Raw genomic sequence first — 60957 nt, forward strand, 5'->3', positions numbered from 1 at the left:
TTATGGATATTTTGCCGCAATTAAAAAAAATCCCAACACAGTAATCACAAAGAGAGAGAGAGAGAGAGAGAGAGAAAGCACTATGGCTGTAGTGTAGTGATTGGATTTGGAAGGCAAGACTAGAAGCCACTGACCAGTTAGAAGCTGCTGAAGTAACTGAGGCAGGAGGGGACGGTTGCCTGGCCTGGGCAAGTGGCGGTGTGCATAAGTGAAGTGTGTGACTTGCAGGGGAGCCAACGTGGGGAAGAGCCAGGCTGCTGCGGCATGGGTGCTGGCTTGGGCAATGGGGTAGAAAGCATGCGTGGTATCACCTGCACGATAGGGTGAACAGGAGGAGGTGGAGTCAGGGAGCGGAGAAGATGGTAGGGTACGTAGCATTAGAAGCTCTGGTCGGACATCTAACTGCTGATGTTTGCTAGGCGGTTGGATGTAGAGACTCAAGCTTCTGCTGAAAAGTCAGGGCTGGAGATACAGATCTGTAAGCCACTAGTGCTTAGAAAGGTGGTATTTGAGACCCTCAGAGTGAAAGAAATAGCTCAGGGAGGTTGGCCTCGGATGCAGACTCAACAATGAGAGCTGGAAAGAGGGAGAGACGCCTGTGAAGGAGACTAAGAAGGGAAAGCCAAAGTTATAAGGAAAAATTGCAGAGCCAGAAGTCCAAGGGAAGAGGTTATTTTACTAATGTTACAGAGATCCGTCAAGGAAAATGCATAATCTCATCATGCAACTTATACTTCTAGATTGACATCGAAGTGAAGATGCACAAGAAGCTTAATAATATGAGAGTAAGAGACACTTGCAAATACATAACTTTGTCAAATATTAGATGACTGCATTCTTAGTCCCCACCTCTTAGAAAAAATGAAATGGTAATATTACTTCACAGGATTATCATGAAAAAAAATGAGATCAAGGCATCATGTAAACTGAAAGGTGTTATACTGACAGATATGTCTATCTGTTATGGGATAGGACCACTTTTGAGCACAGTGTGGCTGGATTCAGACTAGTGCCAGAAGTGTACATAAGTTGAAGGTCAGGGTGAAAAAGACAGCCAGGAAAACTTGTAGATGAAGTCAGAGGAAGCCGCTGAACAGAAACTAGACAATCATATAGGAATGCATGAATAGTGAAGAGTTAGGCAAGGTGTAAAACCCACACACAGTGAACAAAACAAGGAAACAGCGGGGGATTGAGTGTGGAACAGATATGAGGCACCATCTGTCTCCAAGAACGCTTAGAAAACAGGCGCTGCTCAGCCTCAGCCAGTGAGCTGTGTGGTAGTTGTAGATACGCAGTCCTTCTTTCGTGCCTCCTTCCATAATACATTTGTAGTGGCTGAGAATGCATTCCCTAGTGTGAATACAGGCTCTGTAGGTGATATCAGGAAAAGGGAACATAACTGGAAACCACACTGATGGAGGAGTGTAAAGATCCTGACACAGAAATTTAAATTTTTTTTTTTAATGTTTTATTTATTTCTAGGAGAGAGAGAGACAGCATGAGCAGGGGAGGGTCAGAGAGAGAGGGAGTCACAGACTGAAAGGCTCCAGGCTCTGAGCTGGCAGTCAGCACAGAGCCCGACGCGGGGCTCAAACCCACAAACCACGGGATCATGACCCAAGCGAAAGTCGGACGCCCAACCGACTAAGCCACCCAGGCGCCCCTGACACAGAAATTTAGTAACATGTACATTACATGTGTGTTCCTGTTAAATGGCTCTTAGTGCTTTCCTGTTTGGGATAGCGAAACTAAGCACAGGCAAAGGACTGGGCCCATCTGAAAACAGAGAGATAAGAATATATCTATATCTATATCTATAATTTTCATGCTCGTTATTTGTATCCACTGTAAAATACTATGGGATGCTTGGATATAGAAGAAAGGATATGTCTAAAGAGTTGGTTGTAAGACCTTGAAAATGTAGAGACACAGATTAGGAAAAGTGGAAGATGTCCAAGAAGTGGCTTAAAGATGCTTTTAATTAAAATGGGGTATAAAAATACTTTCAGAATAATAGCAAGAATGATAGTGTTGGGGAGCTGCTTTCTACTCCTCACTTTTCAAGATGTCATTGATTTTAAAGCATCCTATGTAGTCTCACCCAGATCATCAGGTCAGAAAGCGGTTTCTCACCAGTATATAGATAATCTTTAGACAGAAAGCTTCTAGGACATAACATCCATCCTTTATAACACATGTTGACAATAAAAATGTTCAATAGTTAGATGACGGTGAGGTTGCATTCCGGATCCTATTCACTTTCCATTTCTAATAGCCCCTTTGTATTAACTGCAAGGTTTTTAATTCTTGCTATCAAAAACAAGTCGACTGTTACTTTCATTGCAACTGGATGTTTCAAACCATCATCCTGACGACAAATGAATGGCCTGCATGCTGCCCTTAGAGGCACCTTGCATATTTCAGAGAAAAGCACAGAAATATATCTTATGGCGGAAAATAGAATGGTGAGATTTATACATAAAATCCAAGACTACACTACCCCTATTTTATTATTATTTTTAAGCTACACACAATCTTCAGGAGTTTCCTGTCAAGATAGGAACTTTACATTGTAAAACTAGAAAAATATGTGCATGTGACATTCAATTATAAAGCACTGGGACTTTAAATAAATATGAAGCACTGGTACAAGAAGAACAGAGGTTTTTTTTCCAGGCCATTACCTTGAAAGGCCATAAATTTACTCCCGTGATGTCATAGGGCAAACACTTTTGAATTATTGATCAGCCTTTAAAAAATTCAAACTTCTGTTATGCTGGATACTGCTGCATTCTAGTGAGCACCGCTCCTATTTCTGATATTTCTGGAGTCATCACCACCTATAATCTGTGGCCATGACCTGTAGGTTTGGAATTTGGCTGGTAAGGAGGAGTCACTGCATATGTTAAAATAGCTTTAGAAATAGATTTCCACCTTCAGCCCCTGAAGGATCTGTTGTTGTGATTGGTTCTTTCATTCTATACATTAAATGATGTGAGTGGATGAAATTAGCAGCTGTGCTACAAAGTTTTCTTCTTGCCCAAGGTCAGCTTTCAGGGTTCACCAGGAGAGCATCACGGGATTGGGCAAAGTGAACTCTGTAGCACCTGTTGGGGGCGCTGGAGCACCCTTTCCAAGGGAAAAGGCCAGCATTTCCCACGTTGTTGGGCATGGCAGACAGAGAGCCAGGAAGGGCTGCAGGGAAACAGGGCAGGATGTGGGGAGAGCCAACTAATCCCTTCCCTTTAGTCTGTTGTGACCTGGTCTCCACCACCAAACACTTTCTCGGGCTTTCTGACTCACAGCTTGGTAATATCAGGGAGGAAAGCACTTGCCAAACTGAGCAGATCAGCTGCTTCCCACTTAACTGTTTCATCTACTGCTTTTTCAGAACGTGTTTGGATATGAGAAGGAATAGAAATGCCATTGTGAAAACGGTGTCTTTGTTGGGAAAAAAGCTCTAATATTTCAAAAAAAATAGCCTTTGGTTTCTTTGTTCCATTTTGTTAAAGACTGTCAACAGAAAAATGAAAATTTATTTTCCCTCAGAAATGAGTAACTATTAATTTACAAAGTCCGTAATCACCTCTCTTAGTCTACCAGAAAATCATGCAATAACAATAATTAACGTAATAGTAATTAACATTTACTTCATATGACAACTGTATAAAGTAGGTCCTATGATGTCCATTGTACAGATGAGGAAACAAGCTCGAGGAGGGTAAGTAATGTGCCCAAGTCTTACAGCTAGTATGTGGCAGGGTCAGGATTTAAACTGAGTGACTGGGGTCATGAATCAGTGCTCTTAACTACTATGTGACACTCAGAGTTCCTAAAAAGCAGGAAGAAAATTCTTACCTTGTCATAGGCAACAAGGTATAGTTGTATATGAAACTGTACTTTTTACCTAATTTTCCAGTGTGAAACGTGGGGAATTAAAAAGTACTCAGAGTCTGCAAACTCGTTTACTGTTATGACTGGTTCTAGGCAAAGAAAATGCTTTATGGGTTTAAACAAGTCAAATTCATGAACGATTCTGTTTTGGGAAAACTAGCTGGTGGCTTGTATTCATAATATCGCTTCTCTACAATGAAAGACACAGCAATGGAGCTGTGTGAAGACTTTTTTTTTTCCCCTTAGGAAAAGGGAATTCAGTTGAAGGTGAAACATATCCCTGGGGTGAACTGAGAAAGAAATCTGGAGAAATCTGAGAGGAGCCCAGTGGAGTTTGGTTTCCACAATTCTCATATTTAACCATGAAATTAAAATTAGGTGCAGGGCTAGATTTTCATGGCCTCCTGCAGGTTAGTCAGCAAGTTGCAAAGAGTTCACACGCTCTTCTTTCTATTCTTTTAAACATTTCAATGTCTGCGGGACCTGAGAGTTTTGGCTACTGAGTAAACTTAACCTTGTATTAAATAATGAAGTAAAAACAATTAAGAGTTGACTCCGAAGAAAGACAGGAAATATGGTAAATGTGGGTAAGGACATTACAAAGTTTGCCAACAAAGCCAAATTTCTAGAACATGACGATTTGCTAAAATTATTGTACGTAACTCAGGGGAGAAAGCTAGACATCCACAGTGAATTATTTTTCATTTTATCCCCTTCAATTCAGAGTTCCATCCAGCTGTTGCAGCCTCATGAAGCTCGTAGAAGAATTCTTAAGCATAATGATTGAAAAAGTAAACTAAGATTTAAATGGTCAAGATACAAATACACAGAGAGGACATTATAATGCAATGTTTATTAAACTAAATTGAAAAAAATTATTATTTTATTTTTTAAAAATTACTCCATTTCAGTACACAAAAGGAATGGTCACAGTAAAACAAAAGTAATATTTCTAAAATGTTCTTTTATCATCTGTAGTTCTGCATGCATTTTAGCCTTTGATGCCTGTCTCTACCACCATAACCAACACAGAGGGGTTCAAAAGAAAATTGTGACTGAAACTATACTCTAGAGATGGGATTCAGGAAAAGTGAAAACAAGCAAACCAGTACCAACGACCAGTAAAAGTGTTGCTCTTGATATTTATAGACCATATTTACAAAAGTCAAGTTAAACCAACTGGTCATTATGTACATGCATTAATATTAGTCCTGTACATTTATATACTTATGTGTATTTGTATTATCAAGTAAAAAGATAAGTTTTAAATTATTTATGAAAAATATATAAAATGTGAGTGATACATACTTCCATTCGAGTGCTTGTTCAAAACTCAGTGCTTAATCGTATTTGGAAAAAATCCAAAATATATCCTGATGGGAGATATTAAAAGTGAAAAAGATAAGGGAATCATGAGTGTTAAATATGATTCTAATAAGTGGGGAAGGTGGACAGAAAGAAGATATACAGCTAGGCAGGAATCACACAGGATAAGCCAGAGGAAGAATCAAAATGAAAGACGTACAGTTTTGCCCATCGATGTCCTGTGAAACTGAACAGAACGAAGCGGCTTTCAGGATAAGGTAAGTTCATGCCATCATCAGCCGACGCAGAACCGACCTCCTTCTAGAGTTTCGTCAGAAAGCACGCCTTGGACATTTAGCCTACAGTTAAGCTGCAACGTCAGTTCCTTATTTGGCTTCCGTTAAGAGGAAAAGGGTGCCATGTGCCATACAACGACCTCACCCACTTCAGCAGGGATCTGCCTTGCTCAGGTAACACTGGATGACATCAGCCATCCTCCCAAACACAAGCTGGGTTGGAATTCTCGCACCTCAAGATGTTTCTTTCTCTGAGGACAGAAGTCCATAGGGATGGGGGCAACTCACCCCGGTGCACAGGGCCCCCACATCTTCCGCAGTGTGCTTCCCAGCCATTTCCGTCAGGGGTGTGGGGTGGTGGCCGCGGCCAAGCTGCTAGTTGAGGCAGGGGCAGCAGAGGGTCCTGCAGGGGTTTTTCCTCGTGTATTGCACGGCCTTGCCCACCTGCACCTTGGCCTGGCCGGTGTAGTCGAGGGTCTTCAGCACGTTGAGCTCGATGACGTTCAGGGTGTCGGCCTGCTCCTCCACCAGCACCGCCATCTGCAAGAAGAGCTCATGCACGTCGCGGATGCGGCTCTCCAGCCGCAGCAGCTCGCGGTGGCGACTCTCAATCTCGTTGAGCGCCGCCCGCGCGCCTTTCACGTCGGCCAGCAAGTTCTCGGAGAACACGTCCCACTTGCCCTGCTCGAACATGTCCTCGATCTGGTCGCCGGAGACGTCCTTGCCCATGATCTCCAGCTGGCGCTGGATGCGGATCTTGCAGTTGTCGCGCTGCATCATCTCCGCCTGGTTGTACTCGTACATGGCGCGCTGGAAGGTGCGCGTGAGCGCGCTGTAGTGCGCGCGCGCGATGCGCGCCACCGCCGAGTGCGCGCCGTGCTGGGCCTCGGCCTTCTCGCTCAGGGCCTTCATGGCGCACAGCTTGCGGTGGATGTTCTCGCCCCGGGCCTTGATGTCCTTGGCGATCGAGTTGGTGTCCCGCTTGATGCTGCTGAGGCGCCGCATGGACGTGAGGAAGCGGGCGTTCTGCTTCCCCAGCCGCTTCACGTCGGTCATCAGCTGCTGGTTTTCATCCTGAAGGTCCTGGATGTCTCGGTACAGGGACTCCAGGATGTGGTCCGTCTCGAACATGATGTCCTCATGGGGCGGGTCATATTCATTGTCCCCGTCTGGGAACTGCTGGTCATAGTTCTTGGTTGCCTCCAGAAATTCGGCCAGCCGGTCCTTCATTTTGCCTGCAAGTAGAAATGGGGGTTAAATTCCTCCAGCAGAGTCCAATATTTGCATTGAGAGAACCAAAGCTTAAAATAAAGAAACGTTCTGCACAGCATTTCCAATTCTTTATTCCTGGGTGTAGGTAACAAACACACTAAAGGAGCTAAATATTCTCTGACATTCTGCTTACAAGTAAAAGACTAATATGGCAGAAGGCATGAACACAGTCGTACTTTATAGCCCATAAAGCATGTGCAGTTCATTATTACTAGTGCCCAGAACTCAATCAGCAATTTACAATTTTAGGTTGCATTGAGAACCAATCACTTTTTCTTGCTTTATGTTTTCCAGTGATCGCAAATCAAAACATACAGAGAACAAGGAAAAATAAGAAGACAAGATATGGAAGGATAAAAAAATTTAAATAAGGACAATCAATGTTAGTTACAAGACTGTGGGGCCTTTTGTTTTGTTTGTTTGGTTTTGGTTTTTTGTTGTGGGGGGGGGGCGGTTGGGTCTATTTCAGCACCAGTGAGTATCCCCAACCCCATACATCATAACAATTCTTAAAAATAGGTACCATATAAATTATGATTTAAACTTTTTTCTCTTAAAAATGTTATAAAACTAAAACATGCTTGAGTACAACAACAAAATAAAGACAAAAATCTAATAAGGAAGTACAGAATTTGGAAGTTGACATTTCCTTGCTCCTCTATTCATTATCACTGATATATACTTCAGTTTGAGTGACTGGGAGAAAAAAAATCTGAGAATATATTCTGATGGAAAATATTAAAAGTGAAAGAGATAGGAAGTAGTTAAATGTTTAATGTGATTTTAACAAGTAGGAGAGGTGAGTAGAAAGAAGATAGACATCTAGACAGCAATCACATAGCATCACCAGATGAAGAGTAGGAAATGAAAGAAATTCAGTTTTTCCCAAGGTCCTTAGTGGTAAGCATCATTAATGCAACTACTTTAAATTTTTTTATATGGAAAATCTCAATCATACAGAACCCTAGTAACAATAATATAACAACACACCTCAATTTGACCGTCACATAGTAGTGATATTTGCCACTTTTTGAAACAAGTCAGCAGGTCAAGCAGAATTTCCATGTTTTCATAGAGTGGTTCTGATTATTTTTCTATTTAGCAAGGTAAAATAATGTTCTCTATGTCCATATTTTTTCCAGGAAGTAAAAAATTTACTTTTTAGTTGCATGTATATATGCCACAATAATGAACATTTTCCTCTCATGCACAAGATTTTGTGGCTAGAGAGTTTTTCTCTCTACTGTATAATCTGCAGAAACGAAGGAAAATATAGTAGCATGTAATGTATACTCCATCTATAGAGCATCTTGATCTCAAATTAAAACCTTCTCTCAAGTTGAAGTAATGAATTTTATTTCACCATGGAATCCTGACAAGTTGGATTTAGTGATAAATGGGAAAAGGGTGAAACAGTAATTGTAGCCTCTCATCTGCCATGAGCATTATTTACACAAATTAAGCAGAAGTTTTATTCCAAGATGATGATTTTTAATACAACATGTTATCCTGTTTAAAATGCCATTTCTGCTATCTGGTGACAGAAGTCAATACTGGATCTTCCCAATGATAGGGAAGTGACTCTTCCAGAGGCAGGACTGAGAGGCAGAAAAAAGACCCAGGCTGAACCAAGACTATGCCATCCACTTGCTTGAATTTCCTAATATCCAAATATTTCCTCACTTTGAACAAAATTGGAAGACAAACCACAAACTAGGGGAAATTGCAACATATGGCAGGTAGTGGGTTAACATACTTAATATATTAAAACCTTCTGCCATAACCAAAAAAAACAAAACCACTTGCCCAGACAAAGAAAATGAAAAGGCAACTCATACATGAAGACATAGAAATGCTAAAGAACGAAAGAGAGGCTGATATGTACCAGGTGCTCACTGTTAGACAAGTTTTCTAGGCACTTGTCACATGATCCTCTCTTCAGTCTTCAAACAGCTCCCATGAAGTAAGTGCTGTCATTATCAGAGGTGGTAAATGAGTGTAGGGAGATTAAGAAACCTACCCATAGGTGCCAGGAAGTGAACAATTGGGCCCCACGGGAGCCCCACTTAACCACTACACTAAACTTCTTCAGGAAATATATAAAAGTGAATCAGGAAGGACTTCACTATTAAACAAGGAAATGCAAATTAAACCACTGAGATTTTTTCCCCCACCAAGTTGGCAAGATTAAAGAAAATAAAAATAAAGATGCTTAAAAACTGGTGAGGATTCTGGGAACTCTGAAAAATGCTGGCGGAGAGCAAATTGATGGAATCTTTCTGGGGGGGAGGTTAGCGATTATGTATCAAAAGCTTTTAAAATGTGTATTTGTTTTGTCACATGTACATTTATTCTAAGGCTATATGTGAAGCTCATTGCTGCAAGTACTTCCATCACCATGCTGTTTTTACAGAAATTCAGAAATATTTTAAATGTGTAAAAATGAGAGATTGGCTGCTTAACAATGGCAGTTCAGAAGGCTGTCTAGTGGTATGGAAGTGTAAATCCCATCTCAGGTAGACAAGGGAGGTAAAGGGAAGAGCATATGTGCTATAGCACACACACATCCTGAAACAAAGACTTGAATAATACACATCAAAATGTTAATAGTTGTTTTCTTTGAATTGTGAAATTATAAAAGATTTTAATTACTCCCTTATGCTTTTCTGTATTTTCAAAAATTTTTATGATGCCCACATAGATTTTATAATTAAATAAAATCCCACGAAACTATAAATATTATTTGCTTAAAGGACTAATTCCTTCAGGTCCTTCTTTAAGACCTATGCATTGTAATCGGTTAACACCTGATGTGACCTGGGAAAAGTGCTTTGGATAGCTAGTATGGAGTTGAGCTGTATCTATCTGTTTAAGTTAGTATCCAATATAGTCTACTGTGCAACAGGTAGATGGTACAGAGAATAGATGAATTTTGATGAACAAGGTAATAATAGGTGTCATTCTCGCTTTCTTGCCAAGCATGGGGTGGCACTACAGTACAAGGTAATTGGGTGGTTAAGGTAAAGTGCCACACACCACAACATCAGGAATCTGTCTGTTGGTTTCCCACTAGTCCTAGACAGTTCCTCTGCTCTGTATTACTAAACTAAAGCCATGAAAAAGCTACTGGGGGTGGGGGGTGGGGGAATCATCTCATTCATAATATAAGGAGAAAAATACACTTCGATCATACAGAAAAAGGCCTTAGAGGAAGATGTTCAGAGACAGTCATTCCTTGTCAAGACCTGAAAACCATAAAGGCATGAATCCTAAATCAAGTGAAGGCCTAAGTTCATCTGAACACTGAGGTTCATAATCAAGTAAGGAGACAGGAAGGAACAGTGTGGGGACTTAATGATTCTCTATGGGGGTATAGACAAGAAGGTGGTCTTTACCTTGCCTTCCTGCCCACCTGGCCTGGCCCAACTCACCCCAGATGAGTTGGTCCCACTGACCCAGAGGTCTTCTGCCAGGGAGCAAGCATTAGGCAAACGACAATAGAAAGTCAACCAAAACCAAGAAACCATCAAAATCGTATCAGAGAACACAGGCAGAAACCTCTTTGACATCGCCCATAGCAACCTCTTACCAGATATGTCCCCTGAGGCAGGGGAAACAAAAGCAACGATAAACTATTGGGATTTCATAAAAATAAAAGTCTTCTGCACAGCAAAGGAAAGAAACAACAAAACTAGAAGGCAACCCTCAGAAGGAGAGAAGATATTTGGAAATAATAACCCTGATAAAGGGTTAGTATCCAAAATACCCAAAGAACTGAAAACTGAAGACCCCCCCCCCAAAAATAATCCAGTTTAAAATGGGCAGAAGATATGAATAAACATTTTTCCAAAGAAGACATACAGATGGTTAATAGACACATGGAAAGATACTAATCACTCATCAGTAAGGAAATATAAATCAAAACTACAATGAGATATCACCTCACATTAGTCAGAATGGCCAAAAGTAACAATACAACAGGTATTGGCGGGCATGCAGAGAAAGGGGAACTCTCTTACACTGTTGGTGGGAATGCAAACTGGTGCAGTCACTTTGGAAAACAGTATGGATGTTCCTGAAAAAAAGTTAAAAATAGAACTGCCCTCTGATCCAGCAATTGCACTACTAGGTATTTACCCAAAGAATGCAAAAACACTGATTTGAAGGGATACATGTACCCCAATGTTTATAGCAGCACTATCAACATTAGCCAAATCATGGCAAGAGCCCAAGTATCCATTGACTGATGAGTAGATACAGAAAATGTGGCCTATATACATAATGGAGTATTACTCAGCCTTCAAAAAGAATGAAATCTTGCCATTTGCAAACGTGAATGGAGCTAGAGAGCATTATGCTAAGCAAAACAAATCAGAGAAAAACAAATATCATGTTATTTTACTCACATGTGAAATTTAAGAAACAAAATAGATGAACATGGGGGTGGGGGGAAGAAAGAGGCAAACCAGGAAACAGATTCTTAACGACAGACAAACGGAAGGTGGGCAGGGGGATGGGTATAATGGGTGATGAGTATTAAGGAGGGCACTTGTTGTGATGAGCACTGGGTGGTAAACATAAGTGATGAACCACTAAATTCTACACCTGAAACTAATATTACACTGAGTCAGTATGTTAACTGACTCTAATTTAAATAAAAACTTGGAAAAATTAAAAAGAAGAAAGAAGTTAAAAAAAGGAAAAGAGAGAAAAATATCAACCAAGAAGCTATTTCTAAGAATGTCCTCCAAAAGGTCAAAAAGGATTTCTTGCTATAGTTATCCCAAAATATAGGAGCGGGCACAGAAGGAACATGAAACTAACCTACATATCCAGTGGCTTGATTCTGTACTGTGAAACCCTAAAAAGGAAACTATGGAAAACAAGAAGAAAAAAATCAAACAATTCTATTGACTGTCCTATCTCACTGTGAAAAAGAATAATGTAACAAATGTTAGTAAACTGTATTCATAAAGTTGCTAAAACAATGCTAAAATGTGCTTTGATTCACACAGAGATGAAGAATTCAAAAGAAATTTTATGAACAACAACCAGAAATCTGCTCTGTCTTCTAATTTTCTTCTCAGGCATGCATATCATCTGTCTGGAGAAGAAGATCCCACAGAGAAGCAAGGGGAAGGGGAAGTTTCCTAAGCCTTCTTTTATCAGGCAGTTAAACAGAATTTATGTACAAAAATATATAGGAAGAGAGAAATGATAGTAGCTCAATAGTTCTCAGACTTTAGGAAGCAAGAGAATTTTCTGGAGAACCGCAAACATTACAGATGCCTGGACCCCTAGAGTTTCTGACTCAGTACATCTAGGATAATCTCCAGGTGATTCCAGTGCACACCCACACTTGTGACCCATTCCGTAGATAATTATCATGGCAGTTTTTTATTCGTAAGCATAATGTAGTTCTGGACAACTTACAATAGCAGGTTGGGGGCAATCTTGATGAACAAACTTGATAGGGAAAGATTCTGAAAGATGGGAAATGAAAAATTCAGAAGGCAGGTCTGTGCATACCTTAGAAGGTCAACAAGTGAGGGTTATAATACATACACAGTCCATATACTGGATGCTACAAAGAACAACTATGGAAGTTCCTACTTGCTTGTAAGGAAACCAGTTGTAAACACAACACATGGTCATATTTCTAATCGTAAAAGAAAAACTTTATGCCTACTTATTCTAAGGGGAACAAGAACAAGAACAAAACCATCATACATGGTTATAGGCTAAATTGTATAACCCACTCAAATTCATATATTGAAGCCTTGACTCCTGCACCTCAGAATGCAACTGTATTTGGAGATAAGACCTTTAAAGAGGGAATCAATTTAAAATGTCTTTATAGGGATACAGGAGTGCTGATGCATAGGGGCACATGTACCCCGATGTTCACAACAGCACTCTCAACAATAGCCAAAACATGGAAAGAGCCTAAGTGTCCATCAACTGACGAATGGATCAAGAAGATGTGGTTTATCTATACAACGGAATACTACATGGCAATGAGAAAGAATGAAATCTGGCCATGTGTAGCAACATGGATGGAACTCGAGGGTGTTATGCTGAGCGAAATAAGTCAGAGAAGGACAAATACCATATGTTTGCACGTATAGGAGGATTAGGAGGAACTTAACGGAGGACCATGGGGGAGAAAAAGGGGAAAAATAGTGGGGGAGAGGGAGGGAGACAAACCATGAGAGACTCTTGAATGCCGCGAACAAACTGAGGCAGATGGGTGTGGGGGGGAGGAGGGAAAGGGGGGTGAGTGGCATGAAGGAGGGCATTTGTGGGGATGAGCACTGGATGTTATATGGAAACCAACTTGACAATAAACTATTAAAAATAAATAAATAAAAGCTCTTTATAGGGGTGCCTGGGGGGCTCTGTGAGTTAAGCATCCAACTTCAGTTCAGATCATGATCTCATAGTTTGTGAATTCGAGCCCTGCACTGGGCTCTGTGCTGACAGCTTGGAGCCTGGAGCCTGCTTCAGATTCTGTGCCTCCCTCTTTCTCTGCCCCTCCCCTGCTTGCTTGCTCTCTCTCTCTCAAAAATAAATAAACATTAAAAAAAATTTAAAGGTCTTTATGTAATCTATAAATTATTATACATTAAGCAAATTTGCCTATTACCAGAAAACAAAACCTTTCCTTGTTTCACAGCTATACGTTGAAGTATCTTTACAAGTAGTGAGAAACTTCAAACATGGGGATACACAATTCCATGCAGGGCAGTGTACCAATCATGTGAGGTTTATTATGAAGATCAACTTGGTAGATTTCAGGAGGGGAACAAATCCAAAAGCGCAGAAGGGACTTCCTTTCTGTATTTATGACAAAGAAATGTTTTAGACATTTTTATTTTTCTTTACTTGAGTTCAGAAAGTTTAGGATTGTTGCTTCAGTAGAAACTAAAAAAACACATTCAGAGAGAGAGGCGCATATAAACACATAGGCTTTGTATAAAGTTATCAGCTTTTAATGAGATTAAAAAGATCCTGCCCCAAGATAGATGCTCCAAATGAGGACTTTTGAGTAATGACTCCTTACTGCAATAATGAAGTGGCCATGTTCTGATTTTCAGATTGTATAATCTATATCTCCAATGTCCTGATTTTAGAGCAATTTTTTAAGTCTTGTAAACATAAAGTGATGATTACCAATCAGATGTGTCTTCAGGCCTAGGCTCACCACCGGTCCACAAGGTGCCTTCATGAGCCTTTGTGGAGGGACCACATGACATCCTTGTGAATGCTGGAAGAGTGGCCCTCTCTCTGGGTGATGCCGCCCTACACCAGGGCACAGTCTCTGGTGAACTGGGCTTGGGATGGATTTCCAGTCTCTCTCATCTTTGTGGCGAATCACCCGGGTACTGGGCACAGTCTGCACAGCCCTGTGTGGTTGCTCTGAATACTCCTTTCTTGGCCACCTCATCCAGTCCTTCCTGCCCAGTCAGCATGGCAGACATCTGGTGGGGCCAGGAAGTCCCATAGGTCCTATGTCATAGCAAGTTAGCAGTTACCTTTCCAGACACGCCATAGGAACACAACTCTTAACTGACAACAGGAGTACTTTCCCAAACAGGTTGATTCAGATCCACAAATAATCTCACTCAAATGAGTAAAACCTGGTATTCTGTTCTATTTCTTGATTTGAAAAAATGGCACATCTAAGAGGTAAAAATCATGCTCTCAACTTCTGAAAATTATAGGCTAAATTAGAAAGAGTTCCTAAAAGGTCTTATCTTTTTGCTGCTGCTCTAAAACAAAAACAAAAATTGGGTTAGATCCAAAGTGCACTGGCAAGAACACATTTAATTGTTTAATTTCTTGGGGTTCACTCAAAGCACAATTTGAGAGTCTGAGGAGTGGTAGTCAAGATGGATCACAATTATAAAACTCTGAGGCTAGAAGAAATAATAATAAATATCTTGTTTCCTCTCTGAAACAAAGCCAAGAGTTTTTCCAAAGCATTTTGAGAGAACCTAACCTAAAAGAGCAGATAGTCTCTACTTTTCAATCACTCTACTCATTTGATGCTCCCTGAAACCTTTACTTTTCAGTTCCCTCAATCAGACTTTTTGGCCAATGTCTGCAGAGGACAGTCTGAGAAGCATGGGCAATAAACAGCCAGTGCACAGGTGGATCTTACTTACAGCAATCTGCTTTCAGTTGCATTCTAAAGATATGCACTATAAATCAAAGCAGCTACTCCTGTATTCAAGTCCATACATTGTGCTCGATAGCTAACATTTATCAGGTATTTGTAGAGTGCCCAACACAGCACAAAGCACCGTGCAATCCCTTTGAGGCCCTGTCGTCATCCCCGTTTTACAGGTGAGGAAACTTGAGGCCTAATGAGTTAAGCAATTTGCCTAAAGTCACAAATTTAATAAACACGGAGCTGAGGCCTGAATCTAGAAAATGTGACTTGAAAGCCCATCTATAAACCACAAAGCTACACTAGCTTCTTTTTCCAGAGACTCCCGATGAATGCTTTGAAGTCTTTAATTTTCTAGGGAACTATTTCCTGTCTTCATGCATTTGAACTGTTATCACATACCACAAATGGGGGATTATAAACAACAGAAATTTATTTCTCACAGCTCTGGATGCTGGAAGTCTGAGACCAGGGCGCCAGCAAGGGGCCTGGTGGTGTCTGGTGGGGCCTGCTGCCTGGTCCATAAATGGTTCATAAATGGTTGTCTTCTTGCTGTGTCCTCACAGTATAGTAGGGCCAAGCACACTCTCTGGGGCCTCTTTTATAAGGGCAGTAATCCCATTCATGAAGACCTCAACTTCATGACCTAATTTCCTTCCAAAGACCCACTGGGGGTTAGGATTTCAACATGAGAATTTTGAAGGACACAGGCATTCAGACCATATCCCCTTCCCCAATTGAGATTTTATATCTGCAACAATTATCAACATCTAATAACCTAGATCTGAATGAACCCATGAAAATCTTTTCACCATTAGAACCATTCCCTTCTTTCTCATAATAATTTCCTTACATCAAGAGTTTCCCCAATAACATTGCAATGTTTTGGCTATTAGAGCCTCTGTTGTTACTCTATCAGGTAGGAGTAACTCATCACAACTTGCCAAAAGTCCACAGAGGTAACATTTGTAGATAATTATCTTCTAACAGATTCACTGTAGTTAGGACTGACCCAAGTGCTTGAAATCACAAAGCACAGATACTTGGAAATAGAAGTTTTACAGTAAGGAGCATGAAAGTGATAAAAGAGGAAAGGTTAATGAATGGGTTTGGTAAGGGGGAGAGAAAAGAGAAGAGCACTCCGGGATGAAGGTTCAAACTATCTATACAAGTTTTTCCACTCTTATCTGTATTAGCATTTACAAACAAAAGCAGCTGCTGTACCCTACATCTGATTTGGCTTTGGCCCTGGAATGTTGACCAAACTTGTGGCTAGGAAAGACAGAAGAAATCTATGTAGGAAGAAAACATCAAGGAGAAAAAATGTTGAGTCCAATATAATTTTGATTAAATTTTAATGTTCATAACTATTCCATGGGTTTTTTTTTAAAAAAAGGGAAATCAATCAAGTTTTCAAGAATCATTAATAACCTTTTCTTTCCCAACCCATCGTGCCAGTTAAGGACAATCTCACAGAATTTTTATATGGTTTTTTTTTTTAATGTTCTCTTTCTCTTAGACAAAGTCCTGTGAACCACTGATTCTAATCCTGTTAGCTGTTTACTCCTCTTCAACTTTTCAAGGAAACAAATTACTATTTTTAGCTGACAGTTTTTACATGAGGGCAGAAAAACCTCAGTTATGCAACATTATCAATGTGGGTTTTTCCATGTAAGTGACATTTACTTACCTGAAGCTTCTCCCTTCAAATGTCAAAGGTGTTCACTCATTTTTTGTTGGAAATCTTCTTCTAAAATGTATTGATCGGGGAACCTGAGTGGCTCAGTCCACTGACTTCAGCCTGGGTCATGACCTCAGTCTGTGGGTTCAAGCCCTTCGTCTAGCTCTGTGCTGACTGCTCAGACCCCAGAGCCAGTTTCAGATTCTGTGTTTCCCTCTCTCTCTGCCTCTACCCCACTTGCTCTCTGTCTCTCTCAAAATTAAATAAACATTTTAAAAAGTGCATTGATGTATTTTATTCCTTGAAGAGAGGACACTTGGATATAAATTATTGATGACGCAGACTGTCATCATTAACATCTTTGAACCCTGTGGTGATACACTTTCATTTGTTTCCAAATGTTTCTCTTGTCTCAGGGTTAAAATGTCAAACCTTTCCTCATATTTCCATATATATATGTACTGCTACTGCAATTCCTCACTCCCTTTAAAGTTTGTAACAGAAATTTGGTTAAGAAATTAGATAAAAGCCAAGCATTTAGCAACGGTAGGCTACACGTGGGTCAGCAGCCCCTGGAATCAAAACTACGAAGTAAGGCAAGGAAGGAAAAACTAACGTCAGTGACAAACTGAGTGTCCAATATGAGCAGACAACTGATACACAATCCATCAACAATCTTCACAATAACTCCGTGAGGAAGGTAACAAAATTTTCAGTTGACTAATAACTGGTTCCCAGAAAAGTTAAGTTCCTTATCCAACTCATCCCATCAGTGAGAAGGCTGATTTAAGCCCACATCTGTCCAGATCCTATGCTCATGTTCTGTCCACTCAATCCTATGCCGAAGCTATGTGAAAATAAAGGAAGGGAAGGGGGAAAAAAAGATAAAAACAGAGAGGGAAGCAAACCATAAGAGACTCTTAAATACAGAGAACAAACTGAGGGTTGCTGCAAGGGAGGGTGGATACAGGGGTGGGTTAAATGGGTGATGGGCATTAAGGATGAGCACTGGGTATCATATGTAAGAGATGGATCACTGGGCTCTACTCCTGAGGCCAAGATTACATTGTATGTTAACTAACTTGAATTTACATAAATCAATAAAAAAAGGGGTGGAGGGTATGCGGTATAAGTGTTAAGAAGAAATTTTGTCATCACTCTGACATTTCCTTCCCTGTAGACATTTCTCTCCACCTCCGCCAGCCAAGAGGCACAGAGTTGCTTATCCAATTGGTGAATCTGGAAGGAGAAACTGCCCATGGTAGCCCAGCCTTTCCTTCCTTCTTCCTTTTGAAAATCGGCTTACCACTGAGAACTGGTGTTCTCCTCTGCTCTGCTCCTGGGTGGGAATGTAGAGGCCAGCTGCTGGGGAGGGCAAGCCCCTCTAATTCTAGGTTCAAGGACATAAAGCCACTTCCTCCAACCTTGTCTTTATTGGTAACAAAGGTAACACTTTGGCCTCTGAGTGCTCTTTCCTTCTATGTCCATTGGTATGGAAATCAGATGGATAAAAGGAAGCTATTGTGTCCCCTCCTCAATCAAACCCATAATTATGTCAGATAAAATCAGAGAAGCAGAAAAAGACTTTAGTGACTATCTTACACCACACCTTAGTTTTAAAGATAAGGAAAGAGAAGCTCATTATATTTAAGCAACCTACAAATAATGGTGAAGAGATGGCTGTTAGTAACGGGGGGGGGGGGGGGGGGGAACTCTTATGGAATAGACATTTCCATTTATAGCAAAAAGATTCTACAATATACAAAGAATTTTCATTAACCTGGCATATATTGGAACCTCAATAAGGAAACCTGATAAATAACTATTAATTTTACTATTTTAGTACCGCACAGTCTCTGAACTATGAAAGCATCAAATTGTTAGATTATGTCCATGTGATAACCATCCATTCACATGCTACTTTCTTGAACCGACTTCCCAAGTGTCTCATTCTGCTTCTCCAAATTTGTACATATTCTTTGTGGAAGGTTGAAACAAAAATTCACTGCACATTCTGTGCAGCTCTTCCAGTCAAGAGGTGTAGACTATTTCTCAACTCCTCGAATTTGACTGTGGCCACCGGATTTGCTTTGGCCACTGGGACATTAGCCAATATGATGATATAAGTGGCAGCTTGGAAAGCGCTGTGCAAAAGGGCTTGCCATTAGGGAGCCCCGGGGCAACACAGCAAAAACTACCTGATATAGAAACTGGTACCTAGAAGTAGCACACCACTGTAACAAAAACCTAAAGCATTCAGCAATGGCTTTGGGATTAGATGGCAGATGAAGAGCAGTGAGGTAGCTTTTAGCAAAAACTGGGAAAATGGCATGGAAAATGTCAGCGGAGGTGGGGAAGGCGATGAGGAAACTGTGCAGCAGTCAGGGGAAAGGCACCCCATGTTACGGAGCAGCAAGATGATGGGCAAAACCGCTGTCTGTGGCAGCAGAAAAGATAAAAAATGCATAGTGAATGCTGGATCCAGCTGCAAAGCTTTCCAGGCAGAAGGCTGAAAGTGTTCATTGAGTGTTTCTAGCTGCATATAAGGTTCTGCAAGGGAGATATGAGCTTAAAAAAAAAAGAAGAAGAAGAAGAAGAGGAGGAGGAAGAAGAAGAAGAGGAGGAGGGGGAGCCAGGAGGAGGAGTAGACAAGAGGAGGAGGAGGAGGAGATGGAGAAGGAGAAGAAGAAGAGGCATCTGGGTGGCTCAGTTGGCTAAGTATCCAACCTCAGCCTCAGGTCATGATCTCACAGTTTGTGAGTCTGAGCTCTGTGAGCCCTGCGTTGGGCTCTGAGCTCAGAACCTGGAGCCTGCTCTGAATTCTGTGTCTCCCTCTCTCTGGCCCACCCCCGCTCTCTCTCAAAAATAAACAAACATTAAAAAATGAAAGAGAGATCTACTTAATAAGCATTATACAGAGAAAATAGAGAAGAGCCAGAATTCATGAGTTTGGAAAATAAAGCCATTTACCTCTAGACTCTTCAGCTGGAAGAAAAGATTTTTATAGTAAGGAAGTGGCCTCAGAGCAAAGACCTTTGTAAAATTTAATGTGGTGCCTAGAAGACCTTCTCAGCGGGGCGAGAGGGGCTCTGAGACTCCTAAAGGTGTTACCTCATGGCAGCCTGACACTCAGCCCAAAGTAAACAGAGATCGGTCTTGAAAAAAAAAAAAAAAGTAGAAGTGGTTTTAGAGGCATGGACTCCATGGGATTCTTCGGAGATCCAGAAGGTTTTAAAGAGAATTTTACTAATAAGCACAGAAGCAAGACAGAGATTATTCAGAGGAAAAGAGGTCTCTGGGTGCCTGCCTGCCTCTTTCTGTGAGCAAAAAGTAGGCTAAAGAATCTCTTTAGAAGCAGAAATGAGCCATTTCTCACGGGAAAAGAAGAATGTTTCAGAGGGTGGAGCCAAGGGCAGGGGAGAAAAGAGAGATCAGTGAACTAGTCCTGAGAAGCAGAACTGGGCCTTCATCAACCACCCCCGGCCCAGGAGTAGAGGGACCTAGCGACATGGCCCCCGATAGAATTGCCGTGGAACTGCGATTGTCACATGTATCCTGTTAATGTGTTTCTGCTTTTGTTTTAATAGATTATATATTTTGATTGTCCTTTCCCTATTTAATCATTATATGTTGGGTGTGTGTGTGGAAACATCCAAAGAGCTGTACCTGTGGGGTTCCATCTGTGTCCAGATTGATGCAGATCCAGCCTCTGGACTTAGAAGCTGATGCTATAATACAATGAGACTTCTGGGAATCCCAGGATGACAGGCAGCAAAGGAGAAACGTGAATCAGCTTTGCCAGAGGCAGACTACACCTGACTGTACAAAAAGGGCCACAAATTTTTAGCTGTACCTCTGAGCAGGAAGTTGTGTCTATTTCTCTACCTTTTGAATGTGGACTTGGCCATGAGACTTACTCTGACCAAGAGGACAGTAGAAATCACGATGCAAACAGAGGCTTGAAGAGCAGAGCACACAGGGGCTTGCCCCCTCTTGCTGCTGGGAACACCGAAACCACCATGTGGAGGCTCAGGCTAGCCTCCTTCCTGCAGGAGAGAGGCTGCCCCCAGGCCACCCACTACTGCCTCTATATGACTGAGCTCAGGTGAGCCGAGTGGAAGAAACACCCAGTACTTACTCTCTGCCACATACTGTTGTAGAAGCTTTATATGAATTATCTCATTTAATCCTCATGACTGTGAGAAATAACAGAATGACTTGGGGGATGATTTGTCATACTGACAAGCCACCTCTTCATTTTTTTTTCATGTCAGATGGGTAATGTGCCGACGTCATCACAAGGTTTAAGGGTGGCACGTATACATGTCACACAATGGCGTGAACACCCAAGCATCACGCTTATGAACTACAAAAGGATCTCAAACCACCTCTTCTTTAAAGAGACCCTAAGAGAATGACATGAATCATGGATAAATAATAATTTTTAAAAAGTAAATGCTCAGGCATTTGAAATGAAAGTTTAGGGGCCCCTGGGTGGCTCAGTCAGTTAAATGTCCGATTTTGGCTCAAGTCATGATCTCATGCTTTGTGGGTTCGAGCTCTGTGTGCGGACAGCTCAGAGCCTGAAGCCTGCTTCGGATTCTGTGTCCCCTTCTCTCTCTGCTCCTCCTCCACCTGTGCTCTGTCTCTGTCTCTCAAAAATAAATAAATGTAAAAAAAATTTTTAATAAAATAAAATGAAAGTTTATGGCTATGACTGTTAAATCACAGACATAAGCAGCACAGACCAATGGACTGTCCTGAAGGTGTATGTCACCTACTTGATGATCACAACTCCCTCACCTTCTTGGATTTTAATGCAGTGAACATTTATAATATTCTGTTCATACTTTACATAGATATTAATATAAAGCATACCCAAAAAAGAGCATGTGTTTCTTAATATATCTGAGGACAGCCTTTCTTTCCTTTTGAAGACTGTGGTCATAATCATAGTAAATAGAGAGAAAAGGGATGCTTAAAAAAGATGATCTCACACGAGCAGCCTCCACAAGAAAGGGCCTGCAGAAACCATTTAGTTATGAAGTCTGCTAAGTAGGAGTTCTTGAGCAGTGGGGACAGGACAGTGCAATGAGACCAGGTACTTTTAACCTTGGCTGAGTTTCAGTCTGATAAGAGGTTCTGAGAACTTGAAGAGCCAGTTTTGAAATGGAGGTGGATGGTTTCAAGTGTATCACAAGTCTGTCGTTTAGGTTGCCGAAAAAAAAGAACACTGGGCAGACAAAACGTGCCTTCCAAACATGACTTTACTGCCATATCCCACACCTTCCCTCATCATCCGGGACTGGACCAGAGACGTTTTCTGGTTATCATGCTACAAAGAATAAAAATTAGTGGGATGCGATCGAGGTTTCTAAGGAACATCAGAAACTGACGATGGCCCTATTAATCTCTCAGCGTGTTAAAGGAAATCAGGATACTTCTTTTCAGAATTGTAGAATCTACTCAAAACTCCATAAACACTCAGGGAAATGTAGGCGAGTGGCCACCCACGCCTGGGTCTGGCCCGGACTGCCTCACTGCCTTCAGGATTCCCAGCAGTGAGAGAGGGCAACACCTAATTGATGAGTGGTTTTCGAAACTCTTCTTATATCACATTTCTTCTCTCCACCTTCTCTTCCCCAAGTTAGAAATATCTTCTGCATGGGATGGTGGAGAGAATTAAAAGAGATAATCCACGTATAGCTCTTCAAAGAGTGCTCCGCGGAGTAAGCTCTCTGTATACGATCTGCTATTGTCTCTTCTGTGATTTTTCATTCACTCAAAAAAACCAATGAATATTCAGTAACCATTAGTATAAACAGCGCATTTGCTGTAACACTATCAACCGTTGATTACCCATCTCACCTATAGTCATAAGTTAACATTAATACCTATCCATTACTGTATTATTTGGGGTTTTAAATAATTTTTGTTCCAAATCTTTCATTGTAAAATGACTTTTTTCTGAGTATGAAAGCAACACATGCTCTTTTTTAGAGGAAGAGAAATCGAATGATACAGAATTATTTTACACAGAAATTTAAAAATTCACATCCTCTAACGCTACTATATATAACTATATAAAATAATCAATGATAAGTCTAAAACATTTTCTTCCAGACTCTTCTCTATTTATAAGGTTGTGAGTACTTAAGAGGCAGGCTTCAGAACTGATCCTGATTTGTGACATATGGAATGGCTCCATGGTAAACCATAGGAGCCCCTGGGGTCTCTTCCCACGGGGGCCTCCCTCGGGGATACAGGGCCACAGGGAGGTCCTGTTATACTTTCTACCACCACCATTTCTGTGCAGGTGAAATCAGGAACAATGAAGACACTTGGAAAGGAGAAGGAAGTTCTAAAATGGAAGAGAATCCTCCTGTTTTTCTTTCATGTTTAAGAATCTCAAAACATTTACCCCAATTTCACATACCCCAGAGATTGTAGAAGAGTCTTAAGGTGACTAAATCAGTCTGAGGACTGACATCTTCAGTGACCAGGTTTTCTTTTGGGGAGCAGATTACGAATTTAAAAACTTTTAATGTATTTATTTATTTGTTTATTTATTCTGAGAGACAGAGACAGGGCATGAGCCAGGTTGGGGGTGGGGAGTGGTGCAGAGAGAGAGAGGAAGACACATAATCCGAATCAAGCTTTAGGCTCTGAGCTGTCAACACAGGGCTTGAACTTGTGAACCATGAGATCATGACTTAAGGGAAGTCAGATGCTTAACTGACTCAGCCACCCAGGTGCTCCAGATTAACAATTTTAATTCAGTAAACATCCATTGAACAGCCCTCTCACGTATGTCTCAGAAAGGTAAGCCCTACTCCCCACCCCACTAGTAAAATCTTGTTCTTAGTAGTGGTGGGCTTTGTTTTGCCTTCCAGTTGGATACAGGAACATGTAGGGAAGAGGTCTTGCTCCTCAGCTCACTGATATGAGTCCTGACAGCAAACGTGGTGTGGGAGAAAGGGTACTCAGCCAACTGTCAGAGGACTTATTCCAACTTCCATCCCCAGCGGTATAAAGTTGAGCAAAACATCTCGTGACTCTGAGTGCCAGGTTCCTCACCTATAAAATGGTTATTATACTACTTATCTCGTAAGGGGCTTTGTGGGAGGAGGGGATCATTAAATGATGTAAATAATGCATGCAAAATCACTCTATAAATTTTAAACTGTTTTTACAAACATGGTATTAGGCATTATTATTTTGTACCATTGCTATGCATAGTTTATTTCACCAGGTAATTTATTCAAACTACTACAAGTACTACTCAGAAAAAATGTATAGACCACGGGATCCAAAGCGATCCTATAACACCACACAACTATTCTATTACCAGTTTCTGTATCACTCTGATTACCCAAGAGACAGAATATTAATTCCCTACTTTCACTCAGAACCACAGAACAGTATGAATTAGGTGTTTTCTCTTTTTTTTTAATGTTTATTTATTTTTGAAAGAGAGAGGCAGAGCACTAGCGGGGGAGGGGCAGCAAGAGGGAAGGAGACACACAATTCGAAGCAGGCTCCAGGCTCTGAGCTATCAGCACAGAGCCTGACATGGGGCTAGAACTCACAGACTGATAGATCATAACCTGAGCCAAAGTCAGACCCTTAACCCACTAAGCCACCCAGGTGCCCCAGATGTTTTCATTTCCTGTATCGAAGGAGGGCCAAGGAAACAAACTCATTTATAATGAAAATTTTTATTTCAAAGTGAATATCTCACATTATGCCTATCAAAGTCATAAACAACAGCTCCTTGCAAAACAAAACTAACAAAAAGCAGGAGCTGATCAAATTTCTTATACATTTACCCAAATATAAACCATCCCACACAGAAGCTGTGCTGTTTAGTGCTATGTAGAATCAACAGCTAACGGTGTTGACCTTTTAATATTAACAGAATTTAAAATTTCCCTTATATTAGAGGTTCTATTTTGGATAAAAGGAGATTTGCATCTTTACAATGGTATTGGTAACAGTCATAATTGGAATCAAGAGATAAATTCCTACCTGTCCAAAATTGTAGAAAATTCAATAGCTAAAGAATAGCTTTATCTATTCTCCTAGGCACAGTCAATAGCCATGTAGAATAATTTCAAAAACCATAAAATGCAGAATTTTAAACATCCTCATTTCCCACTGAGCATTCATGATAATTTGATTTTAACATTATAATAAAATATCTCAAACTTATTAGCTAAGATATATATGTCAGCATAAAAATGATGGCATGTTTGGTTTATTTTATTTGTATAAAACAAGCCAGGCACCCTGTTAGCTGGTTTTTAAAAAAGCAACATTCATAAAATAGGCTATGATTGCTGTTCTTGTGAACATCAATCAAGACACGTGCATTTGCATGGGCTGCTATGACAGAGACTTATGCGTTTCTTCAAGTATTTAGTGAGCACCTACTATGTGCCAGCCAATATGAGAGGACAAGGCTAGCCCAATGAGCAAAAGAGATTGATCTCAGTCCCTTAAAAGTATTTTTTTAGATAGGCAACAACAGCAATAAAAAAAAGCATATAGAAAGCACTTTTAAAGAAAGACATGAAAATTCAGACACGTGAAATAGATTGCTGAAACATTTAAAGTATAAACAAAGCTGAAGCCAAAACTGACTTAGGTAACTTCCTGATTTTTGACACATTTAAAGACAGGACTATGTAGATAATGAAGGAGATATATCTTTTGTTTTCTGTGCAGTGACATAAATGTTCTTAGTTTCAATACCTGGTATCAACTGTGACACAAAGGCACAATAGCTGTGTATTTAAAAGAGACTGCAAGTCAAATAGACCTGCACCGGGGTGCCTGGGTGGATTAGTCAGTTAAGCGTCCGACTTTCGCTTAGGTCATGATCTCGCGGTTCGTGGGTTCGAGCCCCGNTCTAAGTTCTCCTCCATTATAGTTCTTCATTGTAAAACTTCTTTAAAATAGTTGCCTGTAGGGGCGCCTGGGTGGCTTAGTCGGTTAGGCGTCCGACTTTCGCTTGGGTCATGATCTCGCGGTTCGTGGGTTCGAGCCCCGTGTCGGCTCTGTGCTGACTGTCAGCTCAGAGCCTGGAGCCTGTTTCAGTCTGTGACTCCCTCTCTCTCTGACCCTCCCCTGCTCACATTGTCTCTCTCTCTCTCCTAGAAATAAATAAAACATTAAAAAAAAAAATAGACCTGCACTGGACTCCCAGCTCTGAGTAAATTGGAGTAAATCCATCAACCTCAAGGAGTACTCAAGACTCCTGACCCACAGTGAGTGAGTTCTCAACCAATGCAATGCATACGCTTTTATTCCTGGTGGTGAACATACATGCTCTCCGTGAACATCAATAGTAAAATCTGTAGATGAGAACTGAGTCATTTACTTTTTATTTACTGCACTCCCTCTCTCCTGGCCTAAAGAAACTCCACTATGGCCATTTTATCCTGTCCTCCTTCTAGACATGCCCTCCAATCAGAGATGACCCTTGCCCCTCCGCATCCCCTACGCAAATCCAAACTTGCCCACTTAAATATCCCAGTCTTATGTTCCAGTCTCTATTTTTTAAAGCAAAGATAGCTATTTTGATGTGTATATCAGCTGTTAAGTGCTTTTAGCTTAATCTACCACTCATTCCAGAAAACACATTTCTATTTTTGAAAATGACCTCTATATTCTGGATAAAATGGCAAAGTAAACATTAATTCTTCTCCTTTCCAAAATCCTGCTAAAACAACTTTCACAAAGGCATACACTGACAGGGAGAAAGATCAGAGAGAAGAGAGCAATAATAAAATTCTGGAATATGTAAAGCAGGTGGACAAGGAATTACTAACCTAGCAGAGAGTTAAAAAGTTGACTCTTAAGCTAACAGTGGAGAATGCCAAGAAACAAACTAAATTACACTATGAGATAAATACCCAGGAATCAGAATGAAAGGCTGCATACCTATGAAAATGGAGGGGATGCTAGGGCTAACAATAGTAGTTTGGTTAAAGCCTTTTCAAGAAGGGAGAGGACCTGTCATTCGTTGTCCCACCTTGCCAGGCGAGTACGCAGGCTAGACTCCAAATCTATACCAGGTGAGAGGTACTTTATCTGCAGAGAGGGGGATGAGATGAATGGTTATATACGGAATGTGGACCTCCACGCCCTCTTCCTTCACCTACTGTCCAGCACTCTGACCAATGTCACAGGCAGGAGGATGGAAAATCTTTTTCCATAAAGTTCAAAGGAAGAAACAGGGGCATCTGGGTGGCTCACGTCATGATCTCATGGTCATGAGTTCAAGTCCTACATCAGGCTCCACACTGAGCATGAAGTCTGCTTGGGATTCTCCCTCTCTCTGCCACTCCCCACTCTCTCCCTCCCAAATAAATATTTTTTTAAAGGAAGAAATAAATATTTGAAAAATAATTTTTAAAGAGAAATTTGGAAGTCCAGTACTTTAAATTCAAATTCTGAATGATAGGAATTTCAGAGAGAAGACATCATATTATGTGTGTGTTGGCGGGGCGGGGGGGAATGGGAATAGAAATAGATCACCGACCAAGCATCTAAAATCAAAATGCTTTGGACTTCTAAACAGCAATACTGGAAACTAAAAAATAATGGACCAATACCTTTAAGCTTTTGAGGAAAATGTATTTTCAACCCAGAATTCTACACTCAGCCAAATCATCAAATCATCAATCAAATATGAAGTTGAATAAAGACTTTTTTTTTTTTTGGATATACAATGTCTTCAAAAACTATTTCCTATGTTGTTTCTCAGGAAGATATAGGGGAATGTCTTCCAACAAAACAAGGAAGTGAAGCAAAAAATATACAGACTATAGAATCCTAACATGAAATTCTACAGAGGAGAAAGGCAGAGGGCACCCCAGGATCATGGTAAAGGGAAAGTCTAAGATGATAGCTGTGCACTTAACTGGAAGGCCATCTATCTAGAACAGGTGAGTAGGCTGTAGGAGAGATTTTTTCAGAAAGATGAAACTCAGAATTCCTGATGGGTCAAAATTTCTTGGGGGGAGATATAGACAATTCGGGATTGAACAGGTTGTAAGAATAAATTAAACTAACTACAACAACAACAACAACAAAACAAAACAAAAAACCAAAATGAAACAAAACAAACCCAGACAACCTCCAGGAAAGTGAAAACAGATTATGTAGTTATAAGAGAATAATCCTGATATAAAATATGATCTGCTGTGATTAGTATTCCATAATCACAAGCATATAATCGTTAAATATTGAGCAAACTCAAATTACGATTCAGCTCTATTGGCAGGATGGGGTAAAGGAACATGAGGGGTGCATGTCTCTTGGCAGCAAGGGCTGAAAATGAGCTAAATCATCATCTTTTGCACAAGGAAATCAATAGACAATGCCCAAAATGGAAAAATCAAGAAATCGTAACAGAAGCATATTATTTAGAGATACAACTATAAATACCAAAAGAATCAGTAAACTTAGTTGTAAGCGGTTTCCTTTGGGGAGAGGAAAATGAAATAGAAAGGGACGGACTTTTTTTCATTAGACTTTCATTTTTCATTACTCTTTCATTATGTGTGTATGTTTGATAAAATTAAAAACTATAGAAAGGAAAGAAGGAAGGAAGAAAGGAAGAGAAGCAAGCAGGAAAAAAAGAACAAAATGGGCTTTCCGGAAATCCAAAACACCACCTAACGGGCAGTGCTGGAATTCTGGCCAGTGTACTTTGTTCTCCCCTCTTTCTCACATAAGCACCTCATTACAGATTCCACTCCAGAAGAAGCACTTAGACACGTTTATTAGTGGAATCTGGAATTCCTCCCAAGTTAATTTTTTGACTGCACTAAATCCAAAATTCTGACCAGGGTTAAAAAAAAATTCTAAAAAAGAAAATGACCCTTAAATAAAGTTGAAATAATAAATGATTAAAGTTTTTTATAAATTGCAAAGAATATAGCACTGGTGAAATGAGGAAAGCCCTAGCAGATATTACCGTTTGTCTTAAGACAATAATTAAAAGCATATTAATTTTGTAAACATAAAAATTAGATTAGTGGACATGAATGCAACATTGAGAAACAGACCAACTTATTACAAAATCTTAGTATATGAAAAGCAGCCATCAAAAAGTAATAGCAGAGGGGAAAAAAAGTTAAGCAACTAGGCTGGTATAATTGACTAGTAAGAATTTACTCCTCTCTAATCCTTACTAGAGATCCTATGATACACTTTAGGGATGTTAAAGAATTAAAAATGCAAAATCAATTAACAGAAACACTATAGAAAGTAAAGTTAAATTTCAGAACTCTAGGAAAACAATAACTTTCTTTTTTAAATTTCTTTTTAATTTCTTCTATTTATTTATTTTGAGAGAGAGAAGACAGCAGAGAGAACATACATGCGGGGGAGAGGCAGAGAGAGAGAATCTCAAGCAGGCTCTGCACTGTCAGCACAGAGCTAGACTCGAGGCTCAGTCTCACAAATCATGAGATTATGACCTGAGCCCAAATTAACAGTTGGATGCTCAACCGACTGAGCCACCCAGGCGCCCTGAAATGATAACTTTCCATGAGATGTGAGGCTATGGAAGAAATCTCAAAGAAAAAGATAACCAAATTTGTCTAAATAAAATGTGACATCTCTCTGCACCAAAAAAGAATAACAAATATTAAGGATTAAAGAAGAGATTGGAAGAAAATACTTGCACAAAACATAATAGACATCGTGCAGGTACTCAACAGTATATGCAGAAACAACTCCAACTGGTAAGAAAATAACATGGCAATAAATTATTGAGTAAAATGTATACAAGACATTTCACAGGAGATAAAATATTCTCAATAAAAATATGAAATGATACTTATCTACTATTTGGAAAATAAATACAAATTAAAAATAATACATTAGACTCATTAACTTAACCAAAAATGAGTGGGAAAATCAGAATATAAGATTTATCTATGCTTTAGCTACTAGGACTAGACAGAAAGAATACAAGTGAAAACACATATTATGGACACAGATGGACCTAGCAGGTACTATACTAAGCAGAATGAGTCAGACAGAGAAAGACAAATACCACATGATTTCACTTGCACGTGGAATCTAGAAAACAAAACAAATGGAAAAACAAAAACAAAACAGAAACAGACTCATAAATACAGAGAGCAAACTGGTGGTGCCAGGAGCATGGGAGGTGCTGGGATAGAGTAAGTAGGTGAAGGGATTAAGATCCACAAACTTCTAGTTATAAAATAAATAAGCCACAGGAATGTCAAGAACAGCATAGAAGACAGAGTCAAGAATATTGTAATAATGTTGTACAGTGACAGATGGTGATTACGCTTATTGTGTTGAGTATTTTGTAAATGTATATAAATGTCAAACCACTATGTTGCACAACGGAAACTAATATAATATTTATTGTATGTACTATGGTTCAAATAAAAATAAAATGTTAAAAACCCTTATTCTGTGCTCCCACTGTTATTAGTGGCACGTGTAGGTATCTAGATATCAACAAAAAGGAGAAAATGTCTATAGCACTCTAAGTTTCAGCAAAGGGCAATTAATAACTTGACAAATTTTCCAAGCAAACGTCATAGATACGCTGACAGGAAGGAATGTTCCTCTTTTCGATGGGTTTGCACTACTGTAATTTTGATTCTTTAGGGAACAAGTTCTAAAGAGTTCCATTGTCTAAAGAGTTCTCCATTTTCAAAAGGAGAAAGTATTTCATTTTGCCATCCTAACCTTTTATTTAAAAATTCCAATTCTTAAGGAAAATATAAAAGTTGAACTAACTTACAGTTAACCAAGTATTCAATCACAGCAATTGACAGTGGCTCATACTTCAGCAATAAATCAAGTTTGAACTATACAAAATAGAAGCAAAAGAACAAATGTTGAGAATTATTTCTTAACCATTCAGAAACTCCCTCTATACAATATTCGCTGAAAAAGCAAGAAAAAAATTAGAACATAAATTAAGTCATACTTGAAATAAACCAAGGAACATGCCAAAGCATAGGAAGAAAGACATAAGAAAACATGGCAAACAATCATGATAGGACATCACATGTCTTCAGTTACAGTCACATTATGAGCCTGAATTGGTAGAAAAGCAATCTGGTTATTTTCTCAACCCAAGGATCCCCTCTTAACTCGGATACTATATTCAAGGTTATTTATTAAATGTAATAAATATAAATAAATTATAATAGAAGAGCTGCAGGAGATTCAAAGATTGAATAATCCGGAAATCACAATCCCTGCCCTCAACTAAGTTTATACGTTATGGGTAAAATAAGCAGGTACAGAAATAATACGAGGGCAAGAACTGGTCAGAAAAAAAGAGCCCAATATGAGCTGTCACGCCAGGCAGAGGCCACAGACTGCAAAACCATTGCTGCAGGAAGATGAGAAGCAAGAACAGATACTGATCACTGAGTGAATGTCCCTCAAACTGGGTCTATAACAGAGCCCAAAGGCAAATCTGTCAGGCACCTTCCTAGGCCAGAATCATCAGACTCTTAAAATTAACTTTTAAAAAGTTGTGATATAAGCTCATGATTTTCAGAGCTTGAAATTGATTTTCTTTTACTATATATTAAAATATTAATTAACTTCAGGCAAGGGCACATCGAATGAAATGCAGACAGACTTCCTTCTCTGTTCGTTGCTGTCTATTTCACTCGCTAAATGAAGGAGTGATTTTTCTTGACCTCTCTTCATCAGCATGTATGCTCACATACTGGACAGGCAGAAACACAGACACACACGTGAAGGACTGGTCGATTTTGAATTAGATCAAAAGATTTTCCTTTGTGAAAAACAGGCCCTTTGTCTTATCACCAAGGCCAGCCTCATAGCTTCTATTCTTGTATGTTTCACAAGAATGGCAAACTCTCTGACCTTAGACTAAGCTGGAAGACTGATTCTATGATCTCACACCTTCTGGCACTTCCTCTTTCCTGATACTTACTGTATTCTGTTCTTAATTGTTTTACTGCCTATCCTGTCTGCCTCACCCATAAGTTCCAGCGGGTCAGGGGCTACACCTGCTGTTTGCCATGTACCCCCAAGTGCCCAGCATAGAGCATCACATTGTCCTAGGAGTTTATCAGACTCTTCTTTAGGTGACTAATACTTCCTTCAATGACCGGACTCAGAATCACTAGGTTTAAAAGTGCTTTTCCCCTTGAAGAACAATAATTATTCCCAATTTCAGTGAATAAGATAATATATTTTCCTGTCATGGTTCTTTCTCTCATCCTTTTGGATGGTCATTTAATTGTAAAATTAAACTTTTTTTTTTTAAGAGAGAGTGCGTGTGTATGCCCATGCAAGAGTGGGAGAGGGGCAGAGGGAGCAGAGGGATTGAGAGAGAGAAACTTTTTTCTTTTTAATTTTTTAATGTTTATTTATTTTTCAGAAACAGAGTATGAGCAGGGGAGGGGCAGAAAAAGAGGGAGATACAGAATACCAAGCAGGCTCCAGGCTCTGAGCTGTCAGCACAGAGCCCAATGGGGAGCTCGAACCCATGAGTCGTGAGATCATGACCTGAGCCACGTCAGACACTTAACCAACTGAGCCATCCAGGCACTGAGATAGAGACAAAGAGACAGACACAGAGAGAGAGAGACAGAGAGAGAGAGAGAAACTTAAGCGGGCTCCATGCTCAGCACAGAGCCCAATGTGGGGCTCAATCCCACGACCCCGGGACTGTGACCTGTGCCGAAATCAAGAATCAGATGCTCAATGGGCTGAGCCACCCAGGTGCCCCTGTATAGTCATTTAAAGTTATCAGACAGTACCTCAAAGCTTCATCTGACATAAAATTTCTTGGAACCTTCTAATTCTCCTAGAAAGTTTTCTGGTTCCTATAAATTCACAGATTTCCCTCCTGTGACTATTCAAGGAATTTGGCATCTCTCACCCAGCTAGTAAAAGGCCAAGTCAGAACTATCTCTCTCTCTTTCCAGTAATCTGGGGCAGACGCCAGCCACGGAATTTGGGCCAGGCTCTCTGGGCCCCACCAGGACTTTGCTATGAAAGACTAGGGGTGAGTGTCACTTATATGAAGCCTGCCAGGCAGCCCCATGTTTTCATAACTTCTTGCTAATCTGAAAAATCTCAGTATGCTTGGTCACCAGCAAAAGCATAATAGTTTGGGTCTATGGTTCTCAAACTATAGCATGATAAAAATCAAGTGGGCAAGACTTTTTGAAAATATCACTTCATAGGCTCCATTGTTAAAGATTCTGTTTCAACAGATATGAAATGTAGGCCTGGACTCTCTGTCTTCTATTTTGTTGTTGTTTGGTTTGGCGGAGGGTTGTTTTTAGAGCTCCCAGGTCATTCTGGTGATTATAATCTACAGGCTACACGTTGAGAGTCACTGTACTGTTCTGGGGCCTTTCAAAGGCATAGAAAGATGAGAAAGGGAAGGGAGAAAAAAGAGAGAAAACATAGCTTAATATCACAAAAGTATTTAACATTCAAGAATGTTATAGCCTTGAATTACAGCAAAGGCCAATATGTATTACATTTTTGTTCTGGATCCGGATGGACAAGGGCTTCCTATCACCCATGGGGTCAAAGGTTACTTCTATACCAGGTACCACCACTCCGCCCATCCTGGTCCTCCTTCACCAAGCTTCCTTTCTGCTTCTAATCTCTCTAGGATTAAGACTACTTTACCTTTTTGCTGTCTGGTCAGCAAATCTAAATCCTTAAAGGCCTTGGAAAAAATGCCAACTTTCTGGGCTCCACTCAGCAGGGCAATGGTTTGGGTCAGAAGGACACAAGCAAGGCTACTGCAGAGGAAAATGCTCTCTTCTGTACAACAGTTGTGGACGATGTGATACTCTGATCCCTTTTGGACCAAGGCCCTCATTCTCCCAGTTGCCAGAAATGTTGACTACCAAAGGCTCACAGCTCTAGAAACTGCCCTTGACTGAAGAAAAGCTGCTTGGTCCAAGATGGCACCTTCTGCCTGGTGCGGCCCACATCCAACCACCCACTGATGCAGGCAGGGAATTCAGATGACTAGCTCATTTGCTGGCAGAGCAATTCTGAAGGGCCATTCCAGCTCCAAAGCTGGGGCTACCCTGTACATGCACTCCGGTTCAGCTTCTCCCTCTGCATAATCCTGTGCTCTCTCTCCCTGACAGGCGTTGTTCCCACAGCACCTCTCAATAAACCTCCTGTACCCAAATCTCACAGTCTATTTTCAGGGAGCTTGAACTCAGAGAGTGAAGTTGCCTTTTTCAGTCAAGTAGCAACAGCACAGGGACGTGGGCCTCTGTCCTTACTTCTTGAGTACTCCGGGGGGGGGGGGGGTCACTTAATTTCTCCAAGAGTGTCCTTCCCCATGTATAGATTTCAAATACAGGCAACAACAAAAATACTTTTGGCCAGGCTTTTATGAGAAGTAAAAGAGGAACTATGTATGAGAGTATTTTCTAACTGATGAAGAGCTGTATAGTATCCTCAGCTATATCCTGGTTTACCATGCAGTAATCAGGGAAGAGGGGAGAAGGAAGTAGGGGTCTACCAATATGCTACAGTTCAGCTTACACACTGCGTCCTACTTTCTCAAACCAACAGATCTGTGTCACTAATCAATACACCTAGGCATGTAATAAAAAAATTAGAAATAAAACCAGGGGGTGACATATGCATTGCTGCAATCTTGAAACTGAAACAGAAGACAGAATGATACTCGTTCGCTGTTTCCATATGAAGATAGCAACAGAGTAATTTCCACTACTCTGTAAAGTCGGAATTCACATTTTTGCCCAATAAGTTATGCAATGAGTAACGGAATGTCATTTTACATCTTTGAACAGAGAAACCAGTAAAACAGCTGGGTATACAAAATGAGGAATACTTTCCCAGGCAACTTAGTATTTTCTGGATTACCTTGATATTAGAGCCACTGAAAAGGAAAAAAAAAAACACAACAGTACACAAATCAAGTTGAAAAACATTGAGTTAGCTCAAGAAGGATAACTGGAAATTACCAATTCTAAAACTATGCTTTATATTAAAAGTTGCCAAATTATTGAACCTTACCAAGAACTTAGATGAGATATACAAACAATGTCTAGTATTCACAGACCAGGAAGGCGTGGCTAACAAATGACTTCATGTGACAGATGGTTTTATTATCAGCAAAAGTCACAGAATGGTTAAAATTGGAAGGAAGCTGACAGACCTATGAGAGCCCCCAACCCCAGTGACTCTGCTCACAGAGAAACCACAGTCCAAATGAAGACAAACCCACATGAAATATTAACCAAAACTTTTCTCTTTCTTATTATTTGAGCATTGAGTGAATACAGGAATACAGGGATTCAGACCAAGGGGTAAACATGTGGGCTGGATCATTCCAGAAGGCTTCGTGTCAGTCTCATATGATGGTAAGCTATAAATACCTTGGTTTCCTGTTAAATGTGAAGAAATACTGAATGAAACATTTCCTTCGTGCATGGAGAAAATATTTTAAAACTTCAAACTTAAAGAGGAGTCTGCTGATTCAGTTTAGGTAGTACAATAATTCAGTGTTTGTAATCTTTAAATAGTCCAAAGTAGAGACTTTTGAGGAGCAGATAATTAGACCCTGCTTTCTGAACAAAAATCAAAGTTTTAATCCAACTCGTGAACTAATGAGAACAGTAAAGAGCAGAGGCCAGGTTTTGAGGGGAAGGAGGGAGGGAGTTGGGGTTGTTCATCAAAAACACCTTTATTGAGACCAAAGGAATCTACTTGGATGCTGAAAATAGAAAAGAGGCCCTATGGGACACCTGGGTGGCTCAGGAGGTTAAGTGTCCAACTTTGACTCAGGTCATGATCTCACAGTTTGTGAGTTCGGGCCCCACATAGGGCTCTGTGCTGACAGCTCAGAGCCTGGAGCCTGCTTGGGATTCCGTGTCTCCCTCTCTCTCTGCCCCTCCTCTGCTTGAGCTCTGTCTCTCTCTCTCTCAAAAATAAATAAAGATTAAAAAATAAAAACAAAAAGAAAGAAAATAGGCCCTAATCCCTAGAGGTATGAGCTGTTTTGCTCAGTTAAAGTCAAGAGGACAGGGGACACTGCAGGCCAGCTTCACTTAATAAGATTCTGGAAGTTATAGACAAGAGGGGTAGGTAAGCTTCAGGGTAAAACCAGAACAAAACAGGCCCCAGAAGGCAGACCACAAAACAGGAGTATAAGATCTGGAGTTATGCAGCTGCCTGAATTTGTTAGTAATTCTACCACTGGACCCTGCTCTGGAAATTCATACCCCTGGGCCAGCCTTTCTGTTTCCCCACAAAAGGAATACTACAGATTTTAGCAACAGATCATTGACTGTATCTAAGGAACACAAAGCAGTGAACATTCAGTGTTTAGGGAGAGTGGTAACTAAGGCAGCTCGGAAGACAGAGTTGTTGAAGCTCTGGGAACTTTCAGCCAGAGTAAGTCTCCATAAAAGTGTTTAACATTCCTAGGAGAAATTTTCTGATTATCCTAGGTCTATTCCTAGATCGACCAGATATACCTTGGGTGAAGGAAGGGGGAGGGGTGCCATGCAGCCCAGCAGAGCCACTGAGGGTCCATCTTATACATTGGGCTATCCCCGAAAGAAGAATTGCTGGCATTGAGACAGTGCTCCAATTTGAGTTTACCACAGTGTTCGAGACTTCATTCATTCATTCATTCATTCTTGGAGATGCCATATCAAAGTAGTGTGGTTCAGAACATAAGTTCTGGAGCTAAGCACTTGGGATCAATCTATTGATTGATCTATTGTTAGCTCTATCAATTACTAACATTACACATTATTCACCTGTCAAAAGCAGTCAATTATAGTACCTATCTCATAGGATTGCAGTGAGGAATAAAAGACTGAATTCATACAATGAGCCTAGAATTGTGTCTGGCACTGATAAGCACTCAGTGCATTTTAGCTATTATTATTATCATTACTATTATTGATTCATTCATTCAAAACCTCTTTTTTAATTTTTTTTTTACCATTTATTTATTTTTTGAGAGACAGAGACAGAGCATGAGTGGGGGAAGGGCAGAGAGCGAGGGAGACACATATTCCAAAGCAGGCTCCATGCTCTGAGCTGTCAGCACCAAGCCCAATGTGGGGTTCAAATTCACCAACTGAATTGGGAGATCATGACCTGAGCCAAAGTCGGACGCTTAACCGACTGAGCCACACAGGTGCCCCTCATTCAAAAAATTGAATGGGCACTGATTATGTGTGAAGCACTGAATACGGCCCTCACTTAATACAAACTTACTCTTCCGCTTACATCCCACTCCTAGTCATTAACCAGGAATGTAGGAGTCATCCTAAACTCCTTCCTCTCACTGCCCACCCCTAAAGATGTAGCCAAGTTCTGCCTATTAAACATAACAGCTCCTTCCCTCTTTCCACTCCTCACTATCACTGCCTGACTCAAACCTTCTCCAATTTCTCTTCTCAAATACTATAGTAATCTCCAGTGTGTTTCTCTAAGACTAGTGTTGTGTTCATCCAATCTATTCTCCATCTTGATTCTAATTTGTCTTTCCTAAACACGTATCTGACAGTATCATTCACTTGCTGGAGTCTTCTATAGGATGAATTCACAGGTCCAACATGGCCCATGGGCCTTGGTGATGTGGCCCAATCTGTCTCCCCAGCCCTCATCCCGTACCCACACTGACCAGGCTGGCGTTCCCGGATGGCACAATGTTGATCCTTCTGCTGGGCTGACTATCCCTCCATCCACCTGATAACTCCCCCTTTTACATTAAGGCTCATTATTCAATTAATAAATACTTCCTAACACCTGCCACAAGTAGTGCCCGTACCAAGGCCAGGGAGTATAATGATGAAGAACACACTCAATCCTTTCTTCCTCATAGAAAAAGTAACTTTGAGGCCCTCAAGGAGAAATGAAATATGGAAATTAGAGTTATCTCAAATTTAGTAGTTTCCCTCACTAGTTGGATACCTTACAGAATTGTAGAAACTGAATAGATTTTGGCATCAAGTCCAAAGCACCTCAGGAGATTTCAATCTCTACAGTAAACTGTGACAAAGTGGATTTGGTCATTCTGACTTGTGCGAAGATAATGTGTTAGAAAATATTGATTTGAACTATAAAAAACAATGATCAGGAGGTTACTTCAATATGGTTTTATAAAATTATAAGCCATTAATTAGCTCCTCTGTTTATTTAAAAAAATTTTTTAAACATTTTTATTTATTTTTTGAGAGACAGAGACAGAGCATGAGCAGGGGAGGGGCACAGAATCCAAAGCAGGCCCCAGGCTCTAAGGTGTCAGTACAGAGCTGATGTGGGGCTTGAACCTATAAACCATGAGATCATGACCAAAGCTGAAGTCAAATGCTAAACTAACTGAGCCACCCAGGTACCCCAGTACTTTGGGTTTTTAAAAAAATTTTTATTTATTTTTAAATTTTTTTTACATTTATTTATTTTTGAGAGACAGAGTGAGACAGAGTGTGAGTAGGGGAGGGGCAGAGAGAGATGGCAGCACAGAATCCGAAACAGGCTCCAGGCTCCAAGCTGTCAGCACAGAGCCTGATGCGGGGCTTGAACCCGCGAACCCGTGAGATCATGACCTGAGCCAAAGTCCGGCGCTTAATCCACTGAGTCACCCAGGTGCCCCTACTTTGTTTTTAAAAGGTAAGTAAATTATAAGTACCTGTAATTATCTAGGGGTAATACCAGGCTAGGTTTCTTTTTACCCAGGAAATAATATGAAATATGGTTATCAAACACTTTAAAAAATCATGCCTTTCCAATCAATACATTTTCAAATCACTCACTGAATGAAATGCTTACTGAATAAACACAACAGGCTGTCGACAAAGTAGAGGATTAAATTCAGAACTTTACTCATTCTTCCAGCAATGAGGAAACATCAAGATCGTTCATTGAAAGTCCCAGATCTGCACAAACACCAGTCATATTGGGACAGAAGCCCTACTGTGGGCACAGATTTGTCATAACGCCTCTCTCCTTCATTGGCTTTCCCAACCTTCCACACTGGTCTTTATGGCCCTTTTCAGTAACATCCTGTCTTATTCACAATTGCATAACCAGAGCTCTGTGAAGAGCCTGGCACAGCGAAGGTGCCTAACAACTGTTTGCTGAGCTGAGCTGAGCTCAACTCACCTCCACCAGAGATGCTGGCCTCTTCTTTACTGGGCATGGAGACGGTATGGTTCTTTCCCAAGAGCCACTACTCAGCTGCAATGGGACCTGTCAGCTTAAATAGTTTAATTTCTCAGCTCCAACTGGTATTCCTCGTCTTCAAAAATATTCACGTGGCACTAATTTACTAAATACAAACTGTCCAAAACATTTAGATGCAGAGAGTGACATTCAATCACTTTGTATAATGGCATATTAGTACCATACGATACCAGTGAAAGTAATAACATATGGTTATTGAATAATGAACTTCATTTTCTCTTGGGCCTCTGTGGCAAAGCACATGATTTTGATGCTTATCTGACATCAGCCTAGTGACCCTGGCTGGTATGCTGTACCATCAGGCGCTTCAGGAAACTGAAAACTTTAACTGTTACTTCCAATACCACTAGCCTGAGTTTAACACTGCATGCATTTCACATTTGAATCTTCCTTTACACACACTCAGAGCAAACCTCACTTTTCAAAAGTTCATTTAAAAAGCCTCCCATTTAAAAGAGCAGCCCTGTGACTCATTTTTGGATACCCGGGTGGAAATAACAACTCCTCCCTTTGCTGAGAAACGGCTTAAACAAGTGCATGAGAACCACAGGAAGTAACATAGATCTCAGCTAGTGTTGGCGGAGTCTAGAATTCCCTCTCGGGAAGGTGTGGTTCTTGAAGTCACGTTGCCACTACTTTTTGTCTTCACTGTTCTTAAAAAAAAAAAAAAAATCTTACGTGGGGTTGGAAGGAACTATTTCAAGGCAATATCAATTTCTTCGTATTTCCTGGCTCCTGAGTCATTATGTCAAGGACTTCAAGTCAAGAAGTACTCACATTCGGGTGTTTTTGAGAAAGTCCAACCTAAAACAGGGAGTGAACAGGTGACCACACCAAAGTCAAGTCCCCAGTAACTCACAAGAACTTCAGCCTTTCGACCTAAAACCAAAGCAGTCTTACTTAAAGACTTTGTAAGAGAAGCCGTATCTGAAAGAATTTTTTTAAATGTTTTCTATTTATTTCTAGGAGAGAGAGAGAGAGAGACAGCGTGAGCAGGGGAGGGTCAGAGAGACAGGGAGTCACAGGCTGAAACAGGCTCCAGGCTCTGAGCTGGCAGTCAGCACAGAGCCCGACGCGGGGCTCGAACCCACGAACCGCGAGATCATGACCAAAGCGAAAGTCGGACGCTTAACCGACTAAGCCACCCAGGCGCCCCAAAATTTCTATGAAGCCCTAAATGCGCAGTCCTTGCCCACTGGGAGAAAAACAATCACCCCGACGTACCTAAGAAACCCAAGTCCGCGTTTCCCGAGGCGCGAAGAGTCGGCGTGAGCACCGGCGCCAGACCCGAAATCCTTCCCCCGAGAAATTCCTCGACGCCCCAACCGCGAGGCCACCCGGGCGCCCCCCGCAGCTTTCGGCGCTCGGCCCAGAGGAGCGCGTCCCCGCCCCTGGGACAGTCTGGGAGAAAAAAAAGAGGTACCAAGGGAAAAAACGAACCCGGAACGGGACCGAACGTGGGAAGCGAGAAGCTGTGTCCTGGGCGGGCGCCGGTGCCGCGCTGGGCGTCGTGAGACGGAGGGAAACCTGGAGCGTGACTCCTGGCGGCGGAGACGCCGGCGCCTCCCGCGGCCCCGGCCGGACTCCTCCTCGGCCCCCGGAGCAGCGCGCCGCTGCCGCCGCATCAGGGCGCCGCCGGCCCAGCCCCCAGACGCGTCCGCAGCACCCACAGCTAAGGGGGCAGGCCCCGCCCCGGGACGACGGCGCCGGCCGCCCGGGCTCGCGTCCCCGCCCCGCCCGGAGGGCTTGAGCGCGCGGAGCGACCAGCCGGGGGCCGGGCCGCTCCCGCAGCCTTCCCTCTCCTGTGCGCCCGCAGACGCCCTCCGGGGCGGCCCAAGCCCCCTCATCTGTTCCCTCCCCCTCCGCGCGGGGAGGGGCCCGGGGGCGCCGGACTTTCCCCAGGAATCCCCCGCGCGCGGGTGACGTCTGCCGGCCGCTGCGTTCCGCGTGGGGCGGCCGCGTGTGCCGGGTTCGGGGTGTGGGCGTGGCCGCCGGCCCTGCACCTGCGGCGCCCCGCGAGGGGGCCGCGCGCCGGGAGCCTGGGCGCCTCACCGAGGCTGAGCCCCCTCGGACTCCCCGCCCTCAAGTGGGCCAGAACCCCCGCCGGCTTCAGTCACTCATTCAGTACCAAGAGCGTCCACTCGAGGGCTGAGGGCACTTACCGCGGTTAAAAATACCAAGACCGTGCCTTCGAAGACCTGTCATTCCAGTGGGGAAAGATAAACACATGAAGTGTACATTACGCCAAATGGCGGTGAGTATCTTGAAAAATAAGGCTGAGGCTTAAAAGTTAGGGAATGCTAAAACACACACACACACACATACACACACACACACACACACACACACACACCCCAACAAAAAACCACCATCGCCACCACCGCCAACAACAAAAACAAAGCCCTTGTTCATGGGGAATTTCAAAAGGCAGAACCCAACTGAAAGAGCTCCCAAAGGACAACGCTACAACACTTTGAGCAACACAATAAAGTAGTATTAGACTCCAATCCGAAGTAAAAAGCAAACCCATGAGCGTTTAATGGTATAAGTAGTTGAATAAATAAATAAATGCTAACTGGAGATAAATCTCCCCTGCAGAATTTGTAAAAGTTTATGTAGATACTCCACCCTTAAGAGAAGCATGATTTCCCACTCCTTAAGTATGGCCGGCCCGTTATGACTTCTTCCAAAAAGTAAGGCATAGAAAGGAGAAAACGAGTAAGTTCACGATAGAGGCACCACTTCGGCCAGAAGATCAAGGTCAATATTAACAGTCATAAATCATACTGATAGTATGCGCTCATGATATGATGTGATGAAAATGTCACTTTGCCTCTGTGGTTTTCCTCTCCCAAGCCCATGACCCCAGTTCTTACAAGAAAAACATCAGACAACAAACAGAGGGACATCCTCCAAAATACATGGCCAGTATTTCTCTGAACTGTCCATGTCATCAGAAACAAGGAAAGTCTGAAAAACTGTTAGTCTAGAGGAACCTAAGGAGACATGTCACCTAAATGTAAGTGGGATCCTGAATGGGATCGTGGAACAGAAAAGGGCCGTAAGGTAAAAAGTTAGGAAATCTGAATAAAGGATGGACTTTCATTAGCAATATAATATCAAGATTGGTTCATTAGTTGTGATGGTGTGCCATATTGATTAGAAGATGGTAATAATAGAAGAAAATGGGTACAAGGTTTATGAAAACACTTTATACTATCCTTGCAATTTTTTTGTAAATCTAAAACTGTTCTAAAAAAATAGCGTTTATTAAAAGTAAAGCTAGGGACACCTGGGTGGCTCAGTCAGTTAAGCGTTTGACTTCAGCTCAGGTCATGATCTCACGGTTCGTGGGTTCAGGCCCAAGTCAGGCTCTGTGCTGAATGCTTGCTCAGAGCCTGGAGCCTGCTTCGGGTTCTATGTCTCCCTCTCTCTCTCTCTCTCTGCCCCTGCCCAACTCATGCTCTGTCTCTCCCTCTCTCAAAAATAAACATTAAAATTATTTTTAAATAAAAGTAAAGCAAAATAAGAGAGATGAGCGGTGCTATAAAAAACTTTTTTAAAAAGTTTATTTCAAAGGCCTCCAAGATTAAAAACAAAACAAAACAAAAACAGTTGAGGAGGAAATAATGCAGATATTTGGGTTATGACCATTTCAAGCAGAGCGATCTGTAGATGTAGAGGCCCTGAGGCAGGAGTGTTCTTGGCTTCTTGGATTAGTGTCAATGTGGGTAGAACAGAATGAGTGGGGGAAGGGTGATGGGTGGTGGTACTAGGGCTGGGGAATGGAGCATGTAGGACCTTGGTGGTCATGATACTTTTAAAATTTTACTCTGACTAAGAAAGGAAGACACTGAAGAATTTTTAGTAGAAGAGTGACCTGATATGGCTTTTTTTTCTTTTTTTTAATTTGCTATTGTGTAGACCAGTTAGCGGGAGAGGATGGAAGAAAGCCAACCAGTTAGGAAACTGTGCTGATTAATTTTATCTGACAACTCCACTGGGCAGTGGGGTTCCCAGGTTAAGGATTATTCTGGATGTGTCTCTAAGAGTGTTTTAGAAGAGATTAACATTTGAATCTATAGAATGAGTAAAGCAGATTGCCCACCTCAATATGGGCGGGAGCCATCCAATCTGTTAAAGGCCTGAATAGAACAGCAGGCTGGGTAAGGGAGAATTGATCCTCTCTAGGCCTGAGTTTGAGCTTGGACATCAACTTTTTCCTGCCTTCAGATCTGGCCTCAAACTGGTAGTTATAACATTTGCTCTCCTGCTTTTCAGACCTTTGGACTCAGACTGGAATTATACCACCAACTTTCCTGGGTCTCCATCTTGCCAACTGAAGATCTTGGAAGTTCTCAGCCTCCGTTATATATGTTCTGTTTCTCTGAACCACCCTGACTGATACAAAACCATAGCAGTAGAGCTGGTAAGAAATGGGCAGGCTCTGGGTATATTGCCAAGGAGAAGCTGACATGACTGGCTGATTAATTGGTTGTAGGACATGAGAGAGTAAAAGAAGTCAGGATGAGTTAAGGTTTTTACTCAGAGCAATTAGAAGAAAAGAGGTTCCTTTTGCTAACCAAGAAGACTGTTGAGCAGCAAGTTGTGGGGCTGGAGGAGGGAGGGGAGGCTGCTGGGAATTAAGAGTTCCATTTTGGACACTTTAAGTTAGAGTTGTCAAGAAGGCATTTGGACAGGTGTGTCTCGGATGATGATATCACTTGGGAAGTCTTTAGTGATTTGTGGTGTGCAGGTAGAATTTAGATGTCTGCAGTCTAAGCCATGGGGCACTCCAAGGGTCAGGGATCAAGGAGCATGAAGAATCAAAAAAAGGAGAATAAGAAAGCATAATCAGTGATCTAGGAGGTAGACTAACAAAGAATGGTGTTCCAGAAGCCAAATGAAAGCAGTGTTTCAAGAAAGATCAACTTATCAAACCCTGCTAAAGTGGATGAAATTAGAACTGAAAACTGAGCAATGGGCTTGGCCATGTGCAGGTCAGCACACACTTGATAAGAATTTGGGTGGTGTGTAGTGATCAAAGCCTGTATGGATTGGGCCCATAGAGAATAAAAAAAGAGTAAATGGAGACAGAAGATCGAGGCAAAAGCTGGAAGGAAATACATGGTTAAGAGAGAGATTTTTATTTTTAATTAGAAGACACACCTGTGTGTATGCTCATGGGCATAAGCCAAAAAACAAGGAGCAATTGATGGTGCAGGAGAGAAAAGATCGTTGCTGAAGCAATGTTCTTGAGTAGATGAGCAAGGATGGAATCCAATGCATGAAAGGAATGTTGGGGTTAAGTTGGAGAAGATAGAAATTTTTTTCTGAAAGCAGGAGGGAAGACAGAACAAATGGGCACAGATACTGTTAATTGTGGAGGCAGGAATATGTTTTCTCAATGAAAAAGCAAGGTTATCAGTGGAGAGTGAGGAATAGAGAAGAAAGTTCATAAAAAGGGTATTCCATTTGAAACATCTCCCAGGGATAGTGAGAGAGTAAACGAACTTTGAAAATATAGTCGGATTGCTGGATAATACTAAGGGTTCGTTTCAAGTCAGGGATCATGGATATAAAGGGAGACCAGTCAAAATAGTTGTGTGTTCTGACCAGTCTCATTTTCCTACTTGGGTACAAATAATGCTAGGCAGAGGTCCAGATACAAGTGGAGTTTGGGTTTGGCCAGCTGAATAGGATGGAGGAGAGAGGGCCAAGAACCTGGAGCATCTATGCAAGAGAATGATTATAAGGAAGGACCATGGCATTTATCATGAGAGGAGAGAGGAGAGAAGAGAGAACATGAATGATGGCATTGAGGCAAAGTGGAAGGTGTTAGGTTGGTGGATTGAAGATTCCAGGGTATCAAAAATTTGTGCAGTGAGGGGATTAGAGAGATCCAGTTGGAAAAATGCAAGTTGGTTATCAGAGAGTGGTTTCTTTGAGACTTAGCTGATGAAGGAATGAAGATACTGGTAATGACAAATTCTAGACTGACCTGGGTTTTCTGCAATTGATGTGCCCACCAGGTAGGTCTCCTATATTTTATACATTTTTTTCTGGAAAGGTTGGCTCTCACCTCCAGTCTAGATTTCCTGAACTATGAGTATGGATGAGGACTCTAGGGTAAATCCAGATAAAGAGGGGGAAGCACTTGGAGAGAGGCATAGCTTTCTCACCAAGGCTTGTCCTCTGTATACACTATTTCATACCCTCCTGCCATCCCAAATTTGAAGTGCTCATAAACTCATTGAAACTCAGGATTGGAAGGACATCTAGCCCAGCTACCCCCTCAGATGCAACTCCTCGATAGCCTTCAGCTAAATAGACGTATTTTATCCCCACTCCATGTCGTGATCACCAACCACCATTTCTCTTTGCCACGCTAGGTTGCAAACTCCTCGAGGGCATATGTTTAACCTGTCTTTTTTGCAAGTGATAAAATATATGTAACTTAAAATTTTTCATCGTAACCATTTGAAAGCGCAAAGTTCAGTTACGTAAGTACATTCACACTGCTGTGTGACCGTCACCATCCATTTCCAGAAAAATTTATCTACCCCAACTGACAATTCTGTGCCCATTAAACACTAATTCTCTATTCCCCCCTCTCTCCAGCCCCTGGCAGTGATCATTCTACTTACTGTCTCTATCAATTTGACTACTCTAGATATGTTATACAAATGGAATGGCACAATATTTGTTCCTTTGTAGCTGGCTTGTTTCATTCAGCATAATGGTCAGGATTTATCTATGTTATAGCATGTGTCAGAATCTTGAGAGAAATAAATAGAGAGAGGGAATCCCAAGCAGGCTCCATCCTGTCAGCGCAAAGCCAAACACAGGGTTTAGTCTCACAAACCATGAGATCATGACCTGAGCTGAAATCAAGAGTCAGATGCTTAACCGACTGAGCCACCCAGGTAACCTGAATCTTTTTCCTTTTAAAGGCTGAATACTATTTCTTTTTCAGTCTTTTCTTCAAATTTTCTGGAGTCCATACCCAGAAGTGGAGTTGCTGGATCATATAGTCATTCTCTGTGTAATTTTTTGTGGTGTCCGCACACCATTCTTCACAGTAGCTGCACTAGTTTACATTCATACCAGCAATGCACAAGGGTTCTGGTTTCTCCACCCCCTTGCCAACACTTGTTATCTTCTTATGACCTATCTTTGATTTCCTCTCTATGGAAATTCCTCTCTATGCTGCTAGGCACATGATGGTGTATGAGTAAATGAACAGCTGTTGTTAGCCCTGTCAAAAAGGAAAATGAGGTTAAATGAATCAGCAAGCCCTATCTTGCACATCTTGTTCTAGATCTTTACTGTCCATTATTGCAGCCACATGTAGCTATTTAAATTTAAATTAATTAAGATTAAGCAAAATTTTAAATTCAGTTCCTCAGTCTCTGTGACATTTTCAATGCATAATGGTCACCATAGCTAATGGTAATTAGTGCCCACACTGCATTGGACTGTGCAGAATAGGAAATTAGCATGATTGCAGACAGTTCTTTGGTTACTATATTGGTTACTATATTGATCCTGCTAGCACCCTGTGCTTTGGCTCACAGATCATATTTGGATAAGCTTTTCCAGAATTGGACAGCTTAAAATTTAAGATAAAGTTCTTTCTTTTAGGAGGGAGGGAATATGCTGCCTTATAAAGTCTACGGCCCTTACTACATAAATGGCTGCTATGCAAAGTCTCAAATTATTATGTTTAAATATTATATTTGGACTTTCAGTGATCATGCGGTTCTGTTGCTCTTCTTTATGAACACAGGTTTACTAAACTGTTTAAATCTTTCTCTATGTCATTCAAAACTGTTATCTGCTAAACCACTGATTTAATAAAATAGTCTTAGATTCAGAATGGAGATTATGTCTCCACTTAAGACTTTACCACTTTACTACTTTTTACCCTGAGCCTAACACCATACCTAGGATGTTAGAGACTGTCAATAAATATTTGTTGAAAGATGAGTGAATGAATGACACAGGTAAGCACTGAGCTGAACTTGGGAGCTCAGGGCACAGAGATGACATTTTAGAGGGTGGCCTAATGAGATTTGGGAATATGGATCTAGCACTGGTTGTTTTCAACAAAACATGATTTTAAGGTACATTCTTTTCTTCCATTGTTCTAAGTAGCTTAAAATTTAATTCTTCTAAGGCTTTTGTCTAGTGCATGTTAATAAAGCTCCAACTCTTTTATAAACACACACCACCAATGAATATAGTAACAAGAAAAAATAAATTCTAGATTTTTATCATGTCAGCATGTATGCAGGCATCTTCTGTTTGCCCCTTCAGATCTACTTTCTACCTCTCTCCATCCTACTCTCTACCTTGTATGGTTGATCTCAATGGATTATTGCAATCGGCTCCTGTGCTCTTTGGATTCTCTTGGACTTGGCCAACAGGGAGATCTAGCAGGGGAGCAGAAGCAGCGGATGAGGTCTGGGAATTATTTCAAACAGAAGGGCTCTCTGTGTTCTCAACAGGTCACTGTTCCTCTAAAGTGGTCTGTTCTACATGATTCCTTCTCCTTCCTGGTTCTGATTTTCTTTCCCTACTCATGATTCTCAGGCCTGGGGTACAACAGCCTAAGAGTTCCTATGGTTTCCACTCTGCCTATACCTTTATATATTACCTTTATTTATAAACCTTCATTGAATTATTCTAATTTGAATGTGTCATCTGTCTCCTGCCAGGACCCTGATACAGCATCCTTAACCATTAGCTAGACCACAGGGTCCAAATCCCTGTTCTGAAAATTTTATACCTACGGTCCTTACAAAAATGTTCCTTGATAATTTTAGTATCCCCTTATTTCAGTTCACTAGTTAGCTTTATGAAGAAACCATATTGTGTGTCATATAATATACATTTTTCTCCAGCACACTCAGACTAGAAAAATACTCTGATTCATAGGCAAATCTTTTTGCATATAGCTTCTCTACATAAAATATTATTTATGGAGATACATATAAATAAGACTATAAAACAAGTTGGTTAGTTTTTAAGATTTAAGTATTTTAATATCTAATAAACTTTCAGTTCTGTGGGAGGAAATCTATACCTCAGTACTACAAACAAGCCATCATTACTCAATATACACAGCTTACTGGAGTTTCTAACCCCTTCCTATACACTGAATGTTTGTGTCTGCCAAAAATTCATGTTGTAATCTAATTCCCAATGTGATGGTATTAGGAAGGAAGGCCTTGGGAGGTGACTAGGTCATGAGGATGGAGCCCTCAAGAACGAGATTCATGTTCTTATAAAGTGGGCCCACAGAGCATTCTTGACCCTTCCATCATGTGAGAATACAGCAAATAGATGACCATCTATTACCCAGGAAGCGGGCTCTCACCAGACACCAAATCTGTTGGCACCTTGATCGTAGACTTCCTAGTCTCCAGAGCTATAACAAATAAATTTATGCTATTGATAAGCCATAAAGTCTAGAGTATTTTTCCTATAGCGTAAAGCCTACATGGACTAAGACACCCTTTGAGGCTCAGTGTTTAACTGTACAATTATTAGCAGACATCAGTTCATTTAAAATTATATAAACCCCATAATGCTAATATCTAGATTAAAGATAACTAATACTTTAATACTAACACTAATACAGTTGCAGTGTGCCAAGCACTATGCTAATGTTTTCATATATTATCTTGTTTAATTTTCATCACAAAATGATGAAGCATGTACAACCCAACCCCATCTGACAGAGGAAGAAATGAGCCTTAAAGTCTTCTGTCCACTGTCACAGTGCCAGCAAGCAAAGGACCCTAGACTCAAATCCTGGTGTCCAACACAAAAGTCCGTGTTCTTAACCACCAATAAAGAATACAAGAACAACGTCAAAGACCACAGAAGAACCAAAATCTAAGGAGTATTCAAAGCAAAGGATTTCTCTTATCCTGTTATCTATCCTCAAAGAGCAGTGTCTAGAGGCACCTGGGTGGTGGCTCAGTTAGTTAAGCATCTGACTTCAGCTCAGGTCATGATGTCACTGCTCATGAGTTTGAGCCCCACATCGGGCTCTGTGCTGACAGCTCAGAGCCTGGAGCCTGCTTCCAATTCTGTGTCTCCCTCTCTCTCTGACCCTCTCCCACTCACACTCTATCTCTTTCTCTGAAAAATAAATAAACATTAAAAAATTTTTAAAAGAGCAATATCTAAACCTATATAAGCTTAGAAAAATTACAAAAAAAAAAAGAGAGAAAAGAATGCAACAGATAACTCCTAGAAGATCAAATTTCTTATTGTTTAGGAAGCTTATTTTTCTGTGCATGGTACATAGGAGGGGTAGAAAATTGGTGGTGGAATTATACTATTTTGGAATTAGTTAAATCTTATTCCTAGCTACAATTCCTGAAATGACATAGTTATATTTTTTTATTTTAACCCAAATTGCAATTAAGTGAAAATTTTCCTCTGACATATTGTTATACTTGCAAGAGGCTTGAAGGTGAGCTTGTACTGACTGCTCTTTTCATACAAATAGCATATTCTCCGTGAAAGAGAAGGGGCTAAAAAATACTAGGTGAAGAGATAGTGTAATTGATCTGCTTCATGGCTCTTAATGTTTTTTTTCTCAACTGTGATTTTGCATAACAAGTTGCAAAACTATTTTTAAGATGAGACTGTTACTCAATACTCATTTCTGGTAACCCCCTTTTTGCACCATCCTCCTGTCCTGTGGAACCGATAAAAGTGAAACAGAAAAGCATAAACAGAATGTAGCAAGTGAGCCATACCTTTTATAGGTAATAGTTTAGTCATAAGCCTTTAAATATTGATTTTGAATTTGAATAGTTAAATTTGTTGCCAACAAGTATAATTCTCACAAATGGACTAGACATTTTTATAATCCGTATTGTGTTCATTTAGTCGAATTTGTACCATCCATTTAGAAACTGCATATGTCTACACCAAAAAGCCTTACTTTGGGGCTGAGAAATGGCTTTCTTGTCTTTTTCTTCATCCATTTCATCGTCTTCTTGGAGCTCCATGACTTTGTCTTACTTTTCCCTTTAACACACTCTTCAGGTGGAGTGAGGCCTTCCTCAGAGAGGGTTTATAATTTCTGTGGGGGCATGGACCTCAGCCAGCATCCTTCCATGACCCTAAAGAAAATTTAAAAGTACAGTATTGACAGCACACACACACACCAAAAAAAAAAAATGTGTTTCAAATGACAAATATGTCTTAAAGATGAACATACCAAAATTGACACAGTGAAAACAGATCAAAGCCTCAGGTGTAAATTCACAGATTTGATGGACAGACTTCTTGCAGGGATCTGCTCATGGGCTGGTGGTCTTGTTGAGGAGAAGGTGGAGAAGCTGACAGATGTTCCTCTCAGGCCGCAGTTCCTGGCCCAAGTGTGAGTAGGAATCTTTGGTAGGAGCTGACATAGCCTTGCATCACTAACTCTGTGTTGAAAGCAGGCCACTCTAGCTGATTTCTTTAAGCTCTATTTTTTACAGGTTGGTGATTGACAAAGTTGAATTATGAAACAGGAACTTTTGCCACAATTCTACATCCTTAGTCACAAAGAAACATTTACAAAACAAATGCCCTCATGCAAATAAGAATTCATAATTGATTATAATGCAAATGTGAATGCTGCATATAATCTATTCATGCCTTATTTCTTTCAGGGTCCCAGGATATCATCTCTCCAACTTCAGTCATGAGTAGACTCCTTATCAAGGAAAAAGAATATATGATACCCAGTGTTGACAAATTACTTGAATATAATATGAATACAATGTAACTTACATAAACATGGTATAAGGTGCTTATGGTTACAGCCTCATTAGAAAACTATAAAATTCAAACAAATCATATGCAGATTTTAAGAAACAAAACAAACAAACAATGGACAAAAAAGAGAGAGACAAACCAAGAAAGAAACACTTAACTATAGAGAACAGACTGTTGGTTACCAGAGATGGGGGGTGGGAGATGGGAAATGGTTGAAAATAGGTGAAGGGGATTAAGAATACACTTACCATGATGGGCACTGAGAAATATATAGCGTTGTTGAATCAACTGTACTATAGTGCACCAGAAACTAAAATAACATTGAATATTAACTACATTGGCATTTAAAACTTTTGAAAAGTGAACAAGCCTACATATTAAAAGTATAAAATTAATATTAAAATAAGCAGCATTGATTTATGTTGTTTTGATGAAGCAAAAAAGTTCTATTCTCTTAGCAAATTTCAATTATATAAACTTAGTGTTACCAATTATAGTCACCATGTTTTACATTAAATCTTCAACCTTATGCATCTCATAGCTTAAAGCCTTTACCTTTTTACCATCCTCTCCCTATTTCTCTCAACCTCCAGCCCTGGCAACCACTTTTCTACTCTCTCTTTCTATGAGTTTGACTTTAAAAAAAAAAAAGTTTCGATATGTAAGTGATACCATGCAGTATATGCCTTTCTCTTTCTGGCTTATTTAATTTTGTATAATGCTCACAGAGTCCACCCACAATGTCGCAAACGGCAAAATGTCCTTCTTTCTCATGGCCAAATAATATCCCATTGTTTCTATATACCACATCTTCTTTATCCATTCATCCATTGATAGGTACTTTGGTTGTTTCTAACATTTATTTATTTTTGAGAGACAGAGACAGAGCATGAGTGAGGGAGGGGCAGAGAGAGAGGGAGACACAGAATCCAAAGCAAGCTTTAGGTTCTGAGCTGTCAGCACAGAGCCTGACATGAGAAAACTTACAAACTGTGAGATCATGACCTGAGCCAAAATTGGATGCTCAACCAACTGAGCCACATAGCCACCCCTTGGGTTTTTTCTATAGCTTGAGCACTGTGAATAATGCTGCAGGGAACATGGGAGTGCAGATATCTCTTCACTATTCTAGTTTCATTTCTTTTGAATTTATACTTAGAAGTGGGATTGCTAGATCATATGGTAGTTCTGTTTTCAGTTTTTTGAAGAATTTTCATACTATTTTTCATAGAGGCTGCACCACTGTACGTTCCCACCAACAATGCACAAGGGGTCCCCTTTTTGCATATCCTTTTCAACTTGTTATCTCATGTCTTTTTGATGATAGCCACTCTAACAGATGTAAGATGATACCTCATTGTACTTTTGATTTGTATTTCGCTGATGATTACAGATGTTGAGCACCTTTTCATATACCTGCTGGTCATTTGTATATCTGCTTTGGAGACGTGTCTGTTCAGTTCCTCTGCTCATTTTTAAAATGTTTTGTTTTGTTTTTGATATTGAGTTGTATGAGTCCTTTATATGTTTTGGATATTAACCCCTTATAAGATATATGATTTGTAAATATGTTCTCCCATTTGGTAGGTTGCCTTTTTATTTTGTTGATGATTTCCTGTGCAACAGCTTTTTATTTGATGTAGTTTTACTTGTTTATTTTTGCTTTTATTATCTTTGCTTTTGGTGTCAAATTTTTAAAAAATCATTGCTGACATTGATGTCAAGGATTTTACCTCCTGTGTTTTCTTCTAGAAGTTTTATGGTTTTAGGTCTTTTATTCAAGTATTTTGAGTTGGTTTTTGTGTATGGTGTAAGATAGAGGTTCAGTTTCATTGTTTTGCATTTAGCTGTCCAGGTTTCCCAGCACCATTTATTGAAGACACTATTCTTTTTCCATTGTATATTCTTGGCTCTTTTATGGAAAATTAGTTGACTACATATGCATGGGTTTATTTCTGGGCTCTCTGTTATGTACCATTAATTTATGTGCCTGTATTTATGCCAATACCATATTATTTCTGTGAAAAATACCACTGGAATTTTGATTGTATTGAATCTCTATCAAACTGATTTGGGTAGTATAGATATTTTAACAATATTAATTTTTCTAATCATAAACACATAATTTCTTCCCATTTATTTTTGCCTTCCTCAGTTTCTTTCATCAATGTCTTAGAATTCTCAGTGTATAGATCTTTCTCCTCATTGGTTAAATTTATTCTTCATATATCATTCATTTTGATGCAGTTATAAGTGGATTGTTTACTTAATTTCTCTTACTGGCATTTCATTGTCAGAGTAAAGAAACATAACTGATTTTTGTGTATTGATTTTGTATCCTCCAACTTTACTGAATTTTTAGCTCTAACAATTTTTGGTGGAGTTGTTAGGAGTTTCTATCTATTACATGCAATCTGCAAATAGAGAAAGTTTTACTTCTTCCTTTTTTATTTTATTTCCTTTTCCTGACTTATTGCTCTGGCTAGAACTTCTTGTACCATGTTGAGTAAAAATGACAAGAGTAGGCATCCTTCTCCTTTCCTGATCTTAGAAGAGAACCTTTCAGCTTTTCACCATTGAGCATGATGACATCTGTGGGCTTGTCATATGTAGCCTTTATTATGTTAAGGTCTGTTCACTCTGTACTCAGGTTGTTACAAGATTTTATCATGAATCAATGTTAAGCCTTGTGAAATGCTTTTTCTGCATCTATTGAGATGATTGTAAGATTTTTATCCTTCACTTTGTTAATGTGGTGTATCATGTTGATTGATTTGCAGATGTTGAACCATTCTTGCATCCCTGAAATAAATTCTACTTGATCATGGTGTGCCATCTTTTTCATATATTGTTGAATTAGGCTTGCTAACATTGTTGACGATTTTCCATCTATTGTTCATCAGTATATTGGTCTGTTATTTTGTTTTCTTGTCATTGTCCTTGATTGGATTTGGTATCAAGGTAATGCCAGCTTTGTAAAATGGTTTAGAAGTGTTCTGTTTTCTTCTGTTTTTTTGAAGAGTTTGAAAAGGATTGATTCTCAATTTAAAAATATTTGCTAGAATTCACCATGAAGCCATTAGGTTCTGGACTTTGTTGGGAGGGTTTATTATTACTGATTTAATCATGTTATTTGTAATGGGTCTATTCAGATTCTGTATTAGTTCATGATTTAGTCTTGGGAGCTTGTGCGTTTCTAGGAAATTTCTCTTTCTTCTAGGTTGCCTGATTTGTTGGCATATAATTATTCATTTTAGTGTCTCATGATCCTATGTATTTCTGTGGTATCAGTTGTAATGTCTCTTCTTTCATTTCTAACTTTATTTGAGTCCTCTCTCTCTTTTTTTATTCTTGGTCAGCTGAGATAAATGTTTATCGATACTCTTTGCTTTTTCAAAAAAAAAAAAAAACCTCCTCTTAGTTTCATTGATCTTTTCAATTGTCTTTATAGTCTCTACTTCCTTTATATCCACTTTCATCTTTGTTATTTCTCTCCTTCTGCTAACTGGATGCTTAGTTTGTTCTTCTTTTCCTATTTCTTGAGGTGTAAAGTTGTTTATTTAAGTGAGTTTTTTTTTTTCATTATTTAAGCATTTATTGCTATGGACTTCCTTCTTAGAGCTGCTTTTGTTCCATACCATTAGTTTGGGTAGGTTGTGCTTCCATATTTATTTGTCTCATGAAAATTTTAATTCTCTTTTAATTTCTTCCTTTTTAAATTTTTAATGCTTATTGATTTTGAGAGAGAGAAGGAGAGAGCACATGCATAAGTGGGGAAGGGGTAGAGAGAGAGGGAGACACTGAATCTGAAGCAGGTTCCAGGCTCTGAGCTATGAGCACAGAGCCCGATGTGGGGCTCGAACCCGTGAACCATGAGATAATGACCTGAGCCAAAGTTGGATGCTTAACCAACTGAGCCACCCGGGCACCCCGATTTCATCTTATATACATTGGTTTTTCAGTAGCATGTTGTTTATTCTCCACGTATTTGTGAATTTTCCAGTTTTTTTCCTGCAACTGATTTCTAGTTTTATACCATTATGTTTGGAAAAGTTGCTTGAAATGATTTCAATCTTTTTAAAATTTATTAAGAGATGTTTTGTTGTTTAACATGATGTATCCTTGGAGAACATTACATGTGCACTTGGGAAAATGTGTATTCTCCTGCTGTTGGATGGAATGTTTTGCAAATGTCTGTTAAGTCCATCTGTTCTAATGCATAGTGTAAGTTTAATGTTTCCTTAATGATTTTCTATGTGAATGATCTATCCATTGTTGAAAGTGTCAAAACAAGTTGTACTTTGCATTTAATTCATCTGGAAGAGAAAAATACATAAATTAATGGCAAGTACAATATAAAGCTCCATTTTGAATTGGAAATAAATGTTTTAAAATAGTTATGTATAATATTGCCTATTTTACTGCTGCTACTGCCATAGAGAATCAAGGTACTAATCAAGTACAGGGAAAAAAAGATGTGTTGATAGAAACTGCTTTTAAATTCTGCTTCTAGTCACACCATTTTCATCCTTTGACAACTCCTGTTTGCAGGCCCACCATCTTTTCTCACTACAGGTCTTACTTGTGTCTTAATTTGACACTGGGTATAGGGAGGAAAAAAAATCTCTCCTGAGAAATGTATAAAGTTGGTAGTCATGGAATTTTAAAGTCTGAATTCATATTACCCATGTGGGACAAAGAACTTCAAGCAGTTAGTTTCATTTATAGGGAATGGATTGATTATGCCACCAGATGACTGGCTAAAATGAAGGCACACCCTCTCTGAAAAAACTAAAGTATTGACAGTTATTGACAGTAACTGTACTATACCAACAGTCAATAGATGCTCTTGACTTCCCAAATGCCAAAATGTGAAAAAATGTGAATTTCAGATTATTTTGTCTATAGAAGTTATGACAATTTAATGAGATAACTCATGCAAACTGTCTAGAACAGTGCTTTGAAAGTAGTAAGCTACCATAATTATCCTCATCATCACTTTCCAGCTTTATTTGTAATAACCACAAATTTTTATTATAATAAATCAGACCTACTCACCTTTCTCCAAGCACTCATTTCTTTTTTTTATTTTTGTGGTTTGTGCTGGATGAAATGAGAAAGTATTTTTCTGAGTGTAAAATAATGAACATTATCATTATTGTCATCATCATCATCATCATGCTACCCCCAACATAACTGCATACCCTTTTTTAAAAAAAAAAACAAAAAAAAAACAGGATTTCCTATTCTGTAAAACCGAAGAGTTAGACTGCATAATTTAAAAAATTTTTTGTTATGGCAAATGTTAGGCCTGTACAAAAGTCTTTAGAATAGTTCATTCCTAAGCAAAAATACTTATTAAATCATGGTCAGTATATTCCCTCATATTTATGCCTTCTACCCTAGACTATTCCCAGGCATCATATTCTCTTAGGCCTAATAATTTTTGTATACCTTTCTATCTCTACAAGTTTATAATAAACCCAGAAATTCAGGGAACCCTGCTGTAAGTCTTGGTTATTAACAGGCATTTTTCTCCTCTCCCCCCAAGCTAAGTAAAATGAGCCTAGATACTGCTCTACTATTTAGTTAATACTTGTACATTGACTTCTACTTCCAAACTTGATGGAGTAACAGGGAACAGATTACCCTCCCAACTGAATAACAACAGCAAGGACAAAATATATAAACATCAATTTTCAAGATACTAAACATCAAATAATGTTTGTGTTGAAGGACTGTGATCCCCAGGTTATGGAAAACATGCAAGGTAAGACTCGCTTGTCCCAGCTTGCTGCTGTGGGAGAGTTTCCAGCATATGGCACAGAGAAGAAGCCAGGCAGATAGCCTGAGGTGAGATGAAGCTGAATCCAGGGAGACGAAGATGGCTAAAGTTCATAGGATGGAGTAATGAGGAGAGAGAGATGGATAGAGATAGATCTAAGCAGATTTTCAAAGATCCTCCTTGAGTATTCAGCAGAGGATTTATCAGTTAATGCGTGTCAGAAAACCGCCTGGGGCTGGGGACGAAACCAACTAAAAGGATTAGAGGAAGCAGTAACTACTGCCTACACACAGCCAGAAATGGTGCCTATTCTCACAAACCAGACTGAAAAACCTCATAATTTACTGGAAGAAGTGGTCAGAAAATTTTTCTTTCAGTGGCATCAAACTGTTTCTAAGTAACAACATAACAAAGTTCAAGAACACTTATGGGAATTCAAAAATATACCTAGCACCCAACAAGGTATAATACGTAATCTACAGCATCTAATTAAAAATTACCAGACATGATAATTTTTCTGCTCTCTTTAAGAGTAGGAAAACTCAGTCAACACGCACACATATGCGCGCGCGCACACACACACACACACACACACAGACACACACGTGTGTGTTCATGCATGCACACATCACAAACACAATTGCAGTTCCCCAAAGGAAAAGAGAGATGGAAGAAATATTTGAAGAAATAGTGTCCAAAACTCTTCCAGATTTGCTGTAACCTGTAAAACCAAAAAGCTTAGTAAACCCAAGCACAAGAAACAAGAAGGACACCAAAGCATATCATAACTAAGTTACTCAAAACCAGTGATAAAGAGAACATCTTAAAAGCAAACAGAGGGGGGAAAAAAGACACATTATGTAGAGAAGAAAAAAGGTAAAAAGATGAGAACAACAGCAAATTTCACATCAGTAATAATATACCAGAGAAACTGTGGAGGACTAAAAGAAAAACATTAAAAAACTGTCTGCCTATCATTTTATACACACTGAATGTATATTTTACAAATGAAAGTGAAATAAATATTTTCTTAGACATAGAAAACTGAAAGAATTTATTACCAACAGGCTATAAAATTTATTACTAACACACTCTAAGATATAAAAGGAAGCCCTTCAGGCAAAAGGAAAATGATGCTAGATGGAAATATGGAAATCTACAAACAAAAAATGAACTATACCAGAAATGGTAACTACATAAATAAATATATGAGTTTTTTTCTTATTATTAAATGTCTTTAAAAGATAATTACTTAAACAAAAATAATAAAAAAATAGTGTGGGATTTATAAAGTATGTTCATGAAAAATGTATGACAATAATAGAACCTTAAAATAGGTTCTTAAACTTTGTAAAGTGGTATAATATCCCTTGAAAGTAAACTGTAATAAGTGATTGAGGGCTACTATAAACCCAAAAGCAACTAAAATGACAAAATAACATGCCACCAAAAGAGAACAAAAATGGAGTCATCAAAATGTTTAACTGATCCAAAAGAAAGGAAAAAAAGAGGGAAAAGAGAAGATGGAATAAATAGAAAGCAAATAGCAAGATTAGAAGTCAATCTAACACAAAGTATCACATTAAATATAAAAGGTCTAATCACTCCTATTAAAAGACAGAGACGGCCAGATTGCATGAAAAGCAAAACACGACAATATGCCACCTACAAGAAAATCACATATTAAATGTAAAATTTCAAACAGATTGAAAGGAAAAGAATAGAAAAAAGATAGCTAACAGAGATCAAAAGAAAGCAAGAGTGTTTCCATTAATGCCAGACAAAATACATTTCAGAACAGAAATATTAGTAGTGATAAAGGAAGTGATTTCTTAATGATAAAAAGATTGATTAATTAATCGGGAACACATAATCTTAAGTTTATGTATCAATATCAGCTTCCAAATGCATGAATTAATAAATTAATAAAATTCCTGTCTATTTAAATATTTTTTAAGTTTTTATATTCATCCTCACTTGCATTTTGCCTTTTAAGTTTTAAGTTCATAGACTTTATTTTCGGGGGACAGTTTTATATTTACAAGAAATACTGAACAGAAAGTATAGAGTAACCCCTCAGCCTTCCTCTTGTATTAGTGGGTACATTTGTTACAACTGATGAGCCACTATTGATACATTATTAACTAGAGCCCATAGTTTATATTAAGATTTGCTGTGTGTTGTATATTCTCTGGAGTGGGGGGGGGGGGGCATGTGAATGTGTGTGTGATTTTTCTTGAATTGAGTTTTGATAAATGTATCCACATTTATCATACTATATAGTTTATCTACTGCTTTAAAAAATTCCTGTGGTCCACCTATTCATCCCTCCTCCAATGTTCCCTCCGGCAACCACTAACTTTTTTTTTGTCTCTACAGTATTGCCTTTTCCAAAATGTCATATAATTACAGTTGTATAGTATGTAGCCTTTTTAGAATGGCTTCTTTCACTATGTTATATGCATTCAAGTTTCCTGTGTGTCTTTGTGGGTTATACTCATTTTTTTGTTGTTAGATAATATACAATTGTCTGGATGTGCTCAGTTTGTTTATCCACTCACCAACCAGAGGGCAGGATTGCCAGATTCTATGATTGCAGTATGTTTGTTTTGTTGTAAGAAACTGTCAAACTTAAATAAATTTTAAAAAAACATTTAAAAAAATTTTTAAAAAGGGGGGGCACACCTGGGTGGCTCAGTTGGTTAAGCATCCACCTTCAGCTCAGGTCATGATCTCACAGTTCATGGGTTCGAGCCCCATGTCAGGCTCTGTGCTGACAGCTCAGAGCCTGGGGCCTGCTTCAGATTCTGTATCTCCCTCTCTCTCTGACCCTCCCCTGCTCATGCTGTCTGTCTGTCTGTCTCTCTCTCTCTTTCTCTCTCTCTCTCAAAAATTTAAAAAAAAAAAACATTAAAAATTTTTTTAAAAACTGTCAAACTGTCTTCCAAAGTGGCTGCATCATTTTGCATTTGCACCAGCAGTGAATGAGAGCTGCTGTTTCTCCACATCCTCACCAGCATTCGGTGTTGTTGGTGTTTTTGAATTTTAGCTATTCTAATAGGTATATAGTAGTATCTCATCATTATTTTAATTGCTTTTTAGTTTTAGTAGATGGCTTTAATATATAGTTTTTAACATTATTTAGTATTTTGAAGTTTTTAGCATTTACATTAATTTACATTTTTTATAAAGGTAAATTTAAATTTGAATATCATTACTGTACTACATATTGTGAGGTTGAAGTACATATTTTATTCAACAGTTTAACTTCATTTGTAATCTTAAGATATTTAGATATATGGAATGGTGACATCTATTTGGATATTTGCCTTGGGGCAGTCCTGTTTGGGGCAGAGGGTCACAATTGCTAAGAATCAGCACTTAACAATTGTGCTGATTGAGGTTATGAGGGCACTTGTGGGGATGAGCACTGGGTGTTATATGGAAACCAACTTGACAATAAACTATTAAAAAATAAAATAAATTTTAAAAATGGGCCAACAAAAAAAAAAGAATCATTGAGAAGTTGTGGACGGTCTCAGTAGAAATATGTGCATACACAAATATAGGCAAAATTTTGTATGCCTTTCAGGGATTCACAGACTTCTAAGACTCATTCATGTATTCATTCATTATAGGTCAGCAACCCTTGCTCTGAATTTCTGACACATTACTCCCATTCAGTTTCCTGAAAGCACAGTCCCAAGATGGTCATCCTCTTACATCTTCCTTCACACTCCTCCAGGGGCATCCAGTTCTTTAAGCAAAAATTCCTTCAGCCTGCTATAAAACATTCAGCACTTCTTTCTTTATGCGGCCATCACTGAAGTTCCAGTGGCCAAAATTAAGTTCAGTCCCTCTGTGATTTCTGACCGGATCAAGAACCATAGAAGGCATTTCAGTGCACCTTACCACATTTGCAGAGAGATTATATTTTCCCCTCTTTCCAAAAAGCTGAGTCAGAAGTACAACGTTGGACCCATGGCCATCTGGAAGGACGATGATGTACAGGTTGTGCGAGGACCCTACAAAGATTGGCAAATTGACAAAGTAGTCCAGGTTTACAGGAAGAAAACTGCCATCTGCATTGAACAAATACAGCTAGAGAAGGAAAGTAACACAACTGTTGATGTGACCATTCACCCCAGCAAGGTGGTTATCACTAGACCGAAAGTGGACAAAGACCACAAAAAGATCCTTGAATGTAAAACAAAATCTCACCAAGTAGTAAAGGAAAACCACAAATATAAGGAAGAAACAATTGAGAAGATGCAAGAATAAAGTATTCTTTTTTTTTTTTTTTTTTGGCGGGGTGCCAGGATACCCTATCAGTGCCCAGAAACCTGGATTTTTTTTTTATTTCTAGGAGAGAGAGAGAGACAGCGTGAGCAGGGGAGGGTCAGAGAGAGAGGGAGTCACAGACTGAAACAGGCTCCAGGCTCTGAGCTGGCAGTCAGCACAGAGCCCGACGCGGGGCTCGAACCCACGAACCGCGAGA

The 60957-nt window shown here is 39.9% G+C and overlaps 2 protein-coding genes and 1 pseudogene across 5 annotated transcripts; 1 reads left to right on the plus strand and 2 right to left on the minus strand.

Moving 5' to 3' along the window:
• Nucleotides 1–4731: 4731 nt before the first annotated feature.
• Nucleotides 4732–40515, minus strand: STX11 (syntaxin 11). Of its 4 annotated transcripts, none has more exons than XM_039230912.1 (2): nt 40325–40515; nt 4732–6733 (listed from the first exon to the last, which is right to left on the minus strand). In XM_039230912.1, exon 2 carries the CDS (start codon nt 6726–6728, stop codon nt 5874–5876), a length of 855 nt encoding a protein of 284 aa, XP_039086843.1. In that variant the 5' UTR covers nt 6729–6733; nt 40325–40515; the 3' UTR covers nt 4732–5873. The 4 variants fall into 4 exon arrangements, with proteins under 4 accessions (XP_039086843.1, XP_039086844.1, XP_039086842.1 ...); XM_039230913.1 differs by lacking the exon at nt 40325–40515 and adding an exon at nt 40109–40317; XM_039230911.1 differs by lacking the exon at nt 40325–40515 and adding an exon at nt 38804–39047.
• On the minus strand, nt 20893–21002 carry LOC120231049 (annotated as a pseudogene).
• Nucleotides 40516–56395: 15880 nt separating the features above from the next.
• Nucleotides 56396–60740, plus strand: LOC120231036 (60S ribosomal protein L26-like). The gene is made up of 2 exons (XM_039230908.1): nt 56396–56444; nt 60289–60740. Exons 1-2 carry the CDS (start codon nt 56396–56398, stop codon nt 60738–60740), a joined length of 501 nt encoding a protein of 166 aa, XP_039086839.1.
• The last annotated feature ends 217 nt before the right edge of the window (nt 60741–60957 follow it).

This window comes from Hyaena hyaena, unplaced genomic scaffold (assembly GCF_003009895.1).
Source record: "Hyaena hyaena isolate Hyena2069 unplaced genomic scaffold, ASM300989v1 scaffold_52, whole genome shotgun sequence".
In the NCBI taxonomy this organism is placed as follows: domain Eukaryota; kingdom Metazoa; phylum Chordata; class Mammalia; order Carnivora; family Hyaenidae; genus Hyaena; species Hyaena hyaena.

Coding starts and splice junctions, on each gene's coding strand:
- STX11 (XM_039230910.1), bottom strand. CDS start 14,217: ATGAGGTGGCCAAGAAAGGAGTATTCAGAGCAACCACACAGGGCTGTG. Junction 6,734..13,943: donor CCTGAAGACACATCTGATTG/GTAATCATCACT, acceptor TTCTACTTGCAG/GCAAAATGAAGGACCGGCTG.
- LOC120231036 (XM_039230908.1), top strand. CDS start 56,396: ATGTTTGTGTTGAAGGACTGTGATCCCCAGGTTATGGAAAACATGCAA. Junction 56,445..60,288: donor GGTTATGGAAAACATGCAAG/GTAAGACTCGCT, acceptor CCATCACTGAAG/TTCCAGTGGCCAAAATTAAG.